This window comes from Cucumis melo, chromosome 6, assembly GCF_025177605.1.
Source record: "Cucumis melo cultivar AY chromosome 6, USDA_Cmelo_AY_1.0, whole genome shotgun sequence".
NCBI lineage: Eukaryota > Viridiplantae > Streptophyta > Magnoliopsida > Cucurbitales > Cucurbitaceae > Cucumis > Cucumis melo.
Genome location: NC_066862.1, coordinates 22,960,846 through 23,032,934, shown reverse-complemented (window position 1 = coordinate 23,032,934; position 72,089 = coordinate 22,960,846). Strand labels below are relative to the sequence as shown.

The window sequence follows — 72,089 nt, the reverse complement described above, 5'->3', positions numbered from 1 at the left end:
GCCTTGTGAGTAAATTGATTTACTTATCCCATACTCGTCATGATATTTCCTTTGTTGTGAGTGTTATCAACCAGTTTATGCACTTATGAGAAACACATGGACTGTCAAAAGAATTCTAAGATACTTGAAAACGTCACCTAGTAAAGGATTGATGTTTATAAAGACAGACAAAAAGACCATTGCGGTATATACTGACTCGGACTAGGCAGGATCTGTTGTTGACAAAAAGTCTACCTTCGACTATTGTACCTTTGTTTAAGGCAATTTTGTAACTTGGAGGAGTAAGAAGCAAAGTTTTGTGGCCAGAAGTGGCATTGAGGCCGATTATCGAGCTATGAGTTTGGGAATATGTGAGGAAATTTGACTAAAGAAAGTTCTGTTTTATCTTCATCAGGAATGTGAGACACCATTAAAGCTTTTTTATGATAATAAAGTCGTTATTAGTATCGCTAACAATCCAGTTCAACATGATAGAATTAAACATGTTGAGATTGATCGATATTTCATCAAAGAAAGACTTGACAGTGGGAGCATATGCATTCCATATATTTCTTCGAGCCAACAGATTACTGATGTTCTCACCAAACGGCTTCTCAGACAAAACTTTGACTTTTGTGTTAACAAGTTGGGCCTCATTAATACTTATGTCCTAACTTGAGGGGGAGTGTTAGATTTAGTGGGCTTGGCCCTTAGAGTATTTTATGGAAAGATTATAGGAATATTTTCTCCATTTCCTAAATTTTTTCCTTTTTTACTCCTTGGTGTATTCTATTTATTCTCCCTCTTTGTATCTATTGTATTCATTCATCATAAATAATAAAACTAAAAATATTGTGACTTTTCTCCTGGTTCTCGAGTTCCTATGTAAATCTCGTGTTTGTATTAATTTCTTTCAATACAAATCATCTCTTAAGTTTAAGTATTTGGATTTCGAAAAGCGAGAAAGTACGGTAGAGGCACCAACAAGTTACTTGCCTTAAATTTGAAGTTAACAAATGCTTTACGTCGCCTCAACTCATTAATTATCCTAGCTTTACACTTGATTAGTGACGTTCCTGCATCTCATCACCTAGTACATGAGTTAATATTTTATTTCATTCCATCGCCATTCCTATCTTGCTGCTTCATCACACTTAGTGTAAATATATAAAGTAAAATTATACTGTGCATATCAAATTATATTGTATAGATGCACGAGTTTAGAACACAAGATTAACCTATTAGGATCGCTAATTCCCTGTGTTCTATCCTGGCTTACCTTGTAAGCCTCTTTCTTCACTTACACTTGGACAAGAGGGAGGAAAACCTATACTCAAAACAATGAATTAATGAAGTTAGCAACACGTAGGTAGGATTGTGGCCCTTTTATCACATGAACCTAACCTAGGTGCCAACTCCAGTCATATACTTAAAGCCTAACAGAACATATTCATGAATTGATGTTGTAATTACATAACAAACCAATGAGCTACATCTATGATTCGTCGTTTTCCCTATCACCCAACCTAAATGCCACTGGGTACACTTGGTTATTAGCATCAATTGACACCGCTATGAGCATAATACCCTTATGTTTCCCCTTGCATTGTACAACATCATCCACCAAAACTGACCTTATATAGTTTAAAAAACCTCGAATGGATTGCCATATACACGTACTTGAAATGAGCGCTGAGATCTACCTCCAAATCATACTAAGTGCCCGAATTAGAAATCTTTAACGTTTCTCCATACCGAGCTTACAAAACGTAAGATTCTCTTGTGAAGACACCAAGAGGTTGCTCGCCTTAGATTTGAGGTTAACAAATGATTTGTGTCACCTCGACACGTTAATGATCCTTGTTTTACACTTGAATAGTCACATTCATGCATCTCATCTCCTAGTACATGAGTTCATATTTAATTTCATTCCACTGTCATACCCATCTTGCTGCTTCATCGCACTTAACATAAATATATAGAGTAAAATTATACTGTATAGATACTGCATGAGTTTAGAACGAACACCTCGATATGGCCCGAGTCCTCTTTAACTTTTACTTTATGCTTTCAATCTTAGCCGAACACGGCCTCGAGATTTCTCGAGTTCTCAACTTATTAAGTTTTTATCCTTCATCTCGGCCAAACAAGGATCGTCCCAAGATTACACTTCTTTAACCTTTCTATTTTTCATCTTGGTCAAACAAACACCGAGATGCTCCTGATTTAGCACTGAAATTTTCCCACTGATTTCCATCTCGCCCGAGATTACTCAAAGCTAGCTCAGAATTCTCACTTCTGTCTTCAATCTTTCTCGAGATTCCACACAATTGCTCGAGATTCTTACATAAAAAGCATTTTGTCCTTCCTCTTAGAAGTGCAAGACCAAAATTTTCCCTTATGTCTCAAATCTCGATCAAGATCTCACAAGGCTGCCCCGGGATTCCCTTTCCAAGGCAGTTACTTTGGCTAACAACCATCTTCAGCCCTCTTACTTAACTTCTTATTTCCAAAATTTTCCCTTTTATTCCAACGTAGGTTTCACGAGTAACACGGGTCTCACACTGATACCCAGTTATGGTTTATTAGACAGGTCAAGAAGAAATAGACCAAGTCTACAGACCAAAGATCTAGCCAAGATTGTGAGTGACCAAATAAATTTCAATTGAGATTTATAAACTTTGAGTTTACGTGTTTGAGATGTATCGCTATTTAGTAAGCTATTTTAAAAGTATGTGATTTATTGATAACAATGATTTATCGCTAACAAGAGAAATTTAGAATTGATTTCTAAGTAAATGAGTTTGTAAAATGTTTTAGCAAATCATGAGTTATGAATCTATAATTTGTCAAGAGTAGAGTATTTCTAAACATGTCGAGTTTATGTTTTCCATAAAAAGAAAATTTATAATTTTAAAGCATGTTTTATTCTACATTGAAACATACTATAGCTCGAATGAGTCAGATTATTGTGCATAGGATATATATATTAAGATGGGGATGCCTATCTCAGAGGATACTTGAGACAAGGATGTCTATCTTAAAGTTTTGATCGTTAGTATTAAGATTATTTTACTATCAGGTCAGAGGTGGATTTGGCATTGATTTAGCTATACCATTTATAGATGATTTATTTATGGTGTAGAGAGGGAAGCTAGTTTGAATATCTGTTTAAAATGCTCTGCAAAGATTAAATTATTTATCATGATTTGTTGAGTTAAACTGTTTAGAAATGTATTGATGAGTTTGTTACTTAAATGTTCATAATGTTATTTGTTTTAGAAACCTAGTCATTTACTGGGCTTTATAGCTCACCCTTTCAAAATATTTTCTCGCTTTCTAGGTAGAGATCGAGTTCCTAATTCCTGATACACTGCACAGTCTGCTAGAAGCTTCCAGTTCTATTTTTAGTACATGGGTGAAGTTGTAAACCGTGTCTATATAGCCATATAAGTTTGGATTTTGTAAACACTAAGTAGAGTGTGGGTAGTGAGTATAGTTTTGTAAATTGTTATACTTTGGTTGTAAATGTCGTTAGCAGGTTCTGTAAATCTTGATAATTTTTAGTTTGAGCTACATTGTATGATTATTTAAGTAGCATTAAGTTCCCGATGTGTTGTGTTTGCATGTTATATGTCTCTTACATAAGAGTAGTATGTTTATCAGGTAAGATATTAGCAGGGTTAGCATGTATTGTTAGAGGAGGACAATGTCTGTTAACTTCATGATGTCTTTCGAGCTAAGAATAGGTATTTTGGAAACGTGAGATATGTCACATACACGAATGCATTGGATCGTTATGTTTGTATCAAATACAAAGTGGGTCGTATCTATAGTGTTACCATAATAAGGTATCCAACCTTATCCCTATACTATAGACCATTTAAATTGTATCTCATACTTTGATCCTTGTATGTCTCTAGATATAGTTCAACACTCATTAAACAACTTTGGATGTTAGTTTATTGAATTTAGGTTATTAAGACAAAACTAATAATATAATCAATAACACTTTATTGAAATTACAATAGTAACACTTTATTAATAATGGTCAATAGATTAAATTTACTGTGAGACCATGAATGCGTTCTACCTTATGCGATAGGAATGCATGTGACAAAGAGCTGACTATGCGATGAAGGCTACGTTAGGAACTATTATGCGTTTTGAGCTTACTTCACCTGAAAGTATTGATGCCATCCTTGTGTAAGAAAGTCGGTGATTGATTTTGACTTTGCCATCCAATCCAAATTAAGAATAAGTAAATGGTAGAGACACGTGGTATTCTGACATTAACTGATTCTCACCATCGGGTAGAAGTCACATTTCTGCATAGAACGTGTCACTGGAAAGGCTTATAAATAGGTGAAGTTTAGCCATTTTGAAGCTGTTTTTACCCTGAGCCTACCTAAGAAAAATTGAAAGAAGTTCCAAGATTTTTCGGAGAACTTGAATCCGATAATGAGTTATAGAGAATTTTTCGGCTAAAGAGTTAGGTGAGGAAGCCCATTGATTGTGAGTGGTTCTTCTTTAAAATGTTTTCAAAACAAAAAAGATTTCCAATGTTTTTACATCCTTAAAGATATTTCCATTGAAGCCTCGAAATATAGGATTCCTATTATGCTTTCCAAATGCCTGTGATTTATAAATGCATAAGATTTCATATGAGTTGAAATAATGAAATGATGATCCCCTGTACCCCATGCGATGAGAATCCTCATACTTGTTGTGTGCTCTGGTATAAGATGCCTTATCCTTGCTATGTGATATGGGATAAAATGTTGTATTCTTGTTGTGTGATCTTGAATAGAATGTCTCATACTTGTTGTGTGATCTTGTATGGGATGTCATTTGCTTGTTGTGTAATCATACATGGGAAGACGTGTTATGGGTAATAGAATTGATGAAACTTGCTAAATGCGTTGAGACTACTCCACATAGCTACAACTTGGCGAAAGAGTGTGGTAAATGCTTGAGTTGAGGAAAGGATACAAAGATGTAACTAGATAAGCAGAACGATTTTTTGTTGTAATTATAAGATGAATGATGGTGAATGTGTTTCAGCGTGACATGAAACTTGATGAATGATTTAAAAATGAAATGAATTTTCATAGGATTTGTAAATGTTTGATGATGAGATTTGAATCGTGTTAATCGTCTAACGCATGATTTTCTTTAAACTCAATACTATTATGGAAATGAAGTATTTGCATCGCATGATTTGTCGAAATGATTTCTAGCGCGTTACGGCAACTTTAATTTATTAAAGGTGTTGATAAAAGACTCCACTCACTAGACATTTTCATCTAACCTTTCAAATGTTTTGTTTTAATCCCCCCTCCCTCAGTAACGAAGGACATCCAACATTGAACTTGTAGCCTTGATCGCCTACTGTGTCATATTCGTGAATGCATCATTTTAGTCGTGGTCACTGTCAACTCGCATAGCATGTAGAAGCTAGGCAAGAAGAGTCTAAATGTCGTTTTGAGTTGTGTATAGTTTTTCTGAAAGGAACTTTGTACTATGTATCAAATGTAATATATTACTTAAAATATCAATGAAATCTTCTTATTTCATTTAAGTTCATATTCTGCATTTAAGCTTGTTGGTTGTATTTAACCTGCTTACTAGGCGTTCTGCATGTATCTTGCGGAGAGACTCATGTAGAATGTCTAAACAGTCATGTCCCCACTTGGTCGCATAAAGTAAAATTTGGGACGGGGCGTGACATTTGCTATTTACGAATTTTAGGACTTAAAACCCAACACAAGCAACAAGCTTAAAATTTGCACTTCCCAGAGACAGCTAGGCGTCAAATTTTACCGCTTTCTTAGTTTTAGATTTTTGTATTTTCTTTTAGTTTTTACTTTTCAAGTATTTTTAAGCTTTCTAGTTTAGTTTTCAGCTTATAAAATAGAACGAGAGAATTTTGAACATTATTTTGAATTAGAGGATGAGCACGTGAAAAAGACAAATCAAGCTTTCAAATGGCAAGCCAAGCTCAACCAAAACGCTCTCGCCTAAAGATTAGAGGAGTTTTTTGTTCCTTTTATTTTTTACTCTTGCTTTTATTTTTTGTCTTATTCTTCGAGGACAAAGGATGCTTCGAAAGTTGGGGGTAGTTGGGTTTTGACTCATTTGCATTACTTTCTTGCGCATTTTGTACATTTTTTTGGGCCAAATCTAAAAAGAATTTGCTTTACATATGATAGAAATGAGTCTTGCTTTTATATTTTATTCATTCATATTTGGATAACCATTGAGCATCTGAGCTCAGGTTTGTGGTTTTAATGTTGATCGAATGCATGATTGAAAAAGAAAAAATTGCTTAGTGCTTTACCGATATGGTTGATGATACACTTTTGTTGTCTTAGTTTACTTGATTTTAAGTAGGAAAAGAGCACACACAATTTTGAGCTCATTTTTTAAAAAAATTCTCTTGTCATCTCATGCATTTTTGAATACTTTGTCAAGTAATATTGAACATTTGATCCTTTTGAGAAGGGTAGTCGCACTTAAGTTTATTTGTTGTCACCTCGAAATGTCGATTATTCCATCTTGTTTATTAGATGAATCCTAGAATAGAGAAAACCCAAACCGAAAATAAAAAGGTGGAGCAAAGAAAAATGCTTGTTGCATAGGGAGAAAAAGAAACATAAACCCTTGAGCAGTAAGAGTTGCCCAATGTTAATGTGGTATGAAATTCTATGAGAAAGCTTCCTTTTTTTCCATAGTAAAACAAGTGATGGAATAAGAAACATGTGCTGTGGAATAAGAATCAAAATTCTACTTTAATTGAATCTAAACACTTTAGAAGTTAACATGCATAAAAAAGCCCTAAATAAAATAATTAGGGTTAAAGGAATACTTACCTTTAAAGAATTCTCGAATCCTCAATAATCACCTCACGAACTCAAACTGGGATCACTACTATAGTTAACTCGCTATTCTCCAGACTTAAAACCGAGTTGTGGCACCCAGTTTGGTGAAAGAAGAAATAGAGAGACATGAAATTTTGAGGTGAAATATGGTCGAGATTTTTGGGATTTTTTTTAGAGAAAAAAATTGAAAAAATATTTGTAATTTCTAAAAATATAAATTTTCCAAAATTTCTCAAAAAAATTGAAAAGATCCCTTTAAATATGCATGTAATTAGTTTATTAAATCTCAACATCTAATAATTCACTAACCGTTAGTGGGACTTAGTGGGCTAGGTGTCTACAAAATATTGAATTTTCCAACTAACTTAGTCCAAGGGCATTTTGGTCATTTGACTATTAAAGTCAAAGTTAAAGTTTGACTTGCCAAACTTTGACTTTTTGAAGTCAAAAGTCAACATTTTTGACTTTTTACTATTTTATCCGTCTTGGCTAATTTTGACCTTCTGAGCATGAACTTGTATTCCTTTTTCTGAAATTTAAATCACATGTGAATATAAAGTCGGTCACATTTTAACTTTTCAAAGTCAAAAGTCAACATTTTGACTTTTTACAACATTAACCATTTCCATCAATTTCGAGCTTTTGAATATGAATCTGTATTCATATTTTTAATATTTAAATCACATTTAAACATAAAGCTCTTTCTCGAAGTTATAATCGATGACTACGTGACATATACTTCTCGGTTTCTCTCTCTTTACCTAATTTGAACAATTCGAATTATTTCAACATGTTATTTTAAGTTAATTTCGTATGAGCTAGCAGGGGAACCTAATGGACCTATAGATCATGGGCTCCAATGATCCACGATTAACTGGTTAAATCTTTTTAGACCAAGCTAATCAACATTCGTTAACTAACAGATCATTCCACTAAAGTCTCGTAGTTGCACTCCCCTCACTATAGATATATTTCTGTCTATCTGATATAACCATGATCAGCAAGTTAATCTTTCACAAGTTGTTCGTAATCTTAGTTGGGTCAAAATACCGTTTTACCCCCGAGACTACATCTAGTTCCTTAAGTTCCATTAATCCACTATTGAACAATTGGTTTAAGGTCTAACCTACAAACCGAATCCCTCTCAAGACAATGAGGGTGGGCCTCTTGTTCCAAACTTAAATTCAGTCCTTAAAGGAACTATCTACTAACTGTAAAGCATGTAGGAGTGAATTCCATCTTGTACCCTATGTCCCTAACCATCCACCCAGTCTTACCCTTGAAATGGGAGGCTTTTGGGCCAGCGCCGTTGAGTTTCCTTCACCTATGCAGATCTAAGGATAATAGTGTTTGAACAGAAATTTATAGTTAGCTCAAGATTAAGATTAAGTTATATAGGTCATCATAATCGAAATAGTGAGTTTATATAGTCAACGGTGTTATAACTTAAAATTGACTATTTCATAGTTCCAGTCTTATGTAAACTTTTTACATAGGATGCCTCTACGTCCGTGTCTCTACATGAACGATTCAGGATCACCTCGTTTGTACTAACTACAAAGCAGGCCGCATCCATAGCATTCTCAGAATAAGGCACTCAACCTTATTCATATACTATAGATCGTTTAGGCTCTATACTCGAACTTAATTCACATTTATGTCTCTACATGAAGTTCAAGTTTACACTAAATAGTCTCTAGACCTTAGCTTATTGAATTCAAGATTATAATATTTTAATTTCACTAATAAATCCTCAATAACCACTTTTTGAATAGAATATAATTTAATTACAAACTACGAGTTTTAGGACATAAATTCCAACAAGTGCATCTCTAAGTCTAGTATTTCCTATTTAGCTTAATGGTTTAGTCGATAGTCTTGAATATAAGGAGAAATCTTTCTTGAACCAGAGTAGGTGGAAAACAAATTTAGGATACATTAACCATTTTGAGCATGCTTAGTGAGTCAAAATAACAAGACCTTACATTCACTAATGCATGATTTTACTTGAATAGTTTTTTTAACATTATTATCAACTTAGTGTTTGCTTCTTAGAATGTTTAATTCATTGCAAGTTTAAGCATAAAAGAAATGTTAAGACTTGAGTTTTGTACTTAGCAACTTTTGAGAACATTACCACACTATGAATGATTGATTGAATTTAATTCTTGTAATGATGGATGAATTCCTTTGCTTGATGCCTGAGTGTGTGTTTCCATATTCTTCTATTCCTTGTTGAGGATGAGAAATGGCTAAAGTTGGGGAAGTTTGGTAGATCCATAAATGTATTAGTTTTTCTAGGTTAAAATTTCTGGGATAACAATACTTACACTGTAATTCTCTTTTGTTTGTGAGAAATTATGATCTAAAGGAGTCAAGGAATCCAACACATAAAAAAAGACTCAATTTTGAGCTAAAACGAGCTCGTTGCTAAAGACCAGAGAGCAAGCTTTTCATGTAGTGTTGCGACACCCTTACGCTACAAGAAAATGAAGGTCTTCCAACGCACAAAAGCATCGGGTGATATATGAAAAGCATTGGAAAATATTTTTCCGATGCATAAATCCGCGTCGAAATGGCGTCGGGGGAAATGAGTTAGGAGAGCCTTGTAACGCCCCAACAAATTTGATTTCCTTTTTATTATTATCTTAAGTGCGGATATGGAAATTTCGAATTTATTAGAGGAACTTGATCATTTTGACTTTGTGATTAATCAAGGTTTAAAGTTATAATTATTTTGATTTGGATAATTAAATTGGTAAGGTTGTTGTTGAAGATAAAATAATTGAGTTAAACTAATGTGATATTTTATTTGGAAAAGAATATATATTTTTTAAAGGGAATGTTGTGATTGGATGCGAAGTCGACGAAGCCAAGCCACGACTGCGCCTCCGCATCGACCCGCGAACCCCATCAATCCGCCCGAGTCTGGAAACCCGCACTGCGCCTCGTTCACGCGTAAACCCGACCTGGTAGCGTCTCTGCCCCCCGACCCGAACGACCCACGTCTACACCGCCAGCCGAGCTGCACGCACACAGCACCTGCGCCCAAGCCGAGCCGCGCCCGCATCGTAGTCGAGCCGCTCCTCTCGGCGCTGCTCGTACCTGTCCGCGCCGTGTCCGAGTCGATCCCAGCCTTCAAGCCGAGCCGATTCCTACTTCTCTAGCCGTGCCAACCTGCCTGTCCTTTAGCCGCCAGCCTGCTTCGATCCCTTGCACCTATTTTGGTAAGTCAAATGGGTTTCTTTGCATACCCAGCCGATACTTGAATTTCAACCTAAATAATTTAATTTGGACTAAATTAAATTATTTCTCTTAAGGAATACCTTGGACCAATTGACTTGGAGCGTTGGATTTCTTCAGCAAGGGCTCAAGCGTTGCAACCTCGACTTAGGGTAAGTTGTCTCAACTACATTTTTGGATCTTGGGTCATTTGGCGAGTTAATCATGAAAATTGGCGTATTAAACATTTAGGACCTCGCTGCTTGGAAAGCACATTTTTCTGGCCGTTAGGACTCGTCGAGCAAATCTCCAAGTAAGAGATTTCTACTACTAGCTCTACGACTAGAACCATGAGATTGCATACACCTCCAGTTATGCATGTTAAGGACTAGACTGTATAACACATGTAAATTAATGAGAGCATGATGTGATTGATGATGTGGTTTTATATGATGGTTTGGTAATGTGATGACGTGGCTTATTATGACTGTATGTTGGATATTGTGATGAGATGTGAGATGATGATTAGATTGATATGATTACATGATGATGTTATGTATATGTATGCTATGGTTAGGGTACCTGTTAGCTTAGCCTATTAGAGTCGTACCTGCATGGGTGTCCTTCGGGATCACCACCTATTTATGACTGCGTAGTCCGACGTGACACCAGTCTAGCATGGATATAGTTATGATTCGAGCGATTCGATGAGATCCTCGCAGCCTGATTGTCTCAGTGTTTCCTCCAAGTTCACTACAGACCAGTATGTCCTAGGGGCTCCCCCGAGACACCGAAGACCAGATTTTCGTTCCTACGGGAACGCATGTTGCACGTGTTCGGGAACGTGCCAGATATTGGGTACCATTTTCAGGACTTTAATAGGAAGTTAACAGGCACCTAGTGGGACTAGTAGTTGGTCCCTTATGGAGTATTTTATACTCACTCTCTCCATGTCATGTTTTTCAAGTAGAGGCCGAGGTAGGGGCAAGGGCAAGCTGGCGAGCGACCAAAAGTGACCGTGGCGAGCCATAGGGATTTCTGCTTCCGCTTACACCCCGTTTTAAACATTAGTACTTGAGTTTTATTTTTTTTCCTTATTTTTGAGTTTTATTTTTTTTTCCTTATTTACTATTTCTTTTCTTTAAAAGTAGATAGGGCCCGAGTAGGATTTTGATATTTGTTTATATTTTGCACATTACTCTGATTTGGTTTTTTTATAAATAAAATTCTGAGGTTTTATTCGTTTTAACTAAACTTTATGACTTAAATCATGTTATTTACATTTAGTAATGACTTCGGCTCAGTATAAGGAGTTGGGTCGTTACAAGCCTCTCTCGACGCACCAAAATATAGCGTCGGGAGAGCCCTTGACATCTCCCGACGCACAAATATAGCGTCAAAAGATGTCAAGGGATCTCCCGACTCTATATTTGTGCGTCGGGAGATCCACTGCGTCAGGAGATCCACTATTTGTTTTTTTTGCACAATCGAGAATGAGATTTAAACAAACGAATGAAAAATTTAGCAATCAACATTATTGATACATAGTTTAAACATAAAGAATAATAGAGAACATAAAGAACAATAAAAAAAAATAACAAAATCAACAAAAATAACAAAAAATTTACATTGGAAGGGAGGATTGAGAACATAAAGAACAATAACAAAAAATCAACACAATAAGAACAAAATTTACACAATCAACAACAAATCCACAACAAAATGAGCATAGTTTAAACATTATTGATACAAATCCACAAGACAATCACAAATTTAATTATATTTCTAATAGCTAAACCAAAATAAAGAAAAAAAAAGGATTCACTTACCGACTGAGAGAGGTGGCGGGCGAATGTGAAAATCGAACGACGAAGATTAACGGCGAAGACCGAATAGTGGATGGCGCTTCTTCCTCTTTTGGAACTTTGGACTCTCTCTCTCTCTCTCTCTCTCTCTCTCTCTCTCTTTCTCGGTTTTCTTTCAGATCTGTCAAAAAGATCTGAAAATTGGGTTTTAAAGGGGAGCTCTATATTTAAAAAATTCTATACTTTTCCGGAGAAGTTAAATATATTGAAAAAAATTATAAACTTCTCCCGACGCCGTTATGTACGGCGTCTGGAGAAATTAAAAAATTATAGACTTTTTTCGACGTGCAAAAAGTTCCTTTATCCGACATGTAAAAAGTGTCGTCGGAATAAGACGTATTTCCTGACGCCATTTCTTTCGATGCGTTTTTGTGTATTGGGAAAACCTCGATTTCTTGTAGTGTTATTAGCATTGTGGTGCCGTGGCGGTACAAACTATTTAAGCCATTTTTCACTATTCAATTTGATTGAATCATACATTGACTCAATAGGCGCGGCTTTATGCACCTCAGCTCTCTAGCCGACTTACTTTGGCTATTATTTAAGCCATTTTTCACTTGTAATTTTAATACTTCCACTTCATTTTTCACATTTACGCAAAACTTGGGTTAATTATCTTGTAAGTTCACTCTCATGATCAATAAAATTCACTCTCAATTCTTTCAAAAAATGTCTCCTTTGTTGCAATTTCTTCTCGAAGCTTATTTGGGATAAATGAGCAACTAATTAGGTGTTTTCCTTTGAAATGGAAATTCTAGCGTTTCTTTCTTGAGATTTATGTCCAAATTGCTTTCTAATTTCATTCTTTAATTGAATTTCAATCTTAATTTGTATGAATTCTTGTTTGATTGGTTTGATCACTCATGATTGCATGAATTTTATTTAATCTTCAATGCTCAAAGCATAAATTTTTTATGCAAGTTTGACTGAGAATTGTTGAATTGATCTCAAACATGTCTTCCTTTTGATCTTTTCTTAAATTTTCAATTAGAATTCATTTAATTAATCATTCTTAAGATGAAAGTTTTCTTGCTTTTGAATGTCACAACATTGAAACTTAGAATCTTACGCAAACTCTAAAGAATTCATAAAAACTGCTAAGATAATAAAAAAAACCTAGAGGCCTACGATGGAAAATACTAAAAATGCCCCGTCACACCGTCGACAACGTGTGTAATATATTTGGTACACGATTGTTTAGAATTGACTATTGTTTGGTACACAATTGTTTAGATTTGATCGTTTAGATTTGGATAGGTCACTACAAGAAATATCATCAACAATAGCATCAACAAAACGCTATAGATGATTTTCGATAGCGTTTTCGAAATGTTGTCGTAGCCGATGTTATTGAAAGTCCATGACTTTTCATAGCGTTTTCTCAATGCTATGCAAACAACTATAATATGTCGCCAGCGATAGCACAAATGTTATGCTCTAAATGCTTTTTATAACGTGAGGAAAAACGCTATCGAAACGTTTTTATAACAGTTTTTATTGCGTCGAAAAATGGCTATAAACTTTCAATAGCGTTTTCAATAACATTGGGAAAATGCTATAGAATACGTTGTATAGCGTTTTTAATAACATTTCAAAAATGCTATAAAAGATTTTGTGTAGCGTTTTTTGTTACATTTGAAAAGCGTTGTCAAAATCATTCAATAGCTGTTTGGAAAAATGCTATAAACAATTTTTTGTTCCATTTAATTATGAAGGTTGTCGTCGTTTAACTATGGTCTAATTCACATTCATCAAAATATACAATCATAATTATAACCAAAATATTCAAATTTATAACATACAAAATCATCAACACTAAGTTTCAAAGTCCTTAACTATTAGAACAAGTAAATTGTTAATTCAATTAAAATGACTTCATAACATCAACATTAAGTTCTAAAGTCCTAAAATTTTGAGATGATAAAAAAGATGTTCAAATTGTAGCAATTGTTAAATTAACATCAACACTAATTTCATAACATCATATATGTGTTGCTCCACTGTTTTCTTCACACATCAATCACCTAACAAAAAAAAAAAAGAAATATCATTATCTAATTCTAACAAAAATTATTAGTTGAAGAACTTAATAAATACCTAATTCACAAAGTAAATAAAATTTCTTACATAGTTTGACTTTATTCATTGGCCATGCTACAGTAGTGCCCAGAGCATCATCAATAACAATAATGTAGGAGGTAGGCCTCCATAAGAAGGAATTTGGTATTTTCACAGTATCAACCCACACACGAACTGCATTGGGGCCAAGATGTACATGGTGGACAAGAACAAATGGATCATTGGAAGACAATCTACCTTCAGCAATGACTTCTCCGAAACCAATCCAATCTAGTAGCAAGCACTTATGGGGATTGTTGGTAGTAACACTCTTTTCAACAATATTATGGTTAGAAAATTCTCAAACAATAATAATTTAAAATAGCAAAGATGATTAGATTTACCGGTGGAGAATTTATGATTGGAGTAGGAGTATGAGTACGAATATGTGCCGATGATGGTACTCTTTTAACAAGATGATTAGAATTGTCATCACTTATTTTTTCCTATATAAACAACAATGTCAAAATGTGCTATAAACAAAATTTAAGAACTTTTAAGAGTGTTAAGACAAATTTACCTTGTCCTTTAATAAGGAAGCTACCACACTTTTCAACTCATCTACATCCGAAGTAAGGTTGTCACATTCTTTTTCAAGAGATGTAATGGTTTTATCTTTCTGAATTGATGTAGACACCTTCGATAGAGTCACACCAAATCCTAGTCCTTAGCCTTGATCGGGCCCAAGAACTCTACTAATTGCATCATCAATTATACTACTTGAAGAAGCCACACGATTTTGTTCAATACGCTCCTAACCAAAAATCATATTAAGTATGCAAAAGTCATGGTGGATGGGGGGTGGGTGGAGGGGCATAAGACATTCACAACAAGCCATTTACTTAAAGGAAACAATCTACTACTCAATGGATAGCAACTACTCAATGGCCAACAAGCTAACAAGAGTTTAAACATAAAAAATGGCAGCAGCAACACTACTCAAAGAAGTCATACGATTTTTCTCAATACGCGCCTAACCAAAAATCACATTAAGTATGCAAAAGTCATGGTGGATGGGGGGTGGGTGGAGGGGCATAAGACAGTCACAACAAGCAAATTACTTAAAGGAAACAATCTACTACTCAATGAACATCAACTACTCAATGGCCAGCAAGCTCACAAGAGTTTAAACATAAAAAATGGCAGCAACAACACTACTCAAAGAAGCCATACGATTTTCCTCAATACGCGCCTAACCAAAAATCACATTAAGTATGCAAAAGTCATTGTGGATGGGGGGTGGGTGGAGGGGCATAAGACAGTCACAACAAGCCATTTACTTAAAGGAAACAATCTACTACTCAATGGACAGCAACTACTCAATGGACAACAACTACTCAATGGCCAGCAAGCTAACAAGAGTTTAAACATAAAAAATGGCAGCAGCAACACTACTCAAAGAAGCCATACGATTTTCCTCAATACGCGCCTAACCAAAAATCACATTAAGTATGGAAAAGTCATGGTGGATGGGGGGTGGGTGGAGGGGCATAAGACAGTCACAACAAGCCATTTACTTAAAGGAAACAATCTACTACTCAATGGACAGCAACTACTCAATGGACAACAACTACTCAATGGCCAGCAAGCTAACAAGAGTTTAAACATAAAAAATGGCAGCAGCAACACTACTCAAAGAAGTCATACGATTTTCTTCAATATGCGCCTAACCAAAAATCACATTAAGTATGCAAAAGTCATGGTGGATGGGGGGTGGGTGGAGGGGCATAAGACAGTCACAACAAGCAAATTACTTAAAGGAAACAATCTACTACTCAATGAACAGCAACTACTCAATGGTCAGCAAGCTAACAAGAGTTTAAACATAAAAATTGGCAGTAGCAACACTACTCAAAGAAGCCATACGATTTTCCTCAATACGCGCCTAACCAAAAATCCCATTAAGTATGCCAAAGTTATGCAAAAGTCATGGTAGATGGGGGGTGGGTGGAGGGGCATAAGACAGTCACAACAAATGGCAGCAATAACACTTAGTCATAATATTAACTATGCAAAAGATGTAATTACCCATCTATAAAATATGGCAGTAACATACTAAGAAAATGGTAACCACTATGAACTATGACAGCAACTATAAAATATGGCAGCAACTATAAACAAATAAAAGATAAACCAATCAGAGTGTTGGCCACTTGCGAGTTCATAGGTGTTTCATCTTTCTTCACATGTGCCTTCGTCCAAACATCTACTCGTGTAATCGGAGTTAAAGAAGACTTTTTCTACATTGAAACACAATAGTAAGTTATATATTAGCTACATATATATGCTAAATATAATAATGTTATTAATTACATAAAATTATACCAAATCTTTAGCTAGTCGAGCATAGCCTCTACGACTACATGTGTGAGGAAGTTGCTTCTGTTTCATATCTTTAAATTTCTTGCTCTTTGCCTGAAAATCATACTCAACGAGATATGAATGAAGATTTTAAGACAAGTTGTTTCTATACCTTGAACCAAAGAAATAAATGGCATCCACTTTCATACTACAAACATACCTTAAAGGTTGCGCTGGTTTTATGTTTGATGAAGTCATTCCAATCATGCATTGAAGAAATGTTATCCGGTTTGAGTTTATTCAACTCCTCGTCATTTGAGGCTTCCCCAATCTTACTCACTAGGCGAGATTTGCTTGCTCTCCATGGTCCACTCATCTTTTGGAATAAAAATTTCTTTTGCCATTCATCAACATTATATTGTGCCTGAATAATAAAAGCAATTAGGTAGTGATCATATAAAACTCATTATATAAATATATAACTATAAATTACATACTTGAATAGAATGCCACAATATTTCTTTTTGTCTCGTTGAAATTTTCTTCCAAGTTTCAACATTCACTAGCACCACTTCTTTGACTAATATACCCAAGAATGAGGACAACCCAACTGATGTTTCTCCAATAGGTTGTCCATATCCATTGTACCTTATATCTAGTTTCATTTCTGGCTCCATAGCTATTGTTTGCATCTTCGTACGACCTCTAGTCTTTTTGGGACTTGGTTCCTTCGTATGAACTTCCTCACAATCCACATTTTCATTTTTTTCCAACTGAGATTCAACCTCTTCAACGAGTAATTTACGAACAGCTGATCTAGTACGACCAGCAGGTGAGTCTAACGGCCTATTTGGTGGTCTTCTAGACTGTGGATGAATGGTTGTATTAACATATGAAGATGGAAGTGGAGTAGTAGCTTCCTCAAGAAGTAGGTCAGGAAGAGGTGATGTTTCCCTAATCTCTTTCTCTCTCAAATGAAGAGCTTCTCCTTCATTCTCCTTGTCATCGGTAGAAGGTTGAGTTAAGTCCATACTGAATGACTTTGCACATCTCCATGATGTTTTGACCAAGGTTCAATCTGATCGTCGCCGTTCTAATATATGTGTTGTGGAACGAGGTTTTTTCAATTTCTTACCAACGGTTTGTCCACTTTTTTCCTTCTCAAAATCCTAAAACATAAAGCATTGAAATTAATATAATAATATATGTACATATATGATATTTTCTATCTAAATATATATTTAAAGATAACTTACATGCATATTTGACTTCATGTCTTAGTCAATGGTTGAAGCTCCTCGACTCAAATAGTTCACACACAACCTGAAAATAAAAATACACTAGCATGCATAGTGATGGTTCAAGTCTAAAATATATGTAAAGCGCTACAAGTCGTAGAATAAAGAGAACACTTATATATATTGATTATCCATATAAAATATCTGTAGAATGTTACAAATTGAAATAGTTCATAATGCACACAACCTAGCAATTGTCTATACATATTTAGAAAATGAATGGCTAACACTACATTCACAAAAAACCAACTAATATTATAAAATGAATGGCTAGAACTATATTCACAAAAAAAGCCACTAACTCTATACGAGTGTAGATTCATAAAATGGCCAAAAGTGACGTGTTAGTGCATATTTACAAAATAACCGTAAGTCGTAAGTTATCATAATAAGATGCCTTCACAATCGTCCCGTGAATTGTTGCGACATTCAGACTCATCATCAATATCATCAAGTGCTAGGGAGGATCCGTCACCCACAAAGCTTGTATCAACATTCTCATCATATTTGTCTAATTCATGAAATCCTCTCGGTGGTGCTTTCAATACAACATACCAAGGAGAATTGTCATTTTCTCTTGCATAAAAAACTTGTTTAGCTTGTGATGCAAGAATGTATGGCTCGCTTGAGAATTGACTTTGGTTTTGATGCAAATTAACAAGTGTAAATCCATTGTCAACTTTAACACCATTATGGATTTTTGCCCAATCACACTTAAACATTGGAAGCCAGTAGACATAGTAATCTAATAAAATTATTTCGGTTAGGACTCCATAATATGTAACCACATCAATCTTTGGAGATCCATCTCCATCACTTGATCTACATATTGCACTTGCATCAATTGAAACACCACTATTTTGAGTCGATCTTTCTATGCTTTTAATATGGAACCGTTGACCATTTATAATATAACCTGAAAATGAAATTGCAGTCTTGCGTGGTCCATTTGCAAGCCATTTCAATATATCTGAGTCTTTTGTGTTACCAACATCCAATGAAATCTGTTCCAATGAAAAGCTATATATTTAGATGAATTCATGATTGAGACCAATACCATAAGTAAGCAAAACATTACCTTCTCTTTCAACCAAATAGGAAATTGTTCTGAGTGAACCTTCATTACTTGAGTGTCATCATTTGCAAGTCTTTTATTTGAAAGGATCAACTCGTTCCTATGCATTCTAAAATATTTGATGTATCACTAATTAACATTCGAATACAATCTTCAAAGGATGATAAATAGTTTATAATTGATACATCACTCACTTTATGTATGGTTCAACTGCTTTTGTGTTGAACAAGACATATTGATGTGCAAGGTTGAGCACTTCATCAGATAATGTAATTTTCTTTCCAGTAGATATTGGACATCCTTCGAGAATGATATCATTATTAAATTCTTCATTCCGACATTGTTTATCATCAAGTTTTGTTGAACCTTGAACACAATTCTAATAAAAGAGGATGCATTCTTCGGCTAAATAACGCTCTGCAATGCACCCTTCTGGACGTGACTGATTTCTAACAAACCCTTTTAGAGTCTTCATGTACCTAAGGTTAATATTATAACTATTATAAGATACTTAAGACGTTTAGTTGTATGTTACCTATAATAATGTATGTTATGAAAATAACCTACCTTTCGAATGGATACATCTAACGAAATTGAATGGGTCCACACAAACGAACTTCACGACCCAAATGAATGACCAAATGAGTCATGATGTCAAAGAATGAAGGAGGAAAATACCTCTCAAAAAGGCATAGTATTTCGATTACCTCCTTTTCAATTTCCAACATACTTTCTCGATCAATTACACGTTGGCAGATTTTATTAAAGAATCCACAGATTCGTGTTATTGAATGTCTCGAGCCCTTTGAAAGCATTCCCCTAATGACAACCGGTAGAAGTTGTTGCATTAGCACATGATAGTCATGAGATTTTAATCCCATTACTTTGGTTTCCTCCACTGAAACACAGTTCGAAATGTTTGAACTATAACCATCAGGTACTTTCAACTCGTACAACCTCTTGCAAAACAGTTGTTTCTCTAATTTAGACGAAGTGTGTAAAGCTGGAGGAAGGTATACTCAACTCTCGTGTTCTACTGGGTGTAAGTCATGTCGTATATTCATGTCTTGCAAATCTTTACGAGCATTGTATCCATCTTTTGATTTTCCATTAATATCCAACAATGTGCCTATTATGCTCTCACATACATTTTTCTCAACATGCATGACGTCTAAGTTGTGACGTAATACAAGTTCCTACATTAGCGTAAAACACGTTAGTGCATTACCTAATGTACAATGGAAGACTAGTCAATTAAACGATATTAGTGACAAAATGTACGTACCTTCCAATATGGTAAGTCAAAGAAGATGGATCGTTTTTTCCATATTCCTTTCAACTCTTTTTGTCTCTTTGGTTTTTCTTATCAACTTTTCCAAAGAAATTTTGAAAATCTTTAAGTTGGGTATCGATTGCATTCCCATTTGCAATCCTAGGAACTTGTCGGTCTTTAACTTTGCCATCAAACCATGACTTCTTTCTTCTATACGGATGAGATGGAGGCAAAAAGCGTCTATGACCCATATAGACTAATTTCTTATTGTGGTACAACCACTAAGAATGTGTGTGCTCCCCACAAATTGGACAACCCGTCTTACCCTTCGTTGTACACCCAGCAAGATTTCCATAAGCAGGAAAGTCATTGATTGTCCATATAAGCACAACTCTCAAATTGAAGTTTGATTTGCTAACTACATCGTAGACTTCAACTCCATCCCATAACAATTTCAAGTCATCAATTAATGGTTGCAAAAAAATGTCAATGTCATTGCCAGGCTGTTTAGGACCAGGAATCAGTAAAGTTAGCATTATATTTTCTTTCGACATGCATAACCAAGGAGTTAGGTTGTATGTCATAAGCATGACTGGCCAACAACTGTACCGACTACTAAGATTAGAGAATGGGTTGAAACCATCGGTTGTAAGACCGAATCTCAAGTTTCGTGGATCATTCGAAAATTCGGGTCACTTTGCATCAATTGAGTCCCATGAAATAGAATCAACTGGATGACGCATCTTCCCATCACTATTTTTATGGTTCATATGTCATGTCAATAATTCAGCTACATCATGCATTTGGAACATTCGTTTCAATCTTGGAATCAACGGAAAGTATCTTAACACTTTTCTTGGAACACCCCGTTTCATTCTTTTCGTGCGTTTATCCACCTTCCATCGAGAATGCCCACAAATTGGGCATGTCTTTAAATCTTTATTCTCTTTCGTAAACAAGCAACAATCATTTTCACAAGCATGAATCTTTTCATATCCTAGATCAAATACTTTTAAGAACTTCTTTACTTCGTAAGTAGATTTTGGGATAATATTGTTAAGGGGTAGCATATCGTGCAACAGCTCTAAAAGGCTTGTGAAACTTTTATCGGTCCAATCGTTAGTAGCCTTTATCTTATATAAAGATACGACAACTGATATTATTGTATATTTTGTACAATGAGGATACAAGGAAGTGTTTGCATCTACGACCTTTTCATTAACATCATCGTTTATGCATGGTTCATCAACCTTTTCGTCGCTCTTGAAAGAAGTGCTACAAAAGGGTTGACCATCAAACATACACTATACTGGCACTTCTTCACCATGATGGTACCAAAACCTATAAGTAGGATCCATTTCTTTTATAACCAAATGTTCATATATAACATCAAAGGTTTGATGATTCATGTTCCTACATGTCTTGCATGGACACAGAATTTTGTCTATTCCACCCAACATGTTCTCTACTTATTTCACAAAGTTCCATGCTCCCCTCAGATATTCATTGGTTGCTCTATTAAAAAGATCCAACTTTGCAATTAATATAACTAAATATATTAATCTATTTTAGTTACTTAAAAAATTGACATTCCCTTACCTGTTCAAATAAACCCAATCTTTTTGAAACATTATATCTTCAACTTATTGCTACAATAATAATGTGAAATGTAATTGAGAACCAACTCTACCCAAGGTGAAATTGAAGCTGAAATTTGCAATGACTGAAATTTACAAATTGCATGTTAGTACTAAAACATGTCACTAAAACTATCAATCATATGAATGATAACAATATGCAAAATCAATATAGCGGGGTATACGAGAACTAAGAATCATGCTAAGGTCACCATAATCAACGTCAGCTGCATAACTAGAATTTTCTAATAAGAAAGTTACATACCACTTGTAACCTTTTAATAGAGAAAATCTAAAAGGTGAAAAATGATAGGCAGTAGCATACTTCATGGATATAATCATCACAAAAAGGTTTACTGTCATCATAAGTATAGATGGATTGGTTAAGGTTGGATCTTTCCCTTCTAATTTACTTAACTTTAGGTCGCGGGGGAAGGGCGGAGCTTAGTTAATAATAAATGATAAACGCAACGAAGCCTCCACATTTCAATTGTATGATATATCCAGTTTAAACATAAACACTTGTGACTTTGCTTTTGGAACCACTCAGAAAACCTCATACATATGATCACTTTCTTCTTCCTAGTCAATGTTGGACTTCGTTTACACCTAACAACAAAAGTGATTGATTATCGTTATCCCACTGTTTTAAAAATACTTTGTCAACTAAATTACAAAAGATAATTATCTAACTTTTCCCTCCTTCTTTCATATGATGTACTCATATTCTTTCAAAGTTGCAACATTACTTTTAACCTTTAACCTTGTATAAACATTTCAAAACTACTTTTAAAGTAGAAATTCACTACAATATTAAACAAAAATTAAAACTCAAAGTACAATCATATCATTTTAGGTCATCGTTACCCTCAATTGAAATCTCGACTTTTTTATAAAACTAGATTTAAAATAAGTGAGAAAAGGAAAAATAGAAGCATTGATATTGGCCCATAGGATGCGTTATAGATATTCGACATCACCATAACGTTGAAAAATGAAATATGAGACTAAGCTTACCTAACAAAACATGTCTTCCCATTTTGTCCCAAATATTGTTAACATAAAACATTGATTACATCATTTCAAGTCCAAAATCAGACAATGCAATTGGAAGACATAAAAGAGAGATTAAACATAATGTATCCCAAACTAAAATACAACAAATATCAGAACACACACATATACAGTTTCAAAAATCTACATCCAACAGTTATTCTATAATGTAATTTTAATGAAATAGCCTACTCTATTATGAATATAATGATTCAGGTTGTGCAGTTACAAGGAATTGAGGAGCAATTAATGAAATCAAATATTGTGGATTATGTGAAATATGAAGTGAGGTTGGTGTTATACTTTTAATAATGAAATATTGAATACTAGAATGATATTGAATACTTGTAATAAATTTATATGTAAAATAGTTATCAAATTCTGGTGGAATGTTTGTAGCTTAATGAACTAAATTGCAAATTAGTGGTAGATATTTTGTAAATACTTTTTAACAGTTATGCAAAACAATTGTTTCTTTAAAATCGATTTTCTTTTTAAAATAATGTGTTTTTTCAAAAGTAATGTAAAAGGAAAACTATTGACAATTACCAAAATGGTTTTAAAAAACACATTATTTAAAAAAAAAGGTTCATTAAAATCTTTATAGTTTTTCTACAAATAGATTTGAAAGGGCACTCTCTTTTAGTGTGATTAAGATCATTTAAATTTGTAAGTTTTGAACGTCTGATTTAATTTTAAGGTACGTTGTAACACGAGGATGAAATAGAAATCTTTATACTAAAGAATCATGCTCTTGCAAACTGCAAAAGCAAATCAAAGCAAAAAATCTGTATATTAAAATAGTTGACGAAGGGAGCACCAAACTGTTTGATTAAATTCAAATCATAAGCTAAACAAAACAAACGAAAACGTCATCTAAATATTGTTACACTTAATTTCGACCAAAGATTAAAAAAAGAACCCGAAACAAGACAGCTACAAACAAATCCTACCAAAAGATTATTAATGGTGAGACCAAAACCAAACTTGAAAAAAGAAAATCATGACTTTACCACTACATATTTTGATGTCAGTATAATCAGAAGCTTGTGCTTTTCTTCTTCCTTTTTTTTTTTTTTTTTTTTTGACTAGTTAAGGAATGGAAGTAAGGAATTGATATAAATATTATCAAATATCAAACTTCTTCAACCTAACTCCAATTTTTTTAAAATAACTTACCATAGTGCAAAAACTTGCAGAGTAGCTACCAATGGAAGTAAGGAATGCTAGTTAAAAGAATACAACTCAAGGTAGAGACTCTCCATTTAACAAATACCCAGTAAAGAGACAAACATGTAAATCATAGAAAACTCATTGAAAGGTTCTGAGAGAGTTTAAAAATCCAGAAATGAGATCTACAAAAAAAGAAAAAAAAGAAAAAGAAAACAGAGAAAGACAGCAAGGGAAGAGTGAAGATTCACTACCACTGGAAATTGATGAACTACAATGAAAGAACTGCCGTGAGGGAGATAGACGGTGAGATGAGGTGAGGGAGATGAGAAGATCGACACCAGGAAAAAAGGGAGATATTTTTAATGCCTCATTCTTCGTAAATCAGTCATCTATGTATACATATACATACCTAATTTCCATAAGGGTTCAAGAAAAAATAAATTGATACAGACAGAAGGCTTGGGAATAATCAACATCAACTTAATTTTTTTTCACAAATATCCTTGCCAATACTCAAACATCAATTGAAAGGTTTTCCATAAACATCAAACAACTAAAGACAAAATAACCTACATTATATTCAACACAAACACCAAACAACCACAGACATCAAACAACCACAAACAGAAAAAATATAGTCAAAGAATAGACAAATTAGGGCAACGGAAAGATGATCGAGCATACCAGATGAATATGGATTGATAATCCGAAAGAGCCCTTCGCGTCAAACTTATACTACTCTACCTTATTATTTCATGATAGGTAGGGGGACTTACAGAAATAGATGGAGCTTTGAAATGAAGGTGATGGACTGAAGAGAACAGAGAAGACGAAGTAAGAGGAAGATGATGGAGAAGACGATCGATGGAGAGAAGACGGTCGATGGAGAGAAGACGATCGATGGAGAGAAGACGATCGATGGAGAGAAGACGATAGAGAAGACGATGGAGAAGACGATGGAGAGAAGAGGATGGAGAAGACGACGGAGAAGACAATAGAGAGCCAAATTAATTTTTTCACCCAAATTTTTCCCGCTTTTCTTTTATTTTTTTTTTAATAACACTTCGGTTATCTTTTAATTTCTTTACTCTTTTTTTCTCTCGCGCCCGCTTTTCTTATTTTTTTTATAACATTTTATAATACAAGTTATTAAAAAATGTTATTGAAAGCCTAATCTGTTGTAGTGGGTAAATCTAAACGATTTATTTTTTCAATTATATCATTTAATTTGGTTACACGATCGTTTAATTTGGTTACACGATTGTTTAATTTAGTTACAGGAATGTTTATATTTGGTTAAACGATTGTTTAGATTTGGTCATTTAGATTTGGATAGACAAATTTAAACGATTTTTTTTTCAAAATTTCGTACATTATCGTTTAGATTTGGCAAAACGAATTTTTTCAAGATTTTTTTGGTACATGATCAATTTGTTTACATCATTGTTTATTTTTTCAAGATTCTTTGGTAAACGATCGTTTAGATTTGGCTAAACAATTTCTTTTTATTCTTTTGGTACACGATCATTTAGATTGGTCTACACGATCGTTTATTTTTTTACACGATCGTTTAGATTTGACTACTTCAATCTAAATAAATTTTTTTTCAAGATTTTTTATACACGATTCTTTAGATTAGGCTATTTTTTGTACACGATCGTTTAGATTTGGTTACCCAAATCTAATTGACGTAAAAAAAGAAGAGGAAAAGAAGAAAGACAATGGAAAGAAATCGCATCGAAAAAAGAGGAGAAAAGAAGAAAGACGATTGAAAGAAATCATAGCGGAAGGAAAAAAAAAAGACGATAGAAAGAAATCGGAGTGTAGAGGAGAAGAAAGATGGAAGGACTGGAATCTTTAAAAAATGGTCAACTTTATAGGTTTTGTTACGAGCACCGTAAATGTTTAAATGGTTTGTTATATTTATAAAAAATTTCCTAAAAACAAACCTCGAAAGATTTGTGATTACCTAAATAAGATTCTTTTGGGTTGGACCCTAAACTTGCTACTTACTATCTTAACATAGTATCTTGTGTATTAGATTATAAATTTCTTTTGTTAATTTTAATTTAGTGACTCTTAAACTCACTTTGCATATTTCTTTTTCTAACAAATCCCATAAATTCGAGGTAACAATATTGACCATATTTTTCGATCCAAAAAAATCACTTCTAAGAAGTATAACACAAAATTTTCTCAATAAGCAGAGAAAATAAAGTTACAACATAGACAAGTTGACGAAAAATTTACTCAGATTAATTTTTAGAATTGCTACTATTCATTTTATTTTAGAATTCCTTTCTTACATATGTTAATTCTTCTATCTTAAACAAAATAACATAAATAAACTAAAAGTCTAAGACACATTTGAAAATCATCTCCAAGTATTAGTTTAACTCAACTAATTAAGAGAAATATGCAATGTTTTCATGATTGAACATTTAGAATTTTAATTGATATCATAAGTCAAATGCTTAAAAACTTATTTTTACTTAAAAATGTTTTAAAAAGAGAATTCAAACCAATTAAAAACACTCTAAAACTCCATTCTTAAAACACCTAGCCACCTTCCATTTTTTTTAAATGGCTAGTGAATGATGGAGTACACCATTTGAGCTTTTGAGGTGGGTTTAGTTTAGCATTATTGTACACATTGAATCCAATTAACAAATTCACTAAGATAATATAATAAATATAATATTTTAAAAAAGGTTGGCAGCTTAGGGTACAAAATAAAAAGATAATATATATAATAATATATGAGTGAATGTAAAGAGAAAAAGGTTGAATAATAATAATTATTATTATAATTACAACTAAAGCGGATATAGAATGATTAGAAGAAGCAAAGGTAATATTCTGAGCAGACAAAACTATTCCATCACTTTGCTTTTTGCCCCCTCATCATCCCTCTGATTCACAAAGAAATTAAATGGCTTTTGGTTTGTTACTTTCATGAAGTAAGCTTCAAGCTACCATCTTCACCCCATGATGAATCTAATCATGAGGCCTTTTGTTTCACCACAATACATTTTTGTTGCATTGGATTTCTCAAAGCCTAATAAACCAATATCTTTTATCTTTCTTTGAAGTTTGAACCATCGATTTGGATGATGATTTGGTGATATGATCTAATAGTTAATTTCGTACAAGACATTTTAATTAATGAATAGAAAAAATTACCTTTTTCTACCCTCTTTTTTTAATGTGTTTGATGAATTTTTTTAAATAATATATTTTTTTAAAATACCGTCAAAAATAAGGTTGGAGGAAAAATATTGATAAAAATAATGTAGTTTAGGTAGAGTTGTATACCCCATACACGACTTCAATGAACTGGCTACCTAGATACCACATCTTTTACTTTTTTTCGTTATTTAATATATATATATATATATATATATATATATATATATTTCTTTTTTTTTCTCTTATCTTATTTTTGACATTACTTTTAAAAAATACATTATTTAAAAAAGAGATTTTGTATGATATATGACTTTCGAAAAAAAATTATCATTTGAGGATGTGTATTTAATATCTAAGTTTTTAAAATATATTTTTTAGTCTTATAGATTATTGAAGTTTTTTTCTTTTGTAATTTTTAAAATAATTACATCATATTTAAAATCGAGAAAATAATTTTAGGGAGAAAGAGATAATTTTTTCTAAAAAAAGTATTCTTGTAATTTAAAACCCATATTTACAATATAACTAAAAAATTATTTGGATAGCCTTTTAAATCTATTATTATAAGGTTAATTTTCATAAACTTTTAAATATATTATTGTAAGGTTAATTTTCATAAATACAACAAACTACTAAAATATTTACGATATAGTAAGAAAGCTCATAAAGTAGTTATTTTTAAATATTTTAAATTTACCCTTCCATTTCTTTTTTCTATTTTTTCCGTTTTTCATTCGTTTCTCTTCTTTTTTTCTCATCGTTTAAATTAAGATTACCAAATCTAAAATATAGTGCATAAAGAAACTTGAAAAAAAAATCGTTTAGATTGGAGTAATCAAATTTAAATAAAAAAATAAACAATGGTGTATCAAAATAATTTTAAAAAATCGTTTAGCCAAATCTAAACGATATTGTATTAAAGAATCTTAAAAAGTAAACGATGGTGTAAACAAATCTGCAAAAGAATCTTGAAAAAAATTCGATTAGCCAAATCTAAATGATAGTGAAAAAAAATCGTTTAGATCTACGCTAGCCAAATCTAAACGACCAAATTTAAACGATCGTCTAAATAAATCTAGACGATCGTCTAACCAAATTAAACGATCATCTAATTAGATAGAATTGAAAAAAATAAATCGTTTAGATTTGACTAATCTTAATCTAAACGACCAAATCTAAACAATTATGTACCAAACAATAGTCAAATCATAAAAGATTGTGTACCAAATATATTACGCCTGTTGTTGACGACGTGATTGACGGGTTTTTTTTTTTTTTTTTGGTATTTTTCATTGTCTGTAACCTTTTTTTCGTTTTCGGAATTATTCTATATAGTGTAAATATTTTGCGTATTTATTATATTTTGAAAAGACTCTTTATTATAATTCAAACTTAAAAACTACATTTTGTCACTTTATTTACCAAATGCACTTATTCTTAACACTTTGAGAACTAAAACAATACATTTTAAAATGTTAAGGAACAAATACACCCAAAATTTGTTTTCGTAAATAAATAAACCATTTAATATTTAACTCACTTTCCAACCAATAAGCTAATAGTTTTGTATCTATCAAAGTGAGATTTGCTTAGAGATATTTATATGACATTTGTTCTTTCAGTTCGTTTGATTAGTACCCGACCAATAAGCTAATTAAATAACACTATTTTCATCAGAATTTTTATCTAATGGAGTGTCATGTCAACATTTCATTACTCATTACTCGCATCTAAACATAATTTTGTGTCCATATTCCCATGCAATGAGTGGTTAATGATTAAGATTAAAGATAAATAATATTCGAGCATTGGAAGAAGATAAAAAATATTAACTAAATAATAAAAATCAAACTTATAGTTAGCTATTTTCTATGCAGTGAAGTTGTGACACACATCAAAAATAAAATATCTAGATTAAAATATAATTTCTTCTTGCTAACTCCTTATTCAATTTTATCGCAAGTCCTTACTTGTTTAATAGTTCTATTCACAACAAAAATAATGTTTAGTCTACGTTTTGAAGTGCTTTGAGTCCTTCCCCATTCAAAATCATTACGTTCAAAAATTAAATTAACATTCTTTTTTAGAAAAATCAAAATCAAAAGCAGCTCCTCCACAACTTATCTTGTGATAAAGCAGCTGTAGATTAAATATTTGGCCCAAGTGCTTGGCTCTAAAGAAAGAACTTGAACCAATATATATATATATACACATATAGAACTAAAAATCAAAATATTTTTTATCAAGCACTTTTTACTCAACTAACCTAACAAATTAAAGTGTTTTGGCAAAACACACCAACTTTTAGAAAAATCTCAACACCCCTGTAAGATAAACCAACAAAAATCAAAAGTTCCAAAGTTTTTTCATTTAATGGGAAAGTTAAATTTAAACTCTCAAAGAAATGAAAATTTTCCCACATTAATATCAAGATTTATGTGCTATTTGGACAAGCAAGTGTGATTTTTGAGCATGACAATGAAAGAAAAAGGTAATTACAGTGATTAAAAAAACAGATGAAATATGACCCAAGTTCACAATGTGGAACATGTATGTAGGCTTTACAGAAAGAAAGCTTAGTGAGAGAAAGTATCGACGTAGTAGCCACCGCCATTCCCGAGCGAGTAAATGTCGTCCTTCTCAAGCTGATTGAACTTGGGAACCCCATCATCCCATGAAGGAAGTGAATCCAAACTATCAAATTGTACAGAGTTTTGTTTGATGATTGATAGAGATTCATTCATTGAAGAACAGTACTCCAAGGAAAACGATGCATTGCTGTTGCTTTCTAATTGGCCCGTCCACATTTCATATCCAATGCCTTTGCACAGCAGATTACTTGAACCATCTGAAGATAACATATGGGATGAAATTGGGATTATTTCCTTTGTCTCAAAATCAAAATTTGGCATTATTGTCTTTTGTTTTCTTAATGAATTGGATGCAATAAATAATTGTTCTTTTAGTCTATCTGTTTTCTCAGAGAGTTTTTCGTGCGTCAATGGATCCAAACCAAGTTGCTTCAATCTCTTCTTGATTCTAGTGTTCCAATGGTTCTTGATTTCATTATCGGTTCGACCCGGAAAATGTGCTGCGATTTTCGACCATCTGCAAGAGTTCGTAGAAAACTATGTGAATTTGGTTGGTGAATTTGAAAGAAAAAGTATATGCAAAAGGTAAAGAAGTTTGTTTCATTTCATTATACCTGTTACCAAGAAGGGAATGAAGGTGAATGATTTGGTTTTCTTCCATTTCTGTGAAAGCACCTCTCTTGAGATCAGGCCTCAGGTAATTAATCCATCTTAGTCTACAACTCTTTCCACATCTTAGCAAACCTTTTCCATAAGAAAGAAAAGAAAAGGAAAAAAAACTCCCCGTAAAAAATCTCGTGCTGTTAGAATTCAACAAATTATATTCCTGTGGTTGTTTTCTAAAAGTTGTTTCTTTTAGTTTGTGTTTCTTTTATTTGGTTTTCACTGATGACTTTCTTTTTAGAATATTTTGAAGCTGTTCGTCCTTTATTAGAGCATGAGCCTATGAGTTGTAAAATATGGATAACTTCAGCTTTGCAAAGCTATTAGATTGTATTTGTATTTACTTAAAGTCATTTTAAAAACAAAAGTAAAAAAGTTATTTTTAAAAGTAAACTCTTAAAGGGAAGCCAACAAAATGTTTGGTTACCTACTTTTTTCGGCACTTAGTTTCCGCTGGAGGTATATTTTCCTACAATAATAGATTGTAGACCTTTCTTATAGAACTATTCGATCTTGAAGCATCATGATCAACTTATAACATATAAAAGTCACTAAACCCCATTCCACAAAACGAGCTACTAAACAGACCCGGAATCAGAAATGATGTCCAGCAGAGTTGGTTAAGCAACAACAAAGAGAAAAAAAAAGACCTGCAAGTTTAGGCACCAATCTCCAGCAATGGATGCCATTGTTGAGGATGAAGTTCATGAGCTTATGATCTTCCTCAACAGTCCAGGGGCCTCGTTTCAGTCCGACCTTGTCACAGCATGGCTGTCGTACCATATCTCGATCTTGATGGGAAACAACTGCAATAGTTTGCATGAGTTTAATCCCATGGAAGTAATGCTTAAAAAGGAGGTGAGGAACTTTGGCAAAGATGGTGCCAGTTCATTGAAACATATAGAAAAAGAAAAGGATGTTGTGTAAAAGGGTGATAAATGATTGAAACGGGAAAAGCATTCAAGTCCAAAGAAAAGAAAAGAAAAAGAAAGGCATGGAGCAGTGTGATTATTGAATAGCCAAAGCCCAAAAAACTTCTCTTATTCTAATATTAGTTTAAAGAAGCAATCCAAAACAGATATCTTAAAAAGATTCCTTTCTCCTCTTCAAGGCTGGCCACTTTTGTCTTTGGAAGACAACTCCTGAGTGGCTTTAATTTTAACTATTATATGCAAAAGGGGAGAATTTTTAATTTTTTCTTGCATCATTCAATTTTTATAAGAGTCAATGACATTGCTACCTATTCATTGGATCCAAAAGTTCCTTAGGTTTCCAAGTGAGAATTTGGTTACTGCTACGATTTTGAGGAAAAAAACGCTTGAATTCACTAGGGATGTTTTTAGCAGTCATTTTGTATTGAGTTTCTTAGATTTCTAAGCTTTAATTTCCAGGAAAATTCACCCCTCCAAGAAAAAATGTGATTACTGATGCAATTTTTTTTCATTTTTTTAGAAAAAACACTTCTGTCTAGTTTGATAGTAGTTTTTTCTTATATATAAAAAAAAGGTGTGTTTGTTCCTTGACAATTACTTTACAATGGTATTCATATTTCTCCAAGAAAAGATCGAATTTTTGTCTAAATTTCAAAAAGAAAAAGAAAAACAAGAATTTTAATTTTTTTTTTTATTTTTTTTTGGGTTAAACTTTGCAAATATGGTTACAAACAGAGACCAAACCAAAGAAGTTCAAAGTGTTTATAAGGTTAATTTTCAAAAACTAAAAGTGAAAACCGAAAGAGATTTCAAATCACACTTTCAGATTATGTGACTGATCCATTCTAAGTCTTGCAAAATTTCCAAATATGAATTTTATAGGAAATGGATCTCTCTAACAAGAAATTTGATTGCTGATGCAACTTTGGGGAATGAAGATAAATTCATTTGGGTCTTATTCAATATATAAGTAAAAATTCGTCACATTCTAAGCATAAATTTACCAGAAGAGTTCATCATTACAAATGAGAAATTTGATTACTGATGCAATTTTGAGCAAATACAATACAACACCAGAATTCACTCGGGCATTGCATCATTCCCTATATGAGCAAAACAAATTCTCAAATTTCCAAGCAATCAAACTGCATCATTCCAAGAATTTTACTCAGAATTCACTTGGGGGTTTCACCATTCATTTCATAAGCAAAAGTTCGTCAGAGTTCCAAGCAAGAATTTTACTGGGAAAAAATCCATCTTCCTATAACGAAAAATTGATTTAAAAAAACACGAGTTCACAAAAGGATTTTTGAATGCAAGTGGAATATTAGGTTTACATAATAATAAAGTTAAATTTGCATAGAAGGGAGAGAAACAGGGGAAATAAAAACATAAATAAATGAAAAAGGAGTCCCGAGAGAATCACCATTGGAGTAAGCAGCAGAGCAGAGAAAAGGGTCGATAAAAAAACGATATGATTCTGAGAGGAAACCCCATTTGGCAATCCAAATTCTATGCACATCCTTCAACATTCATAATGGTTTCTGAAAATGGAAGCCAATTCTCCCCATCTCTCTCTCTCTCTCTATCTCTTTCTCTCAGAAGAAGATACAACCCATTTTCTCTCTTTATGAACGTAACCCACCAAATGGGCAGAGAGGAGCTAAGATCCTTTGTTTCAGTTTTTGGACCAAACATTAATTAGGGTTTGCTTCATTATTGCTTTTGAATTTGTTTTTTCTTTCAATGAAAATTCAAACATGTATATTCCAACGTTTGTGTTTAGATTTTTGGCAGCTCTAGCAAGTATGATCGTCCCTAAATCTTCTTTTCTAAAACACTACTTCAACTGTATCATTTCTAAACAGACATTGGGTTTGTACATCTTTCATTTTAACTTACAACTTTTCACGGCTTTGCTTTTCCGAGTGGGAACAAATTGATCTCACCTATTTTATTTCGGCATATTATTTAATGAATTAGTTAAAGGTTGGTTAAGATCTTCCCTTAAAAGATGGGCCACAAGTGGTTAAGATCATATCATGTATATTGTTAACTTCCCGATGAAGTTTAGATGTTGTTTTTGACGTATTGGTGAGCATCAAAGGATAAATACGGTTTATGGTAAGTTCTTCGAGAGTTTTTCCAGGATGAAAAAGCAAAAGAATTTTGATAGAAAAACTCTCTATTTTATTGGAGTGAAGTTGAATACATGCTGTAATTAAGGGGGAGTGTCGTTCACCCTCTTAGTAGTTACGATAAATATGTTATACCATGATTGAGTTCTGTTAAAACAGTTCTAGGATAGTACAGTAACAATAGTGTAGAAATGTTGTTCCTTCAGTCATAACTATGGATTCAACACTTATTGTATTTGTGAGCAATACAATCTTCTATCTCGGGCAAACAGCCCCCAGATGTAGATGCTCATTCATTGAACTGGGTTAACAAATGTTGATGCGTTGATTGTTTCTTCTCATGTGACTATAGTTTAGTACTCTATATACTACTGTCGTCACAACTGACATAGATCACTAAATCCGTTCATATTTCAATTGGTATCAAAGCAGGTTAACATTCGATCACCAATGGACGGTATACATGAAGGAAACTCAACCTCTAGGCCGCCCTTTCTAGATTGAGGTAACTATGGTTACTGGAAGTCTCGCATGGAGGCATTTCTTATGTCGCTGGACATGAGGAGTTGGAGAGCCATTATCTCAGGATGGGAGCACCCCACTGAAAATGATGAAACCAGTAAAGTTGTACAAAAGTCTAAATTGAAGTGGACTAGCGAAGAAGATGATGCAGCCGTGGGGAACTCACGAGCACTGAATGCATTATTCAATGTTCATCAAAATATTTTCAAATTAATTAACACGTGTAAGTCAGCCAAGGCTGCCTAGGATATCCCGGATGTGGCGTTTGAAGGAACATCAAAAGTGAAAATCTCACGCCTACAGCTTCTGACTTTACGTTTCGAAGCACTTCAAATGATTGAAGAAGAGACAGTCGCTGAGTTCAATGTTTGAGTACTTAACATTGCCAATGAATCAGATGCTTTAGAAGAAAAGGTGTCTAATTCAAAACTTGTCCTGAAGGTTCTTAAGTCCCTTCCATCCAAGTTCAATATGAAAGTGACTGCAATCGAAGAGGCTAATGACCTGTAAAAGATGAAGCTAGATGAACTGTTTGGATCTTTACGTACCTTCGAACTGCACTTGGGAGACGGTGCAAGCAGGAGGAAACCTGGTCTAAGCCTAACCTCCATAAAGGAAGGACAAACAGAAAAGCACAGAGCAGTTCAAAATAATGACTCTTTAGCAAAATCCATGGTGTTACTAATGAAGCAGGTTGCTAAACTCAAAAGCCAATTACACAAACATATTGGGAGTCAACACAACAGTCGTAAAGCCAGCTCAATAGTTCAACCTAGAATATCCAGCTCTTCTACGTTAGGACTGTATAGAAGGAAAGATTACGAACGGGGAGAGAAGGACTATGGTGTGTCAAAATTTGAGAAGAATGGTAAAGGAATCAGATGTCATGAGTGTGAAGGGTTTTGACATATTCAAACCAAATGTGTAATCTATCTCAAACGTAAGAAGAAGAGTCTTGTAGCTACGTTCTCAGACGAAGAAGACTATTCAGAAAGTGATGATGAAGAAGTTGGAATGACATTAATCAGCATCACCATATAAAACAAAGGAGTGGAAAATGTGAACTCTCAAGCGTCTGACGAGCAAGTAACAATGTCAAATGACTCTATCAACGAGTGCACATTGAAAAGAAAATGGGAGGAAGATCGAGCTACAATCGTACATCAACAGACAAGAATACAATGCCTGATGGAAGAAAATCAAAGCTTTTTATCCTCAATAGCCACTTTGAAAGCTGAACTAAAGGAAGCTAGAAATCAGTTTGAGAAGCTAACAAAATCTGTGAGAATGCTGACAAATGGAACTCAGAAATTAGATGATCTGATTGATCAAGGAAGGAGATGCATTGGCAAAAGAGGTATGGGTTTTTCAGGAAGGAAGGCTACTGGAAATGAGACAAAGATTATGTTTATACGAGAGTCTATCACTCAGAACAGTCAGGTAGAAAATGCTACTTTACCAGTGAAAGTTCTGAACAGACGAAAGCGGTGGGTTTGTTACTTCTGTGGGAGGAGTGGTCACATTCGACCATATTGTTTTAGATTGCAAAGTCTTCTGTATCATCAACATGCCATTAGTCACAGCATACACATAAACGGACGAAGGACAGAATGACGGCCGAAAGCTAATCTGGAAAACTACAAGGTAGCTCTTACGTCTATTAATAATCTAAATTCCACTGACTGGTATTTTGATAGTGGTTGTTCCAGGCACATGACAGAAAATGCAGAATTTCTTTTAGAACTTAGCGAATGCAACGCAGGATCAGTGGTTTTTGGTGATGGAGGAAAAGGAAGAATTATTGGTAAAGGTACTATCAATCACCCAGGTTTGCCTTATCTACTTGATGTCCGATTGGTGCAGGGGTTATCAAACTTGATCAGCATTAGTCAACGATCAAGGATATCATGTTAGATTCAACAAGGATTAGATGCAATGTGGTAGATAGTAAAAACAAAGTCTGTTTCAGTGGAACAAGGTTGTCTAACAACTGTTATCACTGGGATTCAGAGGTGAATATGTGCAACCTATCACAATCAGAGGAAGCAACTCTATGGCACAAGTGACTAGGACACATTAGTGGAACTTCCATAGCCAAAGTTGTCAAGGCTGAAGCAATTGTAGGACTTCCCCTTCTTAGCTTCAATTCACAGGAATGCTGCTCGAACTGTCCTGTTGGGAAACAAGTCAAATCATCACACAAACCCACAAATCAATCCTCTACTACTCGTATTCTGGAACTTCTTCATATAGATCTCATGGGACTAATGCAAACAAAAAGTTTGAGGGGAAAGAAGTATGCACTGGTATGTGTAGATGATTTCTCTCGCTATACTTGGATAAAGTTTATTCATGAAAAATCTAAAACTTTTAAAGTGTGTCGAGCCCTGTGTTTACAACTTCAAAGAGAAAAGAATGTTGGTATTACTCGCATACGAAGTGATCATTGGTAGGAGTTTAAAAATAAAAGATTTATCAAATTCTATAAGGATGAAGGAATTTTTCATGAGTTTTCAGCCCCGTTGACACCATAGCAGAATGAAGTTGTTGAACAAAAGAACAGGACGCTACAAGAAATGGCCAGTGTAATGCTTCACGCTAAAGATCTACCAATTTACTTCTGGGCTGAAGCCCTCAACACTACCTGTTATATACACAATCGGGTAACTCTTAATCTGGGGTTAGCCTCCACTTCATATGCACTTTCACATTTTTGGTAGCACATGTTTTATCTTAAGTGACAGGGATCATCACCGAAAGTGGGACTTAAAATCAGATAAAAGAATATTCCTTGGCTACTCGACCAACAGTCGCGCCTTAGAGTCTTCAATCAGCGTAGTAGGATAGTCATGGAATCCATTAATGTCATTGTAGATGATCATGGTAAAACATCTAAAAGGAGTTCTGATGAAGAGGATGGACCACTCTAGGGTAACCACTCTCAGCAAATCAAACCTGCAGGTTCTAAACATTCTTCTCTAATAGAAGATAACGAAAACTCGCCATCTTATTCAAATGTAGATAGTATGACCATCCCGATGGAGGCCACATCAGTTGATCACTCTGAAGTTGGTACCAATGAAGCCTTAGCCTCTGCCTATCAATCAACGAACAAGGTCTCTATTCAACGGTCAGATACTACTGATACTGCTGGTTCCTCAACACAGAAGTTGATGCCTCTCACACATATAGTCAAAAATCATCCTTCTAGTTCTATAATTGGAGATGAGTGGTGTTACCACCCGTAAGAAGGAAAGGAGAGATTACGCCAAGATGGTCGCCAATGTATGCTATACATCCACCATGGAACCTACTATTGTTACAGCTATGCTTACCGATGAGCACTGGCTCTTAGCTATGCAAAAGGAGTTCTACAATTTCAGCGAAATCAGGTATAGGATGTTGTGCCAAAACCATCACACGCAAATATATTGGAACTAAGTGGATCTTTAAGAACAAGACTAATGAACAAGGGAGAGTTATTCGAAAAAGTGAGGCTAGTTGCTCAGGGTTACTCCCAAATTGAAGGTCTAGTTTTGGGAAGACATTTGCACCGATCGCCAGATTGGAAGCCATCATGTTACTATTAACCTTTGCATGCTTTCGAAAGTTCAAGCTCTTTCAGATGGATGTGAAGAGTGCATTTCTGAATGGATATCTGTCTGAAGAAGTGTATGTAGCTCAGCTAAAAGGTTTTGTTCATTTATCGACAAGACACTGAGTTTCTAATTGTTCAAATCTACGTTGATGACATTATATTTGGCGGCACGTCTTCTGCTTATGTTGAATAGTTTGTTCGTTAAATGAAAGGAGAATTTGAAATGAGCATGGTTGGTGAGCTAACATTTTTCCTGGGATTTCAAATCAAGCAAGAAGAAATAGACATCTTCTTTTCTCAAGAGAAATATGCAAAGAATCTAGTCTCAAATTTTGGAATGGATAAGGCCAAACTCAAACGCACACCAGCTGCTACTAATTTGAAAATGACAAAGAATATCGCTAGACAGAAGATTGATTCAAGCCTGTATCGAAGTATTATTCGAAGCTTACTCTACCTGACAACCAGTAGACCGAATATTACATTTGCAGTAGGGGTATGTGCCCGTTATCAGGTGGATCCCCGAACATCTCATCTTCATAGTGTTAAATGCATACTAAAGTATATAGCAGGTACTTTTAATTATGGCCTCTGGTATACATTTGATACAACTGGAGTTCTTGTAGAGTATTGTGATGCACACTGGGTAGGATGCTCGAATGATCGAAAGAGCACATCTGGCGGCTGTTTTTTTTTTTTTGGAACAACATAGCTGCTTGGTTCAATAAGAAACAAAATAGTGTGTTCTTATCCACTACAAAAGTCGAATACATTGTTGCTAGGAGTAGCTGTTCGCAACTCCTCTGGATGAAACAAATGTTGGAAGAATATGGTGTCACACAATCGTCCATGGTTCTCTACTGTGATAACATGAGTGCAATAAGCATCTCCAAAAATCCTATCCAACATAGTCGCACAAAACACATCGACATCCATCATCACTTTATCTGAGAATTGGTTGAAGACAACATTATCAACTTAGAACATGTTTGGAGTTCCGTGCACCTTTATGTTATCTTTACCAAGCCGTTGGATGTGTCTATGCTTGAAAGGTTATGGGCCAGTGTTGGAGTTTGTCAACAACCAGCATAGTAATTCACAGGAATGGGCTTATCGAATCTCAAAGCCCATGGTATATGGTCTGGGTCATCAGTTTTAAACCAGGCCCAGTTAGGTTACTTGTCACTCAAGTTAAAACTTCAAATTATGTTGGATTTCGCACCGTTACTTATATAACTCTACATATTCTGGGATCTTCTCTGGTTTGTTGTGACTCACTTCTGTAGTATTTACTCTTGTGTTGCTATATTAATGCCTGATTACTCATCATGGTTGCCATGCTGTTCACAGCTTATCAGTCAAGTGCTTCATCTTCTACCCATTATCCCTTTGCAACCTGTGTTTCCAATTCCATGGCTCCCTCACCACCAAAAAAATGCAACAACCACAAAGGGTAAACATTACAAGGGTATTCCAACAAAACATTCGTATAAGAAAATTCGTCGATCAGTAGCGGCTTCTAAAGAAGGTCAGCAGAGTCTGTTAACAAGCCCCGTTCGGAGTACGCATGCAAGGCGATCCTTGGACCCTGTCTCCCCTGGGCCTATAAAAAAGGAGGTCCCTAAAAGTTCTCCACCGTGTACATTTCATCTGTCTGCATCCTCTTTTGTTCCGAGAACTCGAGGTTCAGTTGAGATAGTGGTGTTAGATTCAGATTTTTCCGATAGCAAAGACAATGTCATTCTGTCGACACTTCTTCAGGGTAAGGATGGACATCCAACTGATTCATCACCTACTCCTCTTAATCCGACTCAGGTTTCTTGTTCTCGATCACGGGTTGCTTCACCTCCTAAGGAGGTTCTATCTCGAACTACGAATCATGGTACGTCTTCCGCTGCTTCTGATTCTCCACATGCAACTCTTCCAACTGATGAAGAAGAAGCCAGTGAAGATACTGATGAAGATTATGCTCATGTCCACGACTCCTGTACCCGAGGAGTCCTTAATGTCTACTAAGGCCCCTATCTCTTCTCCTGATAAATAAACCTCATAACTGCAGTTGACTGAAGGGCCGGGTGAATTCTCCATTTCGATGTCGCCCCCGATGCATGTAGGTTCCTCCTCTGGGCCACATCGTCCTCCTATCAGAAGATAACGCATAATATCCACTAAGGTTGGTCGAAGAAAGATACCCCAAATGTACCCTCTGTGCTGATTGATGGTGTCTCTTTTCATTCAGAGGAAGGAGCACAAGTGGAAGTATGTCTGGGGTCAAGGTGAATGTTGGTGAATTTATCTTCAATCACTTACTGCGACATGTTGATACATTTGCAATTCATATTCCCATATGCTTTCCAAGAATTCTGAGTGTGTTTATGTTATCTAAACACTCGATGATCCTGACCCCGCTAGATACTATTGGCACTGCTCCACGAGTGCTTCCGCTAACTATGAGATTGTTTCAAGGATCTCACATTCCCGATATCTCTGACGAATTTGAAAATGCGCCTAGAGGGACCAAGACTAATGCTATAAATCCTACTATTGGCCAACCGCTTGTTCTTTCTGTTCCATTAGTCAATCACCTGTTGCAAGCTTCGATGGCTGAATCTCGCTCTCTCACTCGCCAAATCAGTGACCTTTCGGATAGACGAACTGTTTTGAATACTGTCCTCCGTGACCTTCAACGTGTGGCTTCAGGGTTTTCTACTCCTCCGCCAGATTAGCAGAGTTGACTTTATTTGTGCATTCAAGCAATGGGGAGTTGGGTTTGGTTGGTTTTTGTAATTTTTTGGGTTCAGTAGTTTTTTTTCGTTGTTTAGTTTTTTTTTTCCAGATTTACAGTCTTTCAGTTCGATTTTGTTTGTGGATGAATTCAACATGACAATTTTATTTTTCTTTGATATGAGATTGTTCAGCTAGGGGTTTTGTTCTTTGTCATCGCTTCTGGGCTCAGCGGTGATCAATGTTTTGATCTATTTGTTCTCCTTCGTTGCTATAGTGAATTGAAGTTATTTTATTTTTTTATGTTCAGCGTATTGCTTTTGCTTCTATTTAGAAACTTTATCACTTTGGGGAATATGGTTGTGCAAGAAGTGGTGCTTGAGTGCAGAAATAAAAGTAGGTGGTCTCAAGGGGGAGTTTGCTAACAAATTGATCTCACCTATTTTATTCCAGCATATTGTTTAAAGAATTAGTTAAAGATTGGTTAAGATCTTCCCTTAAAAGATGGCCCACAAGTGGTTAAGATCCTGCCCTATATAACTTCCTGAGGAAGTTTAGATGCTGTTCATGACGTATTGATGTGCATCAAAGGATAAATACGGTTTACCGTAAGTTCTTCGAGAGTTTTTCCAAGACGAAAAAGCAGAAGAATTTTGATAAAAGAAAATTATCTATTTTATTGGAGTGAAGTTGAATATATCATTGATCAGAACTGCAATTAAGGGGGAGTGACGTTCACCCTCTTAGTAGTTATGATAATTATGTTATACCATGGTTGAGTTCTGTTAAAACAGTTCTAGGACAGTACAGTAACAATAGTGTAGAAGTGATGTTCCTCTAATCATAACTATGTATTCAACACTTATTGTATTTGTGATCAATACAATCTTCTATCTCGGGCAAACAGCCCCCCAGATGTAGATGCTCATTCATCGAACTAGGTTAACAAATGTTGATGTATTGATTGTTTCTTCTCATGTGACTATAATTTAGTACTTTATATACTACTATCGTCACAACTGACATAGATCACTAAATTCGTTCATATTTCACCTAGCTTTACTTTAGATCACGTTTACAAGTTTTATTTGTTATTTTTATTTTAACACAAAGTCATTGAGATGACTCAATTAGAAAGAACATCCAAATTTCAACTGAAATGTTAAATATGAATTAAAATATAATTTTTTTTTAAATTTGCCATTAAATTACATGAGGAATACTTAGCCACCTCTTTGCACAAAGCAAGACTTTGGACATTTTTAAAACTTCCCCCACTTATAAAATAAAAGTTTCAGAACTCCAAACAAAACTTCCAAAATTTGTTTAAGAATATTTGATTAATATCCAACAAAATAAAAATCATCATCTAATATTTCGAAGGTTTTATATATATATATATATATATATATATATATATATATATATATATATATATATATATATATATAATAAGTTTAAAAATTTTGGTTTTGTGGAAAAACTTATTTATAAGTAAAATTTGGAGTTGAAAAAAAAGAGCCCGATCTAGGTGACTGATATACTTATACATTTGATATATCTTGATACACCACTGATTTATACTGGATATACGCGATGTACTTTGAATATATACTTAACGTCCTACTAATATCCACTTTGATACGTCCTACTAATATCCACTTTGATACGCCTGTGGATACACTTGATACTATTCTAATAAGCACTTATATACACTTGATGTACATGATATAGACTTCATACATACTTGGTATACATTTGATACACATTTAATACATTTGATATATTTATTTAAATTTATGATAAATGATTTTGAATTTATGTTAAATGATTGAGAAAGAAAAAATATATTTATGATAAAAATATAAATCAGAAATATATACTATTACAATTTAAACTAAAAAAATTATACACACAACACACATTATTATAACATAACTATAATAACTCAAGATTATAATAACTTACTATTTGTCTCAAATGCCTCAAATTTTGTTCAGAGGTTAATAAATATCAACTTATTTACAAAAATAATACATTGTTTTATTTACTTAAATGTCATTAGACATATTTACTTAATTGTCCTTAAATTAAAACATTTAAAATTTTCATCTTCAACTTCTATGTACATAAATATGTGTATCAAATGTATTAGGCTTATTAAATATATTCTAGTGTATTATTTAGGTTGAACACTTTTGCAGTGATATCTACAAAATAGGATAAGTGTGCGAAAAACTTGTAAATTTGTAAATTCAAATTGCAATCTAATATAATTTTAATATTGTGAGATGTAGAGACCAAAACTAAATGGAAGGTGGACATCAAAAATATTTTTTTTTCCATAATAATAATAAATTAAAAATAATAATAATTAATCCGTCCGAAATGTAGCCGTTGAAAAAGAAACCACGACCCGAATCGTATTCAAATAGGAAATAGAAAATCCGACCGTTAGTGAGTTCATCATTTTGAACCAATCCCTCTCTCCGGGTTCTTCCAAACATTGTTCAACAAAGAAAACTACTTTCTTTCTTTTTGATGATCTTCTTCACCGTTTCAAATCCGATCTAAAAATGGTGTCAGAACTAGAAGGATCCACAGCAGGCACTTCAGAATTGAAACCACTTGGAATTGCAAATGATGCGGACAGTTTTCTTAGCCCTAGATTCAAGTCGGCGGCCGCTATGGCCGGCTGGGATGAAGAGGCTCTTCTAATCGCGAGCCTCGTGGTTGACGACACGCCGGAAAGAGAGTTTCAGCAGAAGAAACGATCTGATCTCCAGCGCAAGAGTCCTGCTTCTGCTTCTGCTTCAAGAAGGTAAATATATATATATTGATTGTGTTTCTTCTCTTGTTTTTTTGAGGTGAATCGTGGAGATATATGGGCAGATCTGAGAGTTTATTGTTCCAATTGGGATCGATTTGTTGGAAGTTGGAGTTCATTTCTTGGTTTTTTTTTTCTTTTTGTAGGAAACGGAGGACTTTGACGAGCATAATTTCGATTCCGGTGACCGTTCTTGACCTCGAAGAAGAAGAACCCGCTGTGAAAGGTGTGAATTCTTCTCTCGAGTGCTTTGAGCATTTGGATTTCCTTTTGGCCCTAATTAATTCCTTTTCTTCCCGGACAAATATTTTTAGTTACCAATTTTTCACAATTTTTGTGATGGATGTTTTCCTTTCTTGCCATTTCTTTAAAGGTTCATGCATGGAAACATTTGAATTCACAATCAAATTCTAATTACTAAAATAAAGTTGACTTCAGACTAAGATTTTCACATGTTATTAACTTAGTATTTGAATTCTTAGACAAATTCTAAGTAACAATTCGATTTTTAATTTTCAAAAATTTGACCTACAATAATCCTAGTCAAAAACCAAATTGTGTTACTAAAAAGAGTCTAGTTTTCAGATTACTCTTAAAAATTAGGTAACAAGGGTTAAAGAATGTTCATAAACTTAATTCTATGAACTTAATTCTCTTACATGGGTGATGTATGGTTAGAGTTTGAGAACTGTGCCCGTTTTCAAAATTTGATAGAGAAGTGAACAGAGTTGTGTCTAATGATATGAACAGATGATGGTCCAAAACAAGAGCCAAAATATGCAGAAGCTGAAGCAAAGAAGTGTGATTCAATGGTTGAACAGAAAGCTGACGCTTCTTCTTTATCATCTTCAACACTCCCATGCATGGATAAGCTCAGAGAAGAGCTTTCTTGTGCTGTAAGGATATTCTCTCCATTTACAAGCTTGAGACATCTTTTTGGATACTTCTCTCTCATTCTTAATTGTCTCTTTTGTTACCCCCTAATTCTTTTCACAGATTTGTTTGGAAATTTGCTTCGAACCTAGTACCACACCTTGTGGACACAGGTAAGCCCAAAACTAACTTCTTGTTCTTGCACTTAATTCTTGTTTTGGACTTTTGAATTTCTTTTAATTCCTAAACTATGCAGCAAAGTTATTTTTAGTTGATTTTTCATTAATCATTACATAAACTTTACCTTTTTTTTTACCAAGTCAATTAGAAATTCAAAACGTAAATAGACATAAAATTGATATTTTTCTAACACTATATTTTGATAAAATTCATACACCTACTAAACTACAAGATACAAAATTAAAAGTTTAGATTGACATATTAACAAACATGTTAGTTTTCAACAATAACGAAAATGTCAATAATAAACTCGAAATGGAAATCTCAAGGATTTATTTGACATTTTTAAAAGTTTATTTGATCCATCCTGTGCAAACTTACACAAGTGTGAAAATTTGGAGTCTAAAGTTATGATGCTGAACTTTTGCTTTTCAATCTTTTTGTAGTTTCTGCAAGAAATGTCTAAGATCTGCAGCTGACAAATGTGGAAAAAGGTGCCCTAAATGCAGACAACTAATAAGGTTGAATTTGCAACCCCAAAAGTTCCATGAACCAAATCAGTTGGGATCATTTCATTTTCAAACATTTAGTGCTTATCTCTCTTTTTGATCTTTTAAATGTGCAGCAATGGGAGATCTTGCACTGTTAATACAGTTCTTTGGAACACAATACAGCTTCTCTTTCCCAAAGAGGTTGAAGCAAGAAAGGAAGTAAAAGAGTGTAATAGCCATGAAAAGAAGAATCAAGACCCAGAAAAGGCATTCTATAGTAGTCTGCAGAACTATAATACAAGACCAACCGGCACGTCGAGTAGGCATGCTAGTAATAGTTCAAGAAGAAGAGCGGAAATAACAGTTGGAGAGGAGGATGGTGAATGGGACAGCAGGATGACACAACGAGCTGCGTCTTCAAATGCTGAAAGCAGAGTCCAGTCCAGAATGCACCGTCGAAGTATTCGGCCAATGAGGATGGCAACTCGAGGTGCAGATGTAAGAAGTAGTAGGAGAGGTACACCAGACCAAGATCAGGATGCTGCTTTAGCGCTGAGGTTACAAAGGGAAGAGTTTTTGGAGGCTTTTAGAGACACCACTCAAGTGCATACCAGAAGCTCATTGTCCTTGACTAGAGCTAATATAAGAGCAATTGCTTCCAGGGCAGCCATTAACCTTCGCATTAGTGGCCACCAGAATTTGTAATCTTGTACTTTTTTTCCGACTAACTTTCGAAAGTCTTGAACTTCTAATTGCTGATTGCAAAAACTAATCTAATGTTTGATTGTTCTTGAATCTTGGACAAATAATTAAGCTTTCAGCATAAAAATAGAACTTTTACTATTACAAACATCAACTGGAAGTGAGAGAGAGAAAGTGAACTCATAACTGAGAAAAAATGTACACAATTCGTGATAAAAAAAATTGGAAAGAAGAAGGTTCAATCTCGTTGTTGGCTTTCGATGGAGAATTCGAAGCATTTTTACAAGACCCATATTTGTAGCCTCCTAATCTCAGGCAAGTTTCCTATCTTACAAAAGATCAAAATGGAAGGAGGAAAAACTTTGATTTAACAGCCTACGAAAAAATGTTACACTCCCTCCCTCATTCTACATACATGGCATGATCAACCGTGATACTACCTCCACTCGGTTATGTCTTGGTTTCTTCAGAATATACCCATCAATAGGAGAACTCGTGGCCTCGTAGTGAAATATATTTTTTGACCCAGATGGCAATGTCCTCTGCACAAGCTTGGGCTTGAGGTGTCTTGAGAAGAATGTCGAGTGTTGCAAATTCGTGCACTGCATCCTTGTAGTCGAGAACAGGTGCATCAACATTTACCTTTCGAAGTTCTTCAGAATAAGCTATGGCACGGTCTCTCATCCAGTCAAGTTCAGCCACAACTGTCAGTGTTGGTGGCATGAGCTTTAGAGGTGGGCCTTCTCTACCGGAAACGAGGGGATTTGCAGCTGGATGATCAAGACTAAACTTTTCCTCGGGTAGGAAAAGTTTCCAAGCAAGAAGGCACATAGCTTTGTCGTAAAAATACGAATTTGCCAGCTTCAACTCTGAATGAGTGGGGACACTACCGATGAAAAACGGATATAGGAGAACCTGGGCAACTACCTTGACAGGATCCAAGAGCTTACCAGCCTCCACAGCCTTTCGAGCCACATAATCCGCAACATTTGCTCCACAGCTAACCCCAAGAAGAACACATCTGCTCAAAAAGAAAAAGTGAAAAGGGGGGGTCAAGTTCCTCTCCCTAAGATTCGATTTCATGAAAAGAAACGAATACAGAGAGATGATACAAATGAAAGAAAATCCACAAAAAAAGGAGAAAAAGATGCCAGACAATTATAAAAGGAGGACTTCAACTATAGAGAGTAATAATAAAAAAGGGTAGAAATATTCTTTTGAAAACATAAAAAGAATTCTTGAATACCGACACCCAAATCGAGTTATGAAACCTGGCAGTAGCACACCCCTCTCCCCTGTAAATTTACCTCTTATTCTCTATGAACGTTTTCAGAAGGTGAAAGTGAACAATTTTTAAAATCTGAAAGAAAAAAAAAAGGAAATTATGGCCATTTTAACGAACTTGCCAACATTTGGTTCATATAGAATCTCATCCTCAAAGAGGCATCCCTTCAGCCAAGCTATCGAGTCATGCAGGATATATGCAATGCCTTCAGAAAATATTTAGACAAAAGAGTTGCAAAATCTACTGATCATCCAACCAGGAACTGTTCAGAACAGAAAAATGCCTACTTATTTTTTATGTCCAGTGCATGTCCAGGCTAGCTTACGTACCCAACGACTAATCTCACGGGACAACTTGTCTGACCCAGAACATTTGGGTATCAAGGAAACTCATAGAAAATTAATTCCTAGGAAGAAACCACCCAAGATTGAGCCCATGACCTCTAAGCTATTTATTGTGACTTTGTCTCCTTTTTAATCACTATGTCAACCCATGATAATTAATTAACTACTTAAATACGTCAAAATACAATGCCCAACTCAATCTACATTAGAATTTTATTAGAAAGACAAAACGATTGATGGATCATGGCAGATTAAGAATTGATTTAGTATCAAAGAACTAACAAATAAATACTTTATAACAACGCCCATGATCGATTATATAAGTACAAGCTTGCATCATGTGCTGACTGCTTCAATGCCTTAAATTTAACTCCAAGAAAGCTAGCAATAAACTACAATAGCTCAAGATAAATCACTTCAAACTACATCTTCTACCCAGTATATGGATTCATAAATTCTTTAAATGCATCCTTCCATCCTAGTAAAATAGGCTAAGGTGTACACAAGTTTAAAAAGCAAGCTATAGACTCTCTTTGATATAAACACCAACTTCAACATTGCAGCCCAAGTCCAAACAGCTTTACGATGTTGCTTCCAACTTTTGATCTCCATATCATTTGAGAACATCTTATAATGTTACAAATCATTAACTTTAGACTAGTTTCTCAAACTATATTTATGTCTTTGGAGATCACATATAAGACTATACCATCATTATGGATGTGATCTTTAATCCAGTGAATTTCAAAAACCTTTGAGCAAATCAGACCATAGAGTTCTGAAGTTCGTTCCTTGCTTCTAATCCAAACTTCAGGAATCAAACATACAGAAACAAGAAGTCATTGTTAATGATATAGAAAACAAGAGGTCTATTTAGCACCCCATACCTACACTTCAATTCTTTTCCAAATGGTCCTGAACAATCAAGATTGTGGCAATTCAATCTCATATATTAAAAGGATTAAGATAATCCCTTGAAGTTAATTCAGAAGTTTAATACCCAGACCACCTAATACCAGAATCTGCCAATTGTCCGCTCGTCATCTAATGCTTAAATAATGTAACAACCAGACAAGCCCTAAGATACAAAATTAAAAATTCAGAGACCCATTAGAAAATTATTAAAGTACAAGACTAACCCAACGATTCATCCAAACCAAAACAAAAAGTATCCATGTTCGTTAACACAAAAGGGAGCGAGAAAATGAAAGCAATGTCATCACCAAATTAACCCAATGATTCAAGAAAAAAAAATGTAGTAAGAAGAATGTTGATATGAAAAATATAACCTTGTTGGGTCTCCATGGGCTGCCAACCAAGGCTCTACCATTGAGGCCCCAAATGTGTCAACAATATGCCTATGATTATCAGATTTCTTAAACTCATTGCCACTGCCTTTGGTATTCCCCATAGACTTGCTGCACTCGGCCAAATTGGCCTGCTTCCCCAACCAATTCAACACCTTCAATCCATCCTCAAACGCAGCCGGAAATCGATTTTCCGGCGCAAGCCGATACCCGACCGCCACAACAATAACATCGCACAATTTTGCAATCCTCCGGCAAAAGAAATCATTAGCCGCGGAATCATTGCTCCCACTAACCCACCCCCCACCATGAAACTGCAACATCACCGGCAATCTCCGACTATTCTCCGTGACCGGCGCGTACCCTCTGTAAACGCCACCGGGGGCAGGACCAGGAATCAAATTCAACCCCTCCATTTCATTACTGTAACCACCAATTCTACTCACTCGCAGTTCATCCCTGGAATTTCCCGAAGGACCATAGCTATTCCGACGAGAAGGATACTGTTGTAAATTATTAAGATTGTGATGAACAAGATCGGGTTGAGCATCTTGATTGGAGCGTTTAGGTTTAGGCTTGGAGGATTTGGAAGAGGGTTTGGAGTCAGATTCAGGAGGAGTAAGAGCAGATTCAGGGAGGAAGATCCGAATGCTAAGAGATGTAAAGGGATCGATGTGGATATCTTTGGTAGCGACGCCGTCGGTGAACAAAGGATTAGCGGAAGCAACGGTTTCTTCAGGACGAGATGTGACACCAAAAGGGCTGGATTCGTCAAGTGGAGCTTGGATCAGATTCTGCAAACGATGCTTCAAGAGAAACTTGAAGAAGACGCTGTAAAGCTTGACAGCCACGCTTGGCATTTCTATGGGTTTATGTTCTCAATCCGTCACGCTCTCTATAGTTTCCTCCCCTCTCTATCTCTATCTCTCTCCCTTCTCAAAATTGAAGAGACTTAGAGCAGAAATCGCAGAGCAGAATCGGAAGGAGATGAGAGAGATGGAATCATGGATGAAAATGGAAATGGGATTGGGGTTGGGTTGGTTTCTCTTTGCTGTGGATAGATCAAGTGAATTGGGTGTTCTTGAAATGGGAAATTGCTCTTGAGATCTGTCTGTAACGCTTCAATGGCGATTTGGAGTTGGCGAGAGGAAGAGGGAAGGAGGAAGAAGAGGAAGAAGAGGAAGAAGAAGAAGAAGAAGAAATGGATGTTGTGTTCTGGGTCCGTGATGGCTATTCGAACGGAACTATACCCTCAAATCCTAACTAAGTTTATTTCATTTTCCTTCAAAAACAAAACAACATAAATCGTTTTACTTTTAATTTTTTAAATTATTCTAATATATCTATTTTATTTCAAATATTACTCTTCCTTTTTCCTTTTTCTTTTTAAATTATAAAATGGCCTTACTGAGTTTTTTCTTTCTGAAACAAAAAAAGAAATATATCAGAAATATTATTAACAAAAGCTTATCATTGAAGTATTTTGAAACTCAAAAAAATTAATAAAGAAGTGTGTAACCATATTTTTACAAAATTATAAATATAGCAAAATTTATTATATAATCATCCTAACTAATGTGCTCCTTTCAATACATTCATTACGATAGATTTGAAGGTTGCATTTGAAGGTTGCATTCTATTATATTTACTTTCAGTTTAATTGTTATATTCAAAATTATTCCTATAAATTTTTCTTTAACCTCTATAAAAAATTTGTCATTGACTGTCGATTATTGACTATATGTAATAGGAGTTTTTTACCCTTATCTTTTAGTCCAAAGGGACTGTTTGAAAGGTTAGACTGCAATTAAGATCATAGAACATAAAAATGATGGGATGGAAAAAAAGGGTCATTGGGTTAAAAATTATAGTAATAAAGTAAAATTGGTATTCTCTAAAGTTAAGATGTTCGATCCAAACATGAGTCTTGGATCTACATTATAAACTCGTTTATTTTAAACTACCTTAAAATAATTTGAAAAGAAAATATTCATTATCATAGTCAGTATATTTGTTAATTTTCTTAATTTAAAAATACTATCAAAACTTACGAAATTTTGAACTAAAAAAAAAATGTGTACATGATGTTTTTAACTTTGTGGTTTTTTTCTAAGATTTTTTATAAGCGATCTTTTATTTTTTTACATGGTCATTTACCTTCTTTTAAGCAATCGTCTACATTTCGCTATTCCAATCTAAATGATTTTAAATTATTTTTTTTTAAGATTATTTATATACGATCTTTTTATTTTTTTTACAAGATTGTTTATTTTTTAGTTTACATTTGGTTGGAGTGTTTATTTTTTAGTTTACATTTAGTCACTCCAATCTAAATAATTTTTGGAAAGATTCTTAATACACCTTTTTTAGATTTTGCTATTACAAAAAAGGAAATGAAGAAAGACGATGGAAAGGAATCAAAGTGAAAAAAAGAAGAGAAAAGTAAAAGACAATGAAAAAAACGTTGAAAAGATTAAACAATGTAAAAAAAGAATTGAAAAATAAAAAAGATAATAAAAAGAGATTAGAGAAAAAATAGAAAAAAAAAGACGGCAAGAGGAAGATAATAAAAGAAATAGTATGAAGAAAAAATTGCTAATAGTGGTAGGATGCTTTATTTAATTTTATTTGTAAATAAAAAATAAAAACCTAATAAGTATGTATAAAGACCACATTGGGAGTTTAACCTAAAGACTTGAATAAATAAATAAACTAAAATTTTGCTTTTTGTTTTTATTTTCATTTATATATGTATTATCATTAATTTTGTTAAGGGATTGTCGGAGATCTATTCCATTTCTTTGCCAGATAGATAGGAAATGATACATAGCCGCAAAAGGAGCAGCAATCATGTGTTTCGTATGTTCCGTGTAATCGTCCAACCGACTTATCAAGAGTAATATAAAGTCGCCACGTCACATAGATTGAAACGCCATCGTGTTATTGCGCAATCAATCAGCTATTGAAATGACAGCTCACCTTTGTGAGTATGATACAACTCCATTAATACTTTTCCATTTTTGTGTTCATCCAATTTTGAATTAAGATTGGATGATTCAACTGCATTTATATTTATATTTAATAGGAGAAAATTTTAATCAGCCTGACTAGAAAGAATAGTAAAATAGAAAGTTTATTTTGGATAAATGATAATATTTTATTTAAATTGTTAATATATCAAAATAAAAAGGAAAATTTACATAAATGTAATAAAATACCAAGCTATTTACGGTTTGCGTAATAAAACACATAAAGTTAGTCATTTTTAAATATTCTAAATTTGTCATTCTCTTTCTTGCGATTTCTCTATAATTTCATTCATCGTCTTCCTCCTCGATTTCTTTCGTCATCTTTCTTCTTTTCCTCCTCTTTTTTTCTGCGACTTCTTTTCATCATCTTTCTGATTTTTCAATTGTTTTTTTATGTTGTTAAATCTTTCCATTGTATTTCTTTTTTTTTTCACTGCGATTTCTTTTCGTCGTATTTCTTCTTTTCTGATTTTGTGATTTCTTTCAACTATCTTTTCTGATTTTGATTCTTTTTTACATCGTTTAATATTTACATCGTCTTCTTTTCTGATTTTTTTTATGTCGTTTAATCTTTCCATCGTCTTTCTTCTTTTCTTTTCTTTTTGTTTTTACGCGTTTACATTTGGGTAACCAAATCTTGGAAAAAGATCATTTAGATTGCAGTAGCCAAATGTAAACGATCGTATAAAAAAAGATTGTGTATAAAGAATCTTGAAAAATAAACGATTGTGTAAAAAAAATAAAAGAACGTGTATAAAAAATCTTGAAAAAAAATCATTTAGATTGGAGTAGCCAAATGTAAACGATCTTGTAAAAAAATATAAACGATCGTGTACAAAAGAATTAAAAAAATCGTGTACCAAATTTTAAAAAAATCATTTAAATTTGGGTCCCCAAATCTAAATAATCGTATAACAAAATTAAACGATGGAATTAAAAAGATAAATTGTAGTCATATCTAAACGATCGCATATAAATTATAGCCATATTTAAACGATCGCGTTGTATCCATATCTAAACGATCGCGTATAAATCATAAGTATATCTAAATGATTGCCTTGTAGCCATATCTAAACGATCGCGTATAAATTATAGTTGTATCTAAACGACGGTGTATATATTGAATCATATGATCGCGTATATATTGAACCATATCTAAACGATGACGTATAAATTTTGCCATTTTTTTTATATTTTTGAAAAGACCCCAAATAAAAAAATATGAAAAAATTGCTGGAACAATGTCTTAAATGCCTTTACTAAGTGAAAAAATTGAATACTAAGTACAATTATTTAAGAAACCACAAATACTTTACGATTAAAATCAAATTCCCAATACACAATTAACACCTATCAACATCAAAGCTCCACATAACTTTTGCAGTTGTATATTTTCTTCAAATCGTGCGCGTTCAGGCAAAAACGATTGAAGCTAGCTTCGAGCTTCGTCCCCTTTAAACCCTTCAAAGTCTTCATACATTTTGCGCAAATCAAGGGATTTTCTTCTTGTCGTCTCCTCCGACTGGAGACTCACATGTCAAACAACCTACTATAAACTCCAAGAAGAACCACAACTGAAGAATTGAACACCCACAACAAACTCACTGTGAAACTTGCCGGAAACGCCGCTCAACCATTCTATCCTCCTGCCCGCGGCTAAACCCATGAAAGTCAACTAAATCCGACTCCAACAAACGTCGAAATGTTAGAACCCGCCGCAAACTCACGATCAACGTTGAGCACTGTTAAACGCTGTTCGAAAAAGCCCATTTTCGCTTACGTCAAAACTTCGACGTCTTCCTCTCCGTCGAGTACGCTTTTCACCTCTCTTGTTTGTAAGAAAAACTTTCTCTCTCTCACTATGTTTGTCTCTTATGTCGGTTGCCCCCTCTCTCCCAATCTCTTTCTTTTCTTTTCTCAAATAAAACCTAAAAGAAGAAGATTCAAATGGTTGTAAAAATGTCATTGAGGCATAATTACATTTCTAAAATTTAAATTCAAATTGTTATTAAAAATATGTATTATGTATTATTTAATAAATTGTTTAAAATATAAAAACTTTGAAAATCTTGTATTTATATTTGGCATTATTTTAGGGGAGGATCTAAAACTTAAATTCAAATTGTTATGAAAAATATATATTATGTATTATTTAATAAATTGTTTAAAGGGAAACTTTCATAAATATAACAAACTATTAAAATATTTACGGCCCGTATAACAAAACTCATAAAATTAGCTATTTTTAAAATATTACAGGTTTATCCTTCCATCTTTCTTTTCCTTTGCAAATCGTCTTTCTTCTGTTCTTTTTTTTCCCTTGCGAATTGTCTTTCTTCTTTTCCTCTTCTTTTTTTACGTCCCAAATCGAATTTTTTTCTATCCTCTTTCTTCTTTTTTTCTCTTTTTTTTTCGCTGTGTGCATTGTCTTTCTTTTTTTTCCTTCTATTTTTTTATGTCGTTAACAAATCTAAACAATTGTGTACCGTGAAAAAAATCTTTTAGCCAAATCTAAAAAATCGTGTAGCTAAATCTAAACGATTGTGTAACCAATTTAAACGATAGAATTGAAAAAAATAAATCGTTTGGATCTGGCTATCCAAATCTAAACGATTGTGTACCAAACAATAGTTAAATCTAAACGATCGTGTATCAAATGTATTACGCGTGTTGTACCAAATAAATTACGCTCGTTGTTGACGGGGCATTTTTGGTATTTTCCATTATTGGGCTTGTGATCTTTTTCCGTTTTTAGAATTGTTATATACATTGTAAATATTTTGCCGCTTTGTTATATTTTTGAAAAGACCCTTTGTTTAAAATATAACAAAGCTGAAAATCTTATACATATATTTGTCATTATTATAAGGGAGGTTGCTGCAATCTTATCCAGCAACAAAATAGCATATTTAGTTAAAGTTTACCAAATTTGAATGTTGTTTGCAAAATACACTATTTTCGTGCTATTTCTAATATCCTATCTCATTTTTTGAGCTATTCAAATACACTGTATTTGACATATATTGATTATCCTATACCTAGGGAATGATACTATACCTTTGATGACCAAATTTTTTTACCTTTTTGTTTGTCCCAAATTTATTGTTTATAACATCGTTCATACTCGACATATACTATGTTTGGGAAATCTTAATTCTATTGATTATTATAAAATTTAATTTGTTAAACAACTGTGATTATGATTCATGACACTATTTAGGAAATCGTTCTTATTCTTGGTTTTGTAACAAATTCATCTTAATGTTAAGTTTTTTGGACTGAAAAAGTATATGATTATATAAGCAAATAAATATTAATATTTGAATATATGAACATGATATAGAATGAATAGTTTATCACATTATTTAAAAGTATATAAAATACAATGTAATTGTATCAGCAACATATGCTATACATTTTGTCAAATATCTAATATAGAAAGAATAATATTGTCATGTAGTACATACAAATACACTATAACTCTATAGAAAATCAATGCAATCAAACTTAACCGATTTAACCAATAAATCGATTTTGTTAAATTAAGAAAAAAACAATAAAATAGATGGAACAAGTTAAATATATTCAAATTTATACTTTCCTTATATTTTTCAAACAAATATTTTCAAGTAGGTTAACGAAATATATATTTATTTACTAACCATAAATATATTTTTAATGAGATCAATAAAATATTTTGTATTAAATAGAATTTATTAATTTTTTTAACAAATAAATAAATTTGGAGATTATCAAAACAAATTAAAACTATTAAAATATTTTCCTATATCAAACTAAATGTTGTTAAGAAAAATAAAATACCAAAACTAATAAAATTCCAATTTCAAATTCGCACATTTCTCTCAAGTTTATTATAAAATTTAATTAATAAATTTTAAATTCAAATTGTTATTAAAAATTTGTATTATGTATTATTTAATAATTTTTTATAAATATTTTGAAATATAAGTGGTTAAATTTTAAATTATCAAAATTTAAATTTAGATTGTAAATTCAAATTTTTATTAAGAATTTATTTTTAGCATTATTTTAGGGATATTATGTAAGATTTGAATTCAAATTTAGGATTTGAATTCAAATTTACGATTTTAGGAATAATATAAAATCTAATTCAAATTGTTATTAAAAATATGTATTATGTATTATTTAATAAAGATTTGATAATTATTATGAAATATAAAGAATCAGAACCTATTGAATTTATATTTGCCATTATTTCAGGGATATTATCAAAAATTAGAATTCAAATCGTTATTAAACATGTAATTATAAAAATAAATTTTTAATAAATTATAGTTATATTTTTAGGGTACGTTGATGCAATTTTTCTCAACAAGAAAATATCATATTGTATAAAGGGATATAATCAAGTATAAAAACATAAAAAAGTCTACAGTTGGCGATTTGGTTGTAACCAAATCTAACAAAATCTCTTGGTATATGATTTAGAACAACAAGCATATGAATATTGTTTCACCTTTATATTTGGCTACAACCAAATCTAACAAAAATGAAAGATCTTGAAAATTGTTGAATCTTGAAATTTAGATATTGAATAGTCAAATCTAAAAACCAAATAATCTCTAAACTTCAAAAAAAAAAAAAAAAAATCTATTTATATATATATATATATATATATTTTTTTTTTTTCTATTTGTTTTCATTTCGCTTTCCCTTGCTCCTTTCTCCCTCTGCGATTCCCTTTCTCCTTCCCTCGTCCCTCCCTCTCTTGATGTATATTATCAGGATGTGAAAGTTGTCATGTCAAGCACCAACGATGAAAAGAAAAATTTCTCTAAAAAAAGGAATTTTTATTTTCAAAAAGTAGAAAAGAAACTTATTTACTTGTCATTATTCCCTCTCCAATTACTAATTAACTAAAACCATCTAAACAATAACTCTCATCTTAACCCTCCAAATTTGCATTTTGTAGCAAAATCATAATTTTTTCTTCAACTTTATTTGTACACATATATATTCACAATCAAACATACAAAGATTTAGATATTGTTTTTTTCACAAAAAACAAACAGAAGAGATTAGGCAAAAGAAAAAAATAGAAGGAACTAATCTTCTTTTCTTTTCTTTTCTTTTTTTTTTCTTTTTTCTTTTGTGCAGTGAGGTTATTCCACTATATATTTAAGTTTCAATCTAGATTAAAGAATTCATGCTCTTTTGTTTCTTTCCTTTTAAAGTGATATTTAGTCTCGATTTCTGTTGGCTATTTCCCTCATTTCCTTCTATTTTTAAGGATTTACTTGTTAATTTATGTAATCTCTCTTTTTATCTCTTTGTTCCTGTAATTTGGTTTCTTTTTAAGGAAAATTTTCATAAATATACCAAACTACTAGAATATTTATCATCCGTGTAACAAAATCCATAAAGTTAGCAATTTTTTAAATATTCTAGGTAAGTTAGCAATTTTTTAAATATTCTAGGTAAGTTAGCAATTTTTTAAATATTCTAGGTAAGTTAGCAATTTTTTAAATATTCTAGGTATGTTAGCAATTTTTTAAATATTCTAGGTAAGTTAGCCATTTTTTAAATATTCTAGGTAAGTTAGCCATTTTTTAAATATTCTAGGTTTGTTCTTTCGTCTTTCGTTTGCAGCGACTTCTTTCTATTGTTTTTTTTTCATTTCTCTCTCTTTTTTTTCCATTTTTTCACGATCTTTCTTCTTTTCTTCTCTGTCGTTTAGATTTGGGTAACAAAATTTGATTTCCTTTTATCTTTTTTTCCACTGTAATTTTTCTCTTTTGATGAAAAGAATCCTGAAAAAGATCATTTAGATTGGAGTAGCCAAACCTAAACAATTGCGTACCAAAAAATCTTGAAAAAAATAAAAGATCTTGTATATACCAAAATAATTTTGAAAAAATTTGTGTAAGCAAATGTAAATGATAGTGTACCAAAAACTCTTGAAAAAAATTAAAATTTCTGTAAACAAATCTAAATGATAGTGTACCAAAAACTCTTAAAAAAATTCGTTTAACCAAATCTAAACGATCATATATCAAATCTTGAAAAAAAAATCTTTTAGATTTGGGGTAGCTAAATCTAAACGATTGTGTAGCCAAATCTAAACGATCAAAATTTAAACCATGTAACCAAATTAAACAATATTAGGTGCGTTGTTGACGGGTATTTTTGGTAATTTCCATTGTATGCCTTGTGTTTTTTTCATTTTCGGAATTGTTCTATACGATATAAATATTTTGCCTCTTTAGTGCCATGTTAGATGGTAGAAGGTGAAGAAGATGGGAGGAAGGAGACAAAATGGATCACCATATAATTTTTTTTTGTTAGTCAACTAAAAGTAAAATGGATTGAGAGACCATTTATAAGCATTTTTCAAACTTGAGGGACTAAAGTGCTTTTTTCCAAACTTTAGGGACAAAATTGACACTTACTTGATAGTGTATTTTGCCCTTAATTTTTTAGAATAAAAAATATATTACAATTTGAACAAAGAAATGGTTACAAGTCGAAGGAAAATTGCCCTACACGATTTGATTATAAATTTCTAGATCAATTTTACAATTTTGATATTTTGCCATCTATTTTCCTTTCCATCTTACCGTACATGTTATTTTTATTAATGAGTTGGTTAAAATTAATTTTTTCGTATCTAAAATTACTTTGAAACACACTTTTAGTCATTCAAAATTAGTTTAATGCATATGTTTCATACTATTAAAACTGGTTTTGGATTATTAAAACAATTTTCAAGTTAATATTTAAATGATAAAAGTAATTTTAACTATTTTAGGATCACTCCTAAACAATCTTTTGTTTAAAAATTTTAAAATATACGGTGATTTTTGTAGCATGTAATAGATAAAACATAATATAAGTAATATATAAAATATTATACATTTTTATTTTAGTTATCCTAAACTTTAAAAAGTTAAAAAATCTAACATATTATAAAGAGGGACATTTTAAATATAGCAAAATGAATGAAAAAATTTACAAAAATATAACAAAATTTCATATTCTATCGGTAGTAACACTAATAGAAACTAATAGATTTCTATCGATCTATCTAATATTTTGCTATATTTAGTAAATATATGTTTTTAGCCTTTTTTTTCCATTAACAATAATTTTCCTTATAAATACTTTAAATTAGGTGTAATAGAGATTTCCAAGCTTAGGGATTTGTTTAGAATAAGTTAAGAAAAAAATGTTTTTCAAAATATCATTTTTATTTAAACATTTTTCCTTAAAATTCCTTGAAATAAAATCATATATTTGTTTGGTAATTTTTTCTCAAAAAGTGTTTTTAGGTAAAATTTTGTTTGATTTGTTGTATACTAAGTGTTTTCATAATTTGAAATTACAAAAGAATTTGTCCATGGAGGTTTTCGTAGAAGTTGGCTAACGATCATTGAGGATGGTGGTCAAAGGTGGCGAACGACATCATTGTAAAAGCATAACCATAGGTTGACAACAAAGATCGTTGGAAGTCAGTCGATGATAGTCACAGTAAAAAAAATTGTTGGCAGTTGATTGATAGTGGTCACCGAAAATGGTTGACGGAAGTTGACAGAAAATGGTCGAGTAAAGTAGGTCGACAATAGTCACTGAAAAATGGTCAACGAAAGTTGGCTGACAATTGTCACCAAACAACGGTCGACAAAAGTGGGCCAACAATGATCGTTGAACAACCCTTGATAAAAGTTGATCAATAACGGTCACCAAAAAGATTGACAAAAATTGAACAACAATAGTCACTAATAAACACTCGATGAAGTTCATTGGTTATAGCCATTGAACAAAGATCAACAGAGGTTGGTATGCAACGATCATCGGGAAAGGTCAATAAAGGTTGGTTAGCAATAGCCATTAAAAAACCATTCAAAAGTTAGCACAAGTGGTCACCAAAAATGGTCGATGAAAGTTGACCGATAATAGTCACCGAAAATGGTTGACAACAACAATCACTAAAAAAACGTTAAACGCAAGTTAGGCGACAACGTTTACCCAAACATAGTCGGTGAAAGTTGGCCAGCGATGATCATCGAAAAATGGTCAATGAAAGTTGGCCAGCAACAGTCACAAAAAATGGTAGAAGAAAGTTGGTCGGCCATGATTGTCGAAATTCATCAATAGAAAACCTTCGCCAACTTTTGAATTAGCGAAACAAGAACTTTATGTGAGAGTTGAAGTCCCAAAGGAGAATTAGACATTTTTTTTATAGGGGTCAAGGTGGTTTACCTTGGAGATGGAAAATTCGCATGACGAGTTTTATCAATTACAAATTCTTTCTTAGTTAGCTGAAAGAATGAAATTGGTTGATATTATGACAACATTAGGTACCATAGATATCATTATGGGAGAAGTTAATCGTTAAAACAATAATTGATACACTAAAAGTCCAAGATATAAATTCTTTTTTGAAATTGAAATTCTTCAAAGAATTCTATGTAATTCTATGGGTACCTGTCCATGTTTGGAAGCAATCGATGGAGGTTAATAGAAGCCAATGCTAGAAAATGATGACCAAAGGCTAACGATAATAGCTATTGGAGTTTGACTAACAACCATCACTAGGAAATGGTTGTCAAAATTTGGCCAAAGATGGCAATTGAAAAGTATTTATCGGAGGTTAGCCAACTGTGTTTACGAGGAAAATGATGCATAAAAGTTTACTTTTCCCGGTTGACTAAAATAACTCCTAGAAAAATGATGATTGGAGGTTCCCCTGCTAAGGCCAATGGTGATTGATGGTATGTTGGCAACAATCACTAAAAAACGATCGTTCATCAAAAGTCGGTTGGCAACGATTTTAGAAAGTGATCGTTAGAGAACAATGAAAAAAATGATGTGAGAGTTTGTTGTTGAAAAAATGTCGCCAAAAGTTAGCAGGTGGCAGACATTGAAATGTTTTTCATAAGTTGGTTGGCAACGATTGTCAAAAAGCACTCGTCGAAGGTTGGTCGAAAGTAGTTGTGGGGAAAATAGACAAAAATTGGTTGTCAAAGATCACATGAAAAACAATGGTCGAAAGTTCATTGATGATGGTCACTTAAAACGGTAGTCAGATGTTGGTAAGCGATAGTCATCGGAGACAGTTGTCGAAGGTCGGCTATCAAAGAGAGCCAAATGTGATGGCTATAGTGTATCATACAAATTAGGGAGACACTCAAAATTCATTTTTCTAAAAGTTTTTTTAAGTGTTTAACTTAAACTACATTATTTTATAAACTCATTTTTTTTCAAAATTTCATTTAGGTGGTTACCAAACATATGGTTGTTTTCTTCAAAACAACTTGCTTTTTTTTTTTTTTTTTTTTTTTTTTTTTTTTTTTTTTTAATAAATTTAATCACTTGAAAAAGTATCCAAACACACCTTAGTGTCTTAAAAAGCCACATGCAATTTTTTTCATCACCACCATGTGTCATTTTTCATGAAGTCCATGTGTGTCCCATGAATACATATTCTTAGTATTCACTTCATGCTACCTTGGTCTTGTAAAATTGTCTAAAAAAAGCGGCATTTGATAGATTCTTAAGTGTAGATTGGAGAGAAAAGAAGTGTGAATATCGGTGAAATTCCAAGAAAATTGGAAATAAGGAAGATTTTAACAAAAACATATTTCATATTTATTGTTATTTTACTTTAAATATTATATTATATTTTCTCAATATCTGAATGCTGCCTATTGTGCCTCATTTTCACAATACATTATCAACATGAGCTCTTGTCGTCTCCTTTACTAAAGTAGGTTCTAAAGGTAGGTTTTCTTTATTATAATTAATAAAATAAATATTATTTTGCACATTTGATACACATTAAATTTCTAATATAAGATCAATATTTTATTTAGAATTTGCGGCTCTTAACATTAACAATAGCAATAACTTGTCATGGGTATTTGATGCTGAGATGCATCTCGACGCCATTAATCTTAGAAAAACAATAAAACAATGCAACGACTAATTTGGAAAAACAAAAGTCATGATTTTTCTTCATCATCAGATTCATGGGGGATTGAAGATAGAATACATAAGAGTAAAAGATCCTTGTATCTTGTTTAATAAATTGAAAGAGATGTATGATCATATATATAAAAAAATAATTCTTCTTCTTCAAGCTTGTTATGATCAATAGATGCATATGTGGCTCCATAATTTTAAATTAGTAAGTGATTACAATTTTGAACTATTTAGAATTAGCTCAAAATTGTTGTTATGTGAAGAGGAAATTTCTAATAAAGGTATCTTGGAGAAGACATTTTCTACTTTTTGATGTCTTGAATATGATCTTGCAATAGTAATACCGAGAGAAAGGTTTTAAAAAATATTATGAACTCATCTCATTTCTTTTTGTGGCCAAATAAAATAGTGAGTTGTTGATGAAGAACCATGAATCTCGACTATCTAGAACAACACCATTCCCTGAAGAAAATGTTATGAATTATAAAATCATGGTTGGGATCGTGGTTGAGATTGTGAAAGAGGAAGAAATAATTATTATTTTGTGGTAGTCATTCTAGTCATTCAAATTTTAAAAGAACCATATGAAGTGATTATTGTAAAGGAAAGACCCCATAAAGTAAGAATTTAAAAGGTGACGAAGAAATATACTAGTGATAACTTGTAGAAATACAAGTTATTCATAACCTTTTAGGTAGAATAATGAAGCCTTAACGCAAGAAAAATGAAGAAAACACGTAATAAAATAGACAAAAATAGGATAATTATGTGTTACAAGCATTGAAAGAGTAAAATGCTTGTTTATCACGATTTTCATGTGTTAATGCAGGTTTATAAGCGAAAGATAGAGGGTTAGCTAAGTGACAAACATTAAGCGATAAGACGTGCGTCAACTAGGCAACAAGAAAAAGATGCTAGGTGATCTGCATCGCTAGAAGACAAGAATGGTTGGCGTGGATGTCAGAAAATAACGAAAAGACATCTGCAGCTGTTGGGTTTTATTTCCTAAAACTCGTAGATAGTAAATATATTCTATTGACTGTTATTAATAAAGTTTTTTTTTATTATAATTTCAATAAGTGTTACTGATTATTAGTTTTGTCTTAATAACCAAAATCCAATAAACTAACATCCTAAGTTGTTTGATGAGTCGTGAACAGTATGTAGAGACATAGGGAGATCAATTTTCAAGATTAACTTAAAGTGTCTATAGTATAGGGTTAAGACTGGGTATCTTATCTTGGTAACACTTGGATAAGACCCACTTTGTATTTGATACAAATTTATTGATTTAACGCGTTCATGTATGCGACATGCGAGAGAGTGTATCCTATGCAATGAGTTTGCATAAGACCGGACCACGAAATGGTAATCACTAGATGTAACTCCATTAACTAGTTGCACGTTTCTATTTCATTAGGATGATCTTGGTAACTTAGTCTTAATCCTAATTATATTATGAACTCCTATTTGCGAGTGATTGTCCTTTGATTTGTACGGGTGAGAGTAACCAGATTGTCGACTCAATATGCTTATCATTTTGGGGAGAAGACCGAGTGAGGAGCTAGGAACATAATCATACAAGATGGAATTCACTCTTTCCCGATTTTAAAGTAAGTATATAAGTGCTCCCTTAAATGGAGTCTCCGAAACTTGAAACGAGGGTCCTACCCTCTCAATGGCACGAGATGAGTTATTGTAATGCCCCAAAATTTAAGATAATTTTGGAGTTAATTATCTTAGTTTTGTCTAATTAGATTTAATTTATTGGGCGTTATTTTGAATTCATCTAATGAGAATTATTTGATTTATGTGAGAATTGAAATTAATTAAATATTTGTTGGATGAATATTTAATTAATTTGAGATTTTGGCGGGAAAAATTGGTTTTGGTGGAATCTGATTTAATTGAGTATATATATATATATAATTAAAATTTGGAAAAGTGAAGTTAATTATATGATGGAAGATAATTATATTTGTTTGGAAAAGAGGATAATCCATGAGGAGAGAGATGGTTGATTTGATTGGATGAAAAAGATATATATTTATTTAAAAGAGAGAATAATGGTTTAGATAAATATATATGTTTATTGTAGATTTTGGTGAGAGAAAAATAATAATAATAAAGAAGTATTATTACTATTATTATTAATGGTTATAAATGTCTAAGATTTTGTGCATTTAAGGCATTTATTTAGGAAAGATAATGAGAATAAAGAGATATATATATATATATATATATATATATATATATATATATATATATATATATATATATATATATATATATATATATATATCCTAAAAGGAAAAGGAAATAATAATAATAAATATTATTGTTATGTTTTGGGTCTATAAATAGCATTGGAATGCTTAAGTTAGAAAGTAAAGGAAAAAGAAAAAGGTTCTTCTTCTTCTCTAAGATGGCTCAACTGTCGCCGCCTCACCAGTTGTATTTAAGATTGGTCTCTTTGGAAGCTTGAGGATTTAAAGTGATGAATTTTTCCATTAAGGATAAGAGGATTTTTCAACCTCTATTTGAGTAACCTTGGTAAGCTAATGAAATTAAATTAAAATTTTATTAATTTAATTTTGGATCTATTTGGGGTTTCTTTAAATGTTCAATTGGCTAAACTTTTTGAGATTTAAATCTTGGATTTTTCCCAATCAAGGTTGAATTGGTTTCAACCCTCTTTGTTTGAGAAGTTAATTAATTTGGGAGAATTTTTGGATGTTAGCCAATCGCTAAGTTCATTAATTAAGATATTGAGTTTTCCTTTTATGATTAGGATCAAGTTAATTGGAGATTTTTTTTACTATCAGCTAGGAAGTACTTTGTTTGGCTAAAATCTCAAGGTAAGAAATTCTCCTACTAGACCTTCGAACTGAATTTAAGAGACCGCATGTAATTATGATTATGCATTGATGATAGTTAAAATGCATAACTTGATGTTGATGATTGTTGATGCATGATATATTAATAACATGATTAAGGACGTTAAGATTAATATTCATGCCATGTTATGATGTTAGGTTGTGCTACATGCTATGAATAGGGTGTTCTGTTAACTTTGTCTATTATAGTTGTACCTGCATGGGTGTCCTTCGGGATCACTACCTTTTTAGGACTATGTAGTTCGACGGAACCACCAGTCTGGCATTGACATAGACATGATTCGAGTGATTCGACGGGATCGCTCGCAGCCCGATTGTCTTAGTGTTTTCTCCGGGTACACTACAGACCAGTTTGTCCTAAGTGTTCCTTTGGGATCACCGAAGACCAGATTTGTTCTTACGGGATCACAGATTGCACGTGTTCGGGAACGTGCTAGTTCTTAGGTACTTCTTTACAAGACTCTAATGGGAAGTTAACAGACATCTAGCGGGACTAGTAGTAGGTCCCTTACTGAGTATATATACTTACTCTTTCAATGTTTAATATTTCAGGCGAAGGTAAAGGTAGAGGAAAGCTGGCGAGCGACAGAGAAGGATCCATGACATGCCATATGAGGACTCAGTTTTGCTTCCACGTTTATGTATCAGTATTTCAGTATTCCGTTTTTAATGAAAATTTAGTTTCCCTCCTTTCAAAAAGGTATCTCTTGTTATTGTTTTTTTTAGTAATGACCACAGCTTAGTATAAAAAGTTGGGTCGTTACAAAATAACGCCCAATAAATTAAATCTAATTAGAAAAAACTAAGATAATTAACCCCAAAATTATCTTAATTTTTGGGGCGTTACAATCTTCCCTCCTTTATGAAACTTTAGTCCTCGAAAGTTCTAATATTTGAACAACTTGGGATACTTGGCTCTCATGTCTTAATTAAAAACAAATTCTACCAAATTCCAAAATCTTTAATTAAACATACACACCAATGTATATATATTTAATTAATCCAATACAAAACACCAAATACATTCCTTAACTTCGAAGTCCACTTAATGTAATACCCATAATAAATTCCTTAAATTTATGGGGTTTTACAGTTATAGTGTAGTGGTTGGACCATAAACAGGTTATTCTATAGAGAAGCATTGGTATTTAAGGACTAGAAGTAACCTTGGGGTAAAACGGTAATTCGACCAAGTTGGTGTTACGAACATTTGTGAAGGACTAACTTACTGGTATTGGTCTATATCCATGGACATAAAAGTATATCTACAGTGAGAAGAGTTCAGCTATGAGTCTTTAATGGAGTGTACACACAGTTAACGAATATTGATTAATGTGGTTAATGAGTTTAGGCAATTAATTTCATATCATTGTAGTTTCTAATCTGTAGGTCCATTAGGTCCTCTTCCTAGCTTGTAAAGGGTAATGATATTTAATTTTATTGGTTGTAGTTCGAAATGTTCAAATTTACTTTGGAAATTAATATAATGTATGGTGATACATTATAATATAAATTTTGTATTTTAATTAAACTTTATTATATAAATTTAATTTTGGATATGATTTAAAATTAATTTATGAGAGAATAAAATATTTGAATAAGTTCAAATATTAATTTAATATGAATTAGATTCATATTAAAACTAAAAGTTAAAATTTAATGTGTATATGATACATATTAAAACTATAGGTTATAGAAAAATTTATATTTGATTATGATTCAAAATTGGATAAATTTAATATATGATATTTAATTTAGAAATTAATTAATTGGAGAATTAATTAACAGTTAGTTTAATTTGATTTAATTAAATTTGATTTAATTAAATTAATTAAATTAAAACTATAGGATATGTGAGAGATATTCATTTAAATATGATTTAAATGAAATATTAATTAAATATGATTTAAATGAAATATTAATTAAATATGATTTAATTAATTATTTTAATTTAATATTGATTTATTAAATTAATAGGGAATGTAGGTGTTTTTCCCACGTTTCCAATTATTTTCTCAACTTTCCACTTCTTCTATCTGAAGAAAAGGGATTTTTTTTTTGCGTAACAAAACAGAAGAATTGTTCTGTGATTCTGTACACGTTCAAATTTTCTCTAGAAAAGAAAAATTTCTTTAAAAAAAAAATTTCCTCCAAATTGGTTCCCACAAACCAAATCTCAACCACAAAATAGGAAGGTTTCCAAGTGGTGGTGTCTCCCTATTTAGAGTTTTGTAGATACAGAGACGTCAGCGATGGTAAGTTTTCAATTCTCTGTATTTCGTGTTATTCATTATTTCAAAGCATGCTTAGCCATAAATAAGGTTTTTTCAATGTATTGGTATTTTTTAGGTTCCCAATTAAATTGATTTATGGTCTCTGTTAATTCTTCCACTGCATAGAGCTTTTATCCCTTCAGTAACAATGTCAAAAAATTAATGGTGCTCAGACTGTCATGTCCCGCTCCAATTTGCTCTATGTGATGGAGTGGAGATGTGACGGCGTAAACGTACCACGTGAGACTCTCTGCGAAGTAACGCTTGGAACACCTAGTAAGCGAAACTAAGAACATTTACAAGAGTTTAAACATGGAATGTGGACATAGATAAATTTTGGAAACTTCGTTGATACTTCAAATACAAGTATAGTTAGGACTTTTCCAATAGTCAATACATAAATTCTAGACATAACTCAAAACGACACTCAGACTTTTGTCGCTTAGCTAATATATGCTATGCATGTAAATAGTGGCCACTACTAAGACGATGCAATACGGAGGGATGGTAGGCGATCAAGGCTGCAAATTCAACTCTAGATGTTCTTCGTTACCTGGAGGGATAAAACAAAACATTTGGAAGGTTAGACAAAACGTCTAGTGAGTGGGAATTAAAACAAACACCTTAAATAACCAGATGAGTCTTAAACATAGGGGTCTAAAAATTACCCTAGTAACTTGACAACCCAAACTACCTAACCCATAAATATGAGTTGGGTTGAGTTAGTTTAAAATGTAGGTTGGGTTGGGATGGGTTGAAAATTTTAATTTTTTTTCGGGTTAGGTTAGATTTCGGGTTGGAGGGTTAAAAAATTTCGGTCAACCTAATCCAACACAAATTAATATTATATATATATATATTATTTTTTTTATTATTTATTTATATAACAAAAGTTAAACAATCTTATGAGTTCTGAGAGTTTTTTTGGCTTAACTTGATGCGAAACATATTTGATTTTTGCTTTGATGATTTCCATTTACAAACATTAAAATTTAGAAATGAATAATAATAATAATACAATCCGACAACCCAACCCAACCCATATTTTACGGGTTGGGTTGGAAACTTAATTCGGGTTGGCAACCTAACCAACCCAAAAATATGGGTTGGGTTGAGAATGTCTCCTAAGTCAATCCAACCCGTTTACACCCCTTCTTAAACGTGTCAAATCCATTTCGTCAATTCCCATGGTATAAATAGTGAACAGTGTCATCTATAAAACACTGAGTAAAAGAAATCAAGCCAAACTTTATGCGTTAGGCAATTCACGGTGCCCAATATCTTCAACCATTTTCATGCATCATATTGAGATTAGCACTTTTTAAATCTTTCATCATAACTCATGGAAATCATTCCTTTTCAATTCATTCATTGTAATTCATATCCCATTGCATACATTTTGCGTATCATCATCTCGCAGAATCATTTTGTCTGTTTAATTACTTCTTTATACCTATTTCCTTAGCTCAAACATTTACCACACTCTTTTACCAAGTTGCTGCTACGCGGAGTAATTTCAATGCATTTAGAAAGTGGCATCAATTCTACTACACATAACTCGTCTTCCAATGCCATATCACACAATAAGAAAATGACATCTCATACTAGATCACACAAGTATGCGGCAATCCATACCAGATCAAATGACAAGTATGAGGCATCTCATACCAGATCACATAACAAGTATGGGGCATCTTATTCAAGATCATACAGTATGAATAGGGCATTCTATTCTAGATCACAACAAGAATAGAGCATCTTATCCCAGATCATATAGCAAGGATAAGGCATTCCATCGTATAGGATACAAAAGATCATCTCGTTTTCTACTTTATCAAATTTCATATATGCTCAAAAATACATCATTTCAATAATTAATAAGTCCAAATTATTATAAATTATATGTATTTTAAGAATTTGAAAGTATAAAAGAAATCATACAAATCATTGACTCAATAGAAGTGTATTTAAGGATTTAAACACATTTTAGAAATCCTTTTTTATTTTGGAAATACTTTATAAGAAGAACCACTCACTGTTATAATCAACTCGCTCTTCCGCCTAGCTTCATCGACCAAGAGTTTCCTTGCACCTCTTGAAATCCCTACCAAAATTAAGCTTGTCTTGCATCTTTGAAATCTCGAATACTTCCCCAATCTGTTTATAAACAACCTCAGGGCACAAGCAACTTCAAACTGACCTAGATTTCTTCTCTTTATATGTCTCCCTTAGTGAATTTTTCCATAACAAAATGATTATTATTACCGGTGACGAGAAGTGGCAAAATCTCAAAATGCCACGTGTCTTTGTCTAACCCTTATCCTAAACTTTGATTGGGCGGCATGGTCCAATTAATTGCTAGCCTACTAACATTAGGGTCACATCGCTGTTTCTCGATGAAGTAGCTTAGACCGCTCTGTCGTTCGCTGTGTAACCCTTTTTGCATAAAAACCTTTCATTGCACACTCTTTCGTGAAACGATCTTTACCAACCAAAGTCTCTTCACACATTATCCCTATTGCAGGGCCTTCATCGTGTTGGTAGTACGCGATTAGGGCCTTACACAAACTATGTTTAGTTCCATCAGTCCTTGCCTATAAAAACAAGACTATCTCTTCCAAACAATGTGAAACCCACGTCCTCCTAATAAAGGGGTTTCTTATAAATTAATTTTTAAAGTTAGCAAACTTAAGATTGGGTAGGCATTTTGAGACAACGCAAGGAAAGAGACAGAAGGTGAAGGAATTAAATAACACTTTGTAAAGGAAGACAACATGGTACAATAAGATAACACAGGAAGGAAGGCTGTAACGATCACTTAACCAACTATTATAAGACAAGCTAGTTGAGGAGGAGTCTGATTATTTAGCTAAATAAGTGTTAAGTTTAAGTTAAGCATGGTTTAAGAAAGATACTAAACTAACACGTGTAATGCACTAGAGAGAAGCTGTCGAGATTAAGAGATGCTAACTAACCTGATTTGAAGAGAGTATAAAAATAGGTTTTAGGATGAATTAATTCAAGTATTAAGATAAGAGGAAGTTCTAATAAAAGAGTAAAAGGTAAAGCTTCATAATTATAGGACTAGGCGACAAGAGGGAAGAGGAGTTAAATGATAAGAAGGAGAGAAAGGGAAAAAGAAAGGCTTAGTTGAGTGAGTGACCCTTCAAAAGAAAAGCAAGCTTTTGAAAAATGCTTTTACCACCAAAGTCATGTTGTTATGTTGCCATGTTGTTAGATATACTCATGTTGTAATCTCATATATGAATATAAAATAACATGACCAATTTGAAGTATGTCTATGTTTATGAAGTTGTATTGTTGTGATGCGTGTATGTATACAAAACCGTTAGCCTTATTTCCGATCAAAAGATAGCTATTATGTGGACATAAGAGTAGAGGCTGGCATGCGTTGAATTGTCTGCTTGGTAGAAGAATGGCTGAATGCATTGAGTGGTTCGTGTTCAAGTCAATTATGAAAGCAACTGATCTTGAATGAGGCTTCGTAGAGACGCCTGTGGTGAAGTTGTAATCATCACGATAGTCCTTGCGCTTAGAAAGTTTAATATCAAGACGTTAGAAATAAGTAAAAGCTAATATTGTGGTGTTTAATGCACAGTGAAGCATTAAGACATTTTTGAAAATAAGAAAGCTTTTATTGTACGAAACTATACTCCCAAAAATGAACTTCTAAAATCTTGTCACTCACTAAGCTATTACGTTTTAAGTTTACCCTCCCCAGATTAAGCGAAGAAGTGCCATTAGGCGAGGTGAGAGGAGATTGCTGCTAAGTATCGGATACGTTGCGTAGTAGTTAGCTTAAGTTTTGTAATTCTTCAAATTGGAAATTGTACACTTATGTTGTAGAATGTTGTTAAGAAAAGGATTACTGAATTTTTATATCGACTAATGTTCTATTGCATATAGTAGAAGCTTTTACCCATATGATAACACCTAAGGTTTAAGTTAAGTTTAAAGAAGTACCTAGGTGTTTCTGTATTATAAACCATTTAAACTATCAACTCGAACTCGATCCACTTTGACGTCACTACATAAAGTTCAAGTATTCATATTATAGTTAGGGAACCTTAGTTTATTGGATTCAAAGTTTATAACAAGCAAATCACTTGGGGGCTATTTTGACAACTTGGGTAATTTTGACAAGTTGGGTTGGATGGGTGAAGAAAAAGTAACTCACGATTTGGTTCACTAATAATTAAAGAGGTTTATTACCACGTTATTCACATCAATTTATATTTGTAATTTAGAGAGCGTCGTTTGGTTGGCGATAAAAATAAATTGTTGAGTTGGTAATATTTATATGGAAGTTATTGGGGTAGTTGACATGAATAATGATGTGAAAAGTGTGAGTATTTTGGTGAAAAATGTGAGTTTATGCGAACAGTGAGGTAGTAAACCTCTTTAATTATTGATGAATCAAACAAGGGTTTAGTTTTTTTACGTAGCCAATCCAACTCTCGTAAATTACTTAAGTTGCCAAACACCTCCTTTGTTATTCGTGTCAATTCTCCCAATTACTTTCCTATAATTATTACCAACTCAACTCTTTATTTTTATCGCTAGTCAAACACCCCTTATTTAATAACAATTTATCGAACAATATCTTAATAATATCTTTATTAAATAATAGAATAGTTGTAACATCCCAAATTTTTAGGAAATTTTTCTATTTCAAATTATTTAAGTGTTATCTTGAGGATTTCAGCTAAATGAATTATTGGGTTGAGATAATTCATATTGAAATTTATAAAATTTTAAAATAATTGATTTATCGGAGAAGATTTGGTTAATTGAAAGTGTCACAACGTGATCGTGACGCAAAGCAGTCGACCTCGTTATTTAACCTTAAAATAAATAGGTTCTGAGTCGCCACTGACCATATTAAGGTGTAATTCGTCACCCAAAAATAAAAAAAAATATTTGTCTACGTAAATTTAGATTTAGGTTCGAGAGTAAGTTGTGTTGTATGTAGGGAAGGTGTTGGCACCCTACAACACCCGTAAAAATGTTTACCAAATTTTATCTTTTAAACTAAATTACAAAGGTTCATAAAACAAAGTTTTGATTTGGTTTTTTTAAAATGTCCAATGGTTCTCAATTAACATCTAAGAAAAAGAATAAATTAATAATTATGGGTGGTAAATAGTCATTAAAAAATGGAATTTAATTTATTTTGGTTTCAAAAGATGACTTAATTCACCTTAAGAATATTAAATTATCAAACTTTGATATTTAAATCTCCATCATAAGTGGTTAGTGGGAAATTTCATGTATCTAAAAATTAATAAATTTCAAAGAAAACGCTACTCAATCATATTTTAAAAAATAGAATTGTTAATATTTTTTTAAGGACAACTTATTAATTAACTTTCAAATAGAGAAATTTCAAGTATTTATGAAATTTAAATCATAAAACCCATAAAGAAACACTACTTCTTCCTCGACTTAAATTTTTATTCATATAAAACCAGTGAAAAAAAGAAATTATCTTTTTTATGCATTTTGTACTTATGGAAATTGGAAAATAAATAAATAACAATAAGGGGTATTTTAAAAAATATAACAAAGCCAAAAAATATTTACACCGTATAAAACAATCCTGAAAACGAAAAAAGCCCACAGACCCACAATGGAAAATACCAAAAATGCTTCGTCAACCACGCCA

At 33.0% G+C, this 72,089-nt stretch overlaps 3 protein-coding genes across 3 annotated transcripts; 1 reads left to right on the top strand and 2 right to left on the bottom strand.

The window, feature by feature from the left end:
* Positions 1 to 29,406: 29,406 nt before the first annotated feature.
* LOC103491760 (myb-related protein 315) lies at positions 29,407 to 33,037 on the bottom strand. Its single transcript, XM_008451831.3, has 4 exons — positions 32,677 to 33,037; positions 30,969 to 31,124; positions 30,270 to 30,399; positions 29,407 to 30,172 (listed from the first exon to the last, which is right to left on the bottom strand). The coding sequence occupies exons 1-4, from the start codon at positions 32,780 to 32,782 to the stop codon at positions 29,641 to 29,643; spliced, it is 924 nt and encodes a 307-aa protein (XP_008450053.2). The 5' UTR covers positions 32,783 to 33,037; the 3' UTR covers positions 29,407 to 29,640.
* A 9,641-nt stretch (positions 33,038 to 42,678) lies between these two features.
* Positions 42,679 to 45,398, top strand: LOC103491762 (uncharacterized). The gene is made up of 6 exons (XM_008451832.3): positions 42,679 to 43,053; positions 43,206 to 43,285; positions 43,810 to 43,955; positions 44,056 to 44,105; positions 44,559 to 44,633; positions 44,738 to 45,398. The coding sequence occupies exons 1-6, from the start codon at positions 42,809 to 42,811 to the stop codon at positions 45,306 to 45,308; spliced, it is 1,167 nt and encodes a 388-aa protein (XP_008450054.2). The 5' UTR covers positions 42,679 to 42,808; the 3' UTR covers positions 45,309 to 45,398.
* A 94-nt stretch (positions 45,399 to 45,492) lies between these two features.
* On the bottom strand, positions 45,493 to 49,580 carry LOC103491763 (probable carboxylesterase 11). Its single transcript, XM_051086861.1, has 2 exons — positions 48,224 to 49,580; positions 45,493 to 46,326 (listed from the first exon to the last, which is right to left on the bottom strand). The coding sequence occupies exons 1-2, from the start codon at positions 49,099 to 49,101 to the stop codon at positions 45,786 to 45,788; spliced, it is 1,419 nt and encodes a 472-aa protein (XP_050942818.1). The 5' UTR covers positions 49,102 to 49,580; the 3' UTR covers positions 45,493 to 45,785.
* Between the last annotated feature and the right edge of the window lie 22,509 nt (positions 49,581 to 72,089).

Excerpts from the sequence above, each read along its gene's own strand:
- LOC103491763 (XM_051086861.1), bottom strand. The coding sequence starts at position 49,101 with ATGCCAAGCGTGGCTGTCAAGCTTTACAGCGTCTTCTTCAAGTTTCTC. Across the intron at positions 46,327-48,223 it reads GCCCATGGAGACCCAACAAG|ATGTGTTCTTCTTGGGGTTA; the intron begins GTTATATTTTTC and ends CTTTTTGAGCAG.
- LOC103491762 (XM_008451832.3), top strand. The coding sequence starts at position 42,809 with ATGGTGTCAGAACTAGAAGGATCCACAGCAGGCACTTCAGAATTGAAA. Across the intron at positions 43,956-44,055 it reads GAGAAGAGCTTTCTTGTGCT|ATTTGTTTGGAAATTTGCTT; the intron begins GTAAGGATATTC and ends TTCTTTTCACAG. Across the intron at positions 44,634-44,737 it reads AAATGCAGACAACTAATAAG|CAATGGGAGATCTTGCACTG; the intron begins GTTGAATTTGCA and ends TTAAATGTGCAG.
- LOC103491760 (XM_008451831.3), bottom strand. The coding sequence starts at position 32,782 with ATGTTGAAGGATGTGCATAGAATTTGGATTGCCAAATGGGGTTTCCTC. Across the intron at positions 31,125-32,676 it reads CTCTGCTGCTTACTCCAATG|TTGTTTCCCATCAAGATCGA; the intron begins GTGATTCTCTCG and ends AAACTATTGCAG. Across the intron at positions 30,400-30,968 it reads ATTGGTGCCTAAACTTGCAG|GTTTGCTAAGATGTGGAAAG; the intron begins GTCTTTTTTTTT and ends CTTATGGAAAAG.